The sequence below is a fragment of the Euphorbia lathyris genome, chromosome 2, assembly GCF_963576675.1.
Source record: "Euphorbia lathyris chromosome 2, ddEupLath1.1, whole genome shotgun sequence".
In the NCBI taxonomy this organism is placed as follows: domain Eukaryota; kingdom Viridiplantae; phylum Streptophyta; class Magnoliopsida; order Malpighiales; family Euphorbiaceae; genus Euphorbia; species Euphorbia lathyris.
The window spans coordinates 111784102-111845049 of NC_088911.1; the positions used below are offsets into that span (position 1 = coordinate 111784102).

General features: G+C 34.6%; 4 protein-coding genes, 1 long non-coding RNA gene and 1 pseudogene across 7 annotated transcripts; 2 read left to right on the top strand and 4 right to left on the bottom strand.

The window, feature by feature from the left end:
• Nucleotides 1-1567: 1567 nt before the first annotated feature.
• On the bottom strand, nucleotides 1568-2591 carry LOC136216480 (uncharacterized). Its single transcript, XR_010683316.1, has 2 exons — nucleotides 2051-2591; nucleotides 1568-1957 (listed from the first exon to the last, which is right to left on the bottom strand). It is a non-coding gene; the product is annotated as an uncharacterized lncRNA (long non-coding RNA).
• Nucleotides 2592-19621: 17030 nt separating this feature from the next.
• LOC136219468 (pentatricopeptide repeat-containing protein At2g20710, mitochondrial-like) lies at nucleotides 19622-22647 on the bottom strand. 2 transcript variants are annotated; one of them, XR_010684172.1, is made up of 3 exons: nucleotides 22274-22647; nucleotides 20762-21985; nucleotides 19622-20381 (listed from the first exon to the last, which is right to left on the bottom strand). XR_010684172.1 is itself a non-coding variant. In XM_066006885.1 (2 exons), exons 1-2 carry the CDS (start codon nucleotides 22571-22573, stop codon nucleotides 21377-21379), a joined length of 909 nt encoding a protein of 302 aa, XP_065862957.1. In that variant the 5' UTR covers nucleotides 22574-22647; the 3' UTR covers nucleotides 20417-21376. The 2 variants fall into 2 exon arrangements, 1 of the variants encoding a protein (XP_065862957.1); XM_066006885.1 differs by lacking the exon at nucleotides 19622-20381 and having other exon boundaries at nucleotides 20417-21985.
• A 4240-nt stretch (nucleotides 22648-26887) lies between these two features.
• On the top strand, nucleotides 26888-34852 carry LOC136219469 (3-isopropylmalate dehydratase large subunit, chloroplastic-like). The gene is made up of 15 exons (XM_066006886.1): nucleotides 26888-27095; nucleotides 27235-27372; nucleotides 27560-27730; nucleotides 28120-28272; nucleotides 28364-28432; nucleotides 28504-28620; nucleotides 31501-31575; nucleotides 31698-31775; nucleotides 31875-31970; nucleotides 32090-32139; nucleotides 32975-33029; nucleotides 33129-33260; nucleotides 33425-33472; nucleotides 33630-33788; nucleotides 34502-34852. The coding sequence occupies exons 1-15, from the start codon at nucleotides 27045-27047 to the stop codon at nucleotides 34640-34642; spliced, it is 1533 nt and encodes a 510-aa protein (XP_065862958.1). The 5' UTR covers nucleotides 26888-27044; the 3' UTR covers nucleotides 34643-34852.
• Nucleotides 29064-29179, bottom strand: LOC136221004 (5S ribosomal RNA; annotated as a pseudogene).
• Nucleotides 34853-36163: 1311 nt separating the features above from the next.
• LOC136219470 (3-isopropylmalate dehydratase large subunit, chloroplastic-like) lies at nucleotides 36164-39416 on the top strand. The gene is made up of 13 exons (XM_066006887.1): nucleotides 36164-36478; nucleotides 36573-36716; nucleotides 36801-36971; nucleotides 37262-37414; nucleotides 37500-37568; nucleotides 37640-37756; nucleotides 37848-37922; nucleotides 38003-38080; nucleotides 38165-38310; nucleotides 38401-38455; nucleotides 38596-38727; nucleotides 38816-39022; nucleotides 39122-39416. The coding sequence occupies exons 1-13, from the start codon at nucleotides 36440-36442 to the stop codon at nucleotides 39260-39262; spliced, it is 1527 nt and encodes a 508-aa protein (XP_065862959.1). The 5' UTR covers nucleotides 36164-36439; the 3' UTR covers nucleotides 39263-39416.
• A 2584-nt stretch (nucleotides 39417-42000) lies between these two features.
• Nucleotides 42001-44962, bottom strand: LOC136219471 (auxin-responsive protein IAA13). Of its 2 annotated transcripts, none has more exons than XM_066006888.1 (5): nucleotides 44248-44962; nucleotides 43219-43562; nucleotides 42919-43039; nucleotides 42539-42600; nucleotides 42001-42463 (listed from the first exon to the last, which is right to left on the bottom strand). In XM_066006888.1, the coding sequence occupies exons 1-5, from the start codon at nucleotides 44529-44531 to the stop codon at nucleotides 42414-42416; spliced, it is 861 nt and encodes a 286-aa protein (XP_065862960.1). In that variant the 5' UTR covers nucleotides 44532-44962; the 3' UTR covers nucleotides 42001-42413. The 2 variants fall into 2 exon arrangements, with proteins under 2 accessions (XP_065862960.1, XP_065862961.1); XM_066006889.1 differs by having other exon boundaries at nucleotides 43219-43541; nucleotides 44248-44958.
• Between the last annotated feature and the right edge of the window lie 15986 nt (nucleotides 44963-60948).

Sequence of the window (60948 nt, forward strand, 5' to 3'; positions counted from 1 at the left end):
CAACTAAGTTAACAACATTCTCATCTTTTCAATACTTTTTATTCTCCCATGATATTGTTGACTTTATCGTCGGGGTGCCCACGGCCGAACCCAACGACGTCCCAAAGCGCGGCCGAACCCAACGACGTCCCAAAACGGAGCCACTAGCAGAACCACCAAAGGAGAAATGTGGTGTTATCAATATCCATATTAGGCCATGTTTTTTATTACTTAATTTCAGTAACAATCAGTTCAGTTCAATTCAGTTCAGTAGCAATCAGTTCAGTTCAACATTCAATTTCAGCATTCAGTAATTTATCATTATTTATTATAATTATAATTATTTATATATAATTTGTTATTATTATTATTATTTATCTATAATTTATCATTATTTATTATAATTATAATTATTTATATATAATTTATTATTATTATTATTATTATTATTTATCTATAATTTATCATTATTATTATTATTTATCTATAAATTAGATAAAAGTTAAGAAATGGTAATTTATTAAAGTATACATCGTTTAATAAAAAAAAAATTAAAGTATGCATCCATATTTGAAAATTAGGAATTGCATCTTTTTTTCCCTTTAATTATTAATGGACCAAACTAGATATATGGGATAGGCTTCACAATTAATTGTAGAGTTAAGGTGTAAAAATACCCATAACGTCTTAGGTCAGAAGCAATTTTACTCCTAATGTCTAAACTAATGTAATTTTACCCCCTAACGTTGGTAGCTAAGAGCAATTTTACCCATAATATTGATAATTTGGGTCAATTTCATATACTATTATAAAACACAGATATTTTTATTCCTTATTCTGCACCAATTGCATATCAATTTGTTTTAAAAAAGGATTTAATATTTTTATAATTTAATAATAGAATTGAAAATTAATATTTATAAATTCGGTGAATTTTTTGAATTTTTTTTTTGTCCAATTCGTAGAAAGACAATATATATTTTTTTATTTTTTTACATTCCAACATATGTTTGTGATTTGTTGCCGAAAATGACGCACGTGTGAAGTGTAGGTGACAAGATTCATGACCGAGAAGACAGTTTGTGTTTGTATGCAATTTGTATTTTTAATTTAAATTAGACTCATTTTTATTTAATTTCATAGGCTTTTATCGAACCGAGTTTTTATTTGATATTCAATTTAATTTTATCATTAATAATATATTTATTTATTATTGATATTATTATTATTATTAGAACCATTATTATTATTATAAGCTTATTAATGTCTAATATTATCATTAAAATTATTTTAAAGTCTAATATCATCATTATTGTTAAGTTCGGTAGCATTCAATTAAGTTCTGTATTATTCAGTTAAGTTCAATAGCATTCAGTTAAATTCAGTTCAGTTCAGTTTACTTCAGTAGCATTCAGTTCAGTTCAGTTTTTTTCAACGATATAAGTTTACAACACAACTAATTATCAATTAGCTAACAATAAATAGCTTCAACTAAAACAAACAAACAACTTACTGCAATAGCTATTAGCTAACCATTGAACCAAAGGTTCGATCTTTTATTTTTATTTTTGTTACATTAAACCTTCAATAACCATAAAAGTCGACTTTAAACATAAAACTCATACATTTAATAGATCATTATTAATTTTATTGGCATTCTAAAGTTTCAGTTTCAACTATTCAAAAATAGTTTTTTTTTTTGTTAGATTTAATGCATAATTAAACACTCCCACTCCGTCAAAATTTAGCCCTCATTGGTAGGTGATCTGTAAATTCCACTGTAAACCCTCGTCGAGGTCTGTGGTTTGCCCTGACCTTGGGAGTGGGTAGACCTACCCTTACCTAAACTTTTTTTCCTACCCAAAAAAAACACTCCCTTTTACATTATACTACATAAGCCAATAATACATGCAGCACCAATGCCAATAGAACTATGTTTTGCAAATGTACTCATCTCTACGGCTCCTCCGCTTTTGCTCTGAAAAATTGATCCCACAAAACAGCTTTGTTCAATAATAGTCTAATTTCAAAATAAAATTCAATTTAATTAATTGAATCTCCAACTAATTACCTTATTTTTGTTTCGGAGGGCGTGAAGCAAGGTGTAATTATCGAGAAACACGGTATGTTGATGATGAATTCTATTACCATAACAATCACAACACAGATCATAAGTATTGTCAGAATCATCATTGAAGCAATGAACACATGTGAAATAAGCTCCATCTAGGAACACTTTGCATCCGTCGCAGGAATAAACTCTTTCGGTCGCGTATAAGTATTGCAGAGTGATGAATTCATCGAAATCTAACATCCCATTTTCATCTTTGTCTAGTTTCTGAAAGAATTGAGCAGAAGAAATAGATTTGAACTTGTTCTTATTAACATAGTGCTCATACTCTTCAAAACTGATATTTCCATCTCCATTTGAATCTATTGCTTTGAAAACATCAGTTGCTAATTGCTTCTTCTTGTCTGATAATTTTGCATAATAAGCTTGAGCAGTCCTTGATATCTCTTCCATGGAATTTGGAAATTAACCTTTGATGAATCGTGTGATGTCTATGCGTTTGGCACAAATTAATAATGTTATCTTAAGTCAAGATAGGTAGTTTCCGTGCCAACTGGGAAAATTAATGTTTGGTTCAAATTCAGTTGTCCTTTTCTCCATCTTTACTCTAATCCGAGAGTCAAGTCGTTGCTAATAATGTTATAAATTTCGAATCCGGAACTGGTTCGATATTCGGTCTAAACCTATCTGGTTTTATTAAATTTCAAAAAAACCGGATAGTCATGGGTCTGAACCGGAACCGGCATGACCCAGGGTTTTTAATGATTTAAAATTAAAAATTCAATGAAATTATTTTTTTTTTTGCATTTTAGCACTAAAAGTAGGTTGGTATAAGGGACTTCATTTCAGTATAGTATTTGCGTCGCTCACGATGTGCGGGCACTCACCTAACCGGATGGTGTTTCGAAACACTCTCTACATGTGAGTGAGTCTTTTTTCTAGTAATTGGTTAAAGGCTTGTAAATAATATTTAGGAAAAAGTACAAAAATAAATTTTGTGATTACACCTGTTTTCGAACAACACTCATTTGGTTTAAAAGTTTGCAAAATGGTACATGTACTTCATTCTGTTAGCAAACACATACCAAATTGACTAACGGTGTTAAAAGTCAAAGGGAAAAGAGTTAATTTGGTCCTTATATTTATTTATTTTATAAATTAACCCCCCTTATTATCTAATTATCACAAATAAACTCCAAAATAAAAATTAAAAATCAAATACACCACCTTCTCTATCTCTTTAATTTTTAATTTTTATTCTTTTTTCTCTTTCTTCTCTTTGTTAATTTCTCTCTCTAAAATCAATTGAATTTCTCTCTCCTGTTAGAATAAATGGCTTTAAGCTTTGGTGTTTAAAGCTTTGATGATTGAATAAAATGGATTTGAAGTGGGGGGTATATTTGTCTTTAAGACTTTGCTTTCAAGGGCACTTTCACAATCCCACATAGGAAACTTACAAAGGTTTGAGTGGGTATATATAGAGTTGGGCTTTAGAAGCCTTTAAATTGTGTTAAGTGGTTTTTAGCAAATATACCACACGCGCGCGACGCCCGCCCGTCCCGACTGGACTGGGCCCGAATTTTATTTTTCTTTTTATCCGTTTTAACTTCTTTGAATTTTTCTTTAACCTTTTATTTAGTAAAAAACCGAACCTTATTTTTCTCCTGGTCTTACTCCACGTTCTAACGTGTATATGAACGTTCTAACGTTCATATTTCTGAAGGCTATAAATACAACCAGTTTCCAGCTTTGGAAACACAGTTTTTACTTTCAATCGTTTTTCTGGGCAATTAAAATACTCTTTTGCTGTTCTACAATCTTCGACTTTGAGTGCACAGGTTCGAAGGTTTCTGTGTTAACCTTGGGGAGCGACCGGAGTTACAAATTGCACCTCGGTCTGTCGAAATCGCTTTCAAGGCAGTGGCCTCCGCCACGGCACAGTTCGATTTCTGTTCTTAATTTCAATTCGGTTTTTCTGTAACCCTCTTTGTTTCTTACAATTTGAAAGCGAATTTCTGTTTCGCAATCATGTCTGCTTTAATTGTGAAATCCTTTCATGACCTCTCCAAACTTGAACCTCTGGACGGTCTTAATTACAAAAGATGGTCGCAGAAAATTCTGATTTTCTTTGAACAGCTTGAACTGGACTATGTTGTTGTCCAGGATCCACCCTCTGACCCAAATGCTCCTGCCATGTCTCTGATTGTTCAGCAGTACGACACTCGTTCTGCAAAATACGAAAAAGACAACAAAACAGTTAGGGGTCATCTCCTAAATCATATGTCGAACCCACTGTTCGATATTTTTGTCAATAAAAGGTCTGCCAAAGAAATTTGGGATACCCTCAAAGAAAAATACGGGTCTGATGATGCAGGTAAACGTAAATACGTGGTTGGAAGATGGCTCAATTATCAAATGGTTGATGAAAAACCAATCATTGACCAGATTCATGAATATGAGAATCTAGTTGCTGAAGTTCTGGGTGAAGGCATGACAATGTCTGATCTGCTGCAAGCCAATGTCCTCCTGGAAAAATTTCCACCCTCCTAGAGTGATTTCAGAAACCATCTGAAACATAAGAAAAAAGACTTCAGTCTCCAGGAGCTAGTCAGCCACATGAGAACTGAAGAAGCAAATCGAATGAAAGATAAGCAACTTTCCTCTAAGTCTGTTTCAATTAATGCTAATATTATTGAATCTGCTGTGGTGCCCAAAGACATGAACAAAGGACCTTCAACCAAATTCCAAAAAGGCTCAAACCAAAACAAGCCTTTCAAGAAGAATGGAAGAATTCAGAAGAGGAAAGTAGTGGAATGCTTTGTGTGTGGTAAACCTGGCCACAAGGAATTTCAGTGCTACCAAAGGAAGAACCAACAGAACACCAATTATAATCCAAACAACAGAGCTGCTCCACAATCCAACCTGGTGGAAAATGAAGAAATTATTGTTGCTGTTGTGGTTGAAGCTAATCTGGTGGAAAACAAAACGGACTGGGTTCTAGATACTGGAGCTACAAGGCACTTATGCTCAAACAAGGACCTGTTTAATCACTTTGAGGACTCTGTCGGTGGGGAATGCGTCTACATGGGAAACACCACTACTGCTGGTGTTATCGGTAAAGGAACAGTTTTAATTAAGTTAACTTCTGAAAAAAGCTTGTCTTTAAATAATGTGTTGTATGTGCCTGCTCTTCGTAGGAATCTTATTTCTGGTAGCTTGCTAAATAAGGCTAGTTTAAAAATTATTTTTGAGGATGATAAGGTTATTCTCACTAGGAATGAGACTTTTGTGGGAAAAGGGTACCTAGCTGATGGCCTCTTTATTTTGAACACTGTCCATGTGAATTCTGTTGGAATTAATGCAACTACATCTGCTTCTGTTTACTTGAGTGAATCCATTAATTTGTGGCATGGTAGATTAAGACATGTAAATTTTGCTTCCATTAAAAAATTGAAAAATATGCATGTTATAAATGTCACTAATTCTGAGATTAATTCCAAATGCTCTATATGTGTGGAAGCAAAATTTGCAAAGAAACCTTTCTTACCTGTTGAGAGTAGAAGTACAGAACTACTTGGTTTGATTCACTCTGATTTGGCTGATTTTAAAAACTCTGTTAGCAAAGGTGGCAAAAGATATTACATTACTTTTGTTGATGACTTCTCTAGATATACCAAAGTATATTTATTAAAATCAAAAGATGAGGCTGAGCATATGTTTATTAAATTTAAATCAGAGGTAGAGAATCAATTAGACAAGAAAATAAAAAGGCTTAGGTCTGATAGGGGAGGAGAGTATGGAACTTTTTTCCTTAAGTCCTTTTGTGAGAATAATGGCATTGTACATGAGACTAGTGCACCGTATACACCTCAACAAAACGGCATAGCTGAAAGGAAAAATAGAACTCTCAAAGAGATGATGAATGACATGTTAATTAGTTCTGGGTTATCTGATAACATGTGGGGGGAAGCTGTCTTATCTGCATGTTATATTCTGAATAGGGTTCCTCATAAAAAATTAGATAAAACTCCTTATGAATTGTGGAAGGGGTTTGTACCCAATTTGAATTTTTTGAGAGTTTGGGGTTGTCTTGCTAAAGTTGCTTTTCCATCCTTTAAAAAACCAAACATAGGACCCAAGACCTTTGATTGTGTTTTCATAGGTTATGCCTCAAATAGTGCCGCTTATAGGTTCATGAATCTGAACGACTATAGCATATGTGAATCTAGAGATGTAGTGTTTTTTGAAAACACATTTCCCCTAAGGAAAGACAAACAGTGTGATGCAACTAGTGCTTCTACTTCAGTACCTATTCCTACTCCAACTGTGCCTGCTTCATCTCTACCTCAGGGTGAGAATGAAAATGATGTTGCTTTAGAACCCAGGAGAAGCAAAAGAAGAAGAATAGAGAATAGCTTTGGACCAGACTTCATTTCAACCTTTCTATTAGAAAACCCAGATAACATTACTGATGAAATTATGTCTGCCTATCTAATAGAAGAAGACCCAAAAACATATAAAGAAGCTGTTACTTCTATAGATGCTGATTTTTGGAAAGAAGCTATTAAGAGTGAAATAGATTCCATTATGGCCAACCATACATGGGAATTAGTTGATCTGCCAAAAGGCTCTAGACCTATAAGGTGTAAATGGATATTTAAACGAAAACTGAGGCCTGATGGATCCATTGAAAAATTTAAGGCTAGATTAGTTGTAGTGGGTTATAGTCAAAAGAAAGGAATTGACTATTTTGATACATATTCTCCTGTTACTAAAATCTCTACTATTAGAATTCTTATTGCAATTGCAGCAATTCATAACTTGGTGATACATCAAATGGATGTAAAGACGGCTTTTCTAAATGGGGATTTAGAAGAGGAGATCTATGTACAGCAACCAGAAGGACACGTCATACCTGGACACGAGGACAAAGTGTGCAAATTGAAAAAATCACTCTATGGGTTGAAACAAGCACCCAAGCAATGGTATGAAAAATTTAACAGTATTTTACTTTCCAATGGGTATGTGGTTAATGGATCGGATACATGTGTCTATTCTAAGTCTTGTGATTCGAATTATGTGATGATATGCCTATATGTGGATGACATGCTTATCTCAGGGACAAGCCTAGATATGGTTAATGACACAAAATCCTTTCTCTCTTCTCACTTTGACATGAAAGACATGGGAGAAGCGGATGTAATTCTCGGCATCAAAATTACTAAGACAGAAAATGGGTTCTCATTAGGACAGTCGCATTATGTTGAAAAACTGTTGAAAAAGTTTAACAGTTTTGATGTAGTTCCAGCTAGAACTCCTTATGATCCTAGTGTAAATTTAACAAGCAATAAGGGAGGAAATAGTGTCTCCCAAGAGGAATATGCTAAGATCATAGGTAGTGTAATGTTCCTAATGAATCATACTAGACCGGACATAGCCTATGCTGTTAGTAGATTGAGTAGATATACTCACTGTCCAAATAATGAACACTGGAGTGCACTTCATCGCTTATTGAAATACTTAAGAGGTACCATGAATTATTGTTTGCACTTTACTAAATTTCCTGCTGTTTTAGAAGGATATACTGATGCAAATTGGGTATCTAACAATGATAAGGTGAGTTCCACCAGTGGCTATGTTTTTGTTCTAGGTGGTGGTGCAGTGTCTTGGAAATCATCCAAGCAAACCTGTATTGCTCGATCAACCATGGAATCTGAATTTATAGCTCTTGAACTGGCTAGTCAAGAAGCAGAATGGTTGAGGGCTCTAGTAGCAGATGTTCCGTTGTGGGGGAATTATTCTGCACCCATTTCAATGCATTGTGATTCACAGGCAGCTATCGGTACTGCAAAGAATAGTGTCTACAATGGAAAGAGAAGACCTATTCGCATTAGACATGGAATTTTGAAACAACTCTTGAAGAATGGAGTAATTTCCCTAGACTATGTGAGGTCGGAAAAGAATCTAGCAGATCCTTTTACCAAAGGGTTACCTAGAAGAGTTGTACTTGAGTCGTCGAGGGGAATGGGACTAAAGTCTGTTGAATAAAGGAAATATGGTGGACACCATTTGTGGTCAAACAAAGCCATATTGTCCTTGTTGTGCACTATACTACTCCCATTCCTATGGCAAATAATAGTGCGTGTGTAATCCATAGCCCGATTAAGTAGTGGTTCATGATCATGGACTTGATGGATGTGTTTTGAAGGTTGAGTTATGAGAAACTCTTAATGATCTCATTTTGAGATCACCTACTTGAGTGTGGAGGTGGGCCGCCTTCTATGAAAGACTCAGACAGTCTTTCTAGAGCACTCATGAGACCCAAGGTGTACGCATGGCCTTCAAAAGCGTTCTAATGTACTATCGCAGAACAGCAAAAGTTTTTTAAGGTTATTTACGTGTTGTGGGGGTCTCAGATGAAGTTTTAAAAGTTCAAGATCAATTCACTTCTAAAACGTCACCCTGTTGCCTCATCTCACTACGTATCAATTCAATCAAAAGACATTGATACTTAAGTTCTTCATAACCTTATCCTACTTCTTTTATTTGCCCAGAAAATCATTTTCTTTATACTATTTTAAAAATGTTTTTATAAAGCCATTTGTGGGGGATTGTTAGAATAAATGGCTTTAAGCTTTGGTGTTTAAAGCTTTGATGATTGAATAAAATGGATTTGAAGTGGGGGGTATATTTGTCTTTAAGACTTTGCTTTCAAGAGCACTTTCACAATCCCACATAGGAAACTTACAAAGGTTTGAGTGGGTATATATAGAGTTGGGCTTTAGAAGCCTTTAGATTGTGTTAAGTGGTTTTTAGCAAATATACCACACGCGCGCGCTCGCTCGTTCGTGCGACGCCCGCCTGTCCCGACTGGACTGGGCCCGAATTTTATTTTTCTTTTTATCCGTTTTAACTTCTTTGAATTTTTCTTTAACCTTTTATTTAGTCAAAAACCGAACCTTATTTTTCTCCTGGTCTTACTCTACGTTCTAACGTGTATATGAACGTTCTAACGTTCATATTTCTGAAGGCTATAAATACAACCAGTTTCCAGCTTTGGAAACACAGTTTTTACTTTCAATCGTTTTTCTGGGCAATTAAAATACTCTTTTGTTGTTCTACAATCTTCGACTTTGAGTGCACATGTTCGAAGGTTTCTGTGTTAACCTTGGGGAGCGACCGGAGTTACAGATTGCACCTCGGTCTGTCGAAATCGCTTTCAAGGCAGGGGCCTCCGCCACGGCACAGTTCGATTTCCGTTCTTAATTTCAATTCGGTTTTTCTGTAACCCTCTTTGTTTCTTACATCTCCAAACAAGAATCAATCTCTCCAGATCAATATAAAGTCTTCACTCCAAATCTCTCTAAGCAATTTTCTCTAGTGCCTGTAGCTATGGTTAGACCTCGATCATGGCTAGGATCACTCTTCAATCGGTCAAGCTCAAGCAGTAAACGCGAGAAGCTTCTTGACTACCGTTTATCTCCTCTACAGGTGAATATAAGTATTATATAAGCATTGTTCTTCCTTGCAATTACTCATATGCCATATACTCAGACAAAAAATGTTGCGATTTCTCCATTGTCCGTGTTAATAGTTCAATGAGAGTAAATTTTGTGCCTACATTTTGCAAATGTAGCCGGAAATAAGCTTGGCATTGAGTTGAATCTGTTGCTCTATTTTCATCGTATCTCCGATAGCAGATTGCATCCTAATATGTTCAATTTTAATTTGGTTGCTAATGTTGTAATCTGCTTTTTATTCTTACTAGGAACATAGACTTAAGAAGCTTCAAGATCGACTGAAGATACCGTTTGATGAGACTCGTCCTGATCATCAAGTATGCTTGAAATCAACATCCTTCTGCAACATGATTAGCTAAACTTCTTATTGCTTTATGGTGTTAATTAACGTCTCTAATTTCTCATCTCCGTAACTTTCAAGAAGCACTTAGATCACTGTGGAATTTAGCTTTTCTGGGTGTTTGCCTATGGAGATACAAGTGAGATGGGTTTGTCGGTTAAGTTTTTTAAATGATGTCATTAACTGTAAGGCAATGTTAATTTTAGTCAAGCTTGAAATCTTAGAAGACTTATATTGATTTGCAGAGATTGTTTCTTTTTAGAGAGAGAAATTCAATTGATTTTAGAGATAGAAATTAATAAAGAGGAGAGAGAGAAAGAAGAATAAAAATAAGAAATTAAAAAGATGAAGAAGATGGTGTATTTGATTTTTAATTTTTATTTTAGAGTTTATTTGTGATAATTAGATAATACGGGGGGTTAATTTATAAAATTAATAAATATAAGGACCAAATTAACTCTTTTTCCATTGACTTTTAACACCGTTAGTCAATTTGGTATGTGTTTGCTAACAGAATGAAGTACATGGTACCATTTTGCAAACTTTTAAATCACACGAGTATTGTTCGAAAACAGATGTAACCACAAGGTTTATTTTTGTACTTTTCCCTAATATTTACTTGTAAACGGTGAAAATTCTCATTTATTTCCTATGTAGATGAGGGAGTTTAATTTCTTTTTATTATCTTCAAAATCATTTTAAGTGGTTTACTTTGAGCATCGATTTCTCATTCATCACTTGCCCGTTTTCAATTTATAATATACCATTAAACAAATCTCATGACATAGAATACGACCAATTCCAAATTATTTTAAGGCTTAATACCTTCAACCCCCCCCCCCCCCCCCCCCTCCACCCTAAGTTGTCCCAATACTGCAATTGACCTTCCGAACTTAGACTTGTGACAACTAACCCTTCAACTTGCTTATTTAGAACAAATAACCCCTCAAATAGGTCAATTGGAACAAATAACTCCTCAAGTTGCTTATTTAGAACAAATAAGGGCTAATTACTAATCTAGCCCATTTGAAAGGGTCCATTAACATATTTGACCCTTTTTGCTTCCATCTCACCAAATTAGACACTTTCATCCACTTTGGACAATAATACCCTTATTTCAATTCACCTTCTTCCTCAGACTCTCAACGTCTTCTTCACCGATGAAAGCGGCATTACCACCAAGTCTTGAGAGAGAAAAGACGGTGGTTTATAGAGAGAGAAATAAGAGATTATGTTTGTAGAGAGAGAAAAGATGGTGGTTTATAGAGAGAAAAAGAAGAGATTATGTTTGTAGAGAGAGAAAAGATGGTGGTTTATAGAGAGAGAAAGAAGAGATTCTGTTTGTAGAGAGAGAAAAGACAGTGGTTTATAGAGAGAGAAAGAAGTGATTATGTTTGTAGAAATCTCAAAGAGAGGAAACATACACCATTTTTTAATCGTAGTAGAGAAACATATGCGACAACTGTTGTCGCATTTCGTCACAAGTGCGACAAAATTACTCATGTCGCAGCTGCGACAGCACAAATGCGATAACTGTTGTCGCATTTGTGACGAAATGGGACAAATTTCATCACAAATGCGACAAAAATTGAGGAAATTAGAGGAAATTGAAAAGATTAACACTACAGATGAAGAAGGGGGCAAAACCAGTGAGAAAAGCAGGCGTATAAGCTAAAAACATACCGTTTTTTACTGGAAAGCTTCATTTGTTTTGTGTTTCTTTTCCAAAATTTAGAATACTTCATTAATCTCAAAAATCACTAACGATTGGTATCAGAAACTGAAGAAGATGAACCGAAGAGGAAGTTGAAACAAAGAAGAAGCGGGAGTAGGAGCAGAAACAGAAGTCGAATGGAACTAGGGTTATATTTGTCCAAAAGGGATAAAAGTATATAATTTGGTGAGATGAAAGCAAAGTGGGTCAAATATGTTAATAGACCCTTTCAGTTGGTCTAGATTTGTAATTTGCCCAACAAATAACCCCTAAACTCAAAAAAAAACATTCAACATAATATTATCTCAGAAATAAAAGATTTTAAAATATTGGTTGCTACATCCAACTAATCTACTGATACATTAACTAAAAGAGAGCAGTGAATATTGAAGTGACTACTACTAATAGGGAGACAATTAAGGAAGGGATTTCAAGAGGCAATTTTGCAAATGGAAGGAGTAGTTATCTTTGATCCAAAACGACGAAGGATGAATGACTCGTTAAATAAAGAGGCATTTTTGGATTCCACAAATATTAATGATACCAGTTCAAAAAAAATGGTTCAAAGTCGGGCTCTGATGGACATACCCACCAAGCATTATGAGTATACTTGCTTGTTTGGAATTGTTGGGGTTTGGACAACCCCCGGGCATGTCGATTCTTATTGGATATTGTCCACAATAATAAATCCAGTATTGTTTTTCTTTCTAAAACGCGTATTGGAAAGGCTCGCTTAGATGCAATCTATAGAAAATTGGGCTTTGAGGGTTGTGCTTGTGTTAGAAATATGGCCGAGGTGGTGGGTTAGGCCTTCTTTAGTTGAAAACAGAGATGGTCCAAGTAACTTAGTCGAGTAGAAACTTTATTGGTTCAAAAATTTCTCTAGATGTGGAAGTGATGTGACGTTTTATTGGGTTTTATGGTATCCCTGAAAGGTCTGCTTGGATTGAGGTTAGTGGAGGTTAATTAAAGGGAGATTATTTGTATAACCTTGCTTGGGAAAGAGTTTAAATGGGGGTTATTTTTCTAACCTTTCTTAACCTTGCTTGGGAAGGAGTTTAAGTTTAAATGAGGGTTAAATCAGGGTTAAATCAGGGTTAAATGGAGGTTCAAAAACCTCCAATTTCAGTCCCACCAAATTAGTGGGATCCGGAGGTTCTCTAATCTCCCCTCCCTTCCCTTCCCCTCCCTTTAATTAACCTCCCCTCCCTTGCCTTCCCCTCCCTTCCCCTGCCTTTAATGAATCTTGGGAAACTTTCATCCAAGCAGACGCAAGAAACTTATCATATGATTCATCGTTACCCTATAAATTTGCATGGGTGGTTATAATGATATTTTGGAGATTCATGAGAAGCAAGGAAACAATCCTCATCCACAGTGTTTGATTCGAGGGTTTCACAGTGTTGTTACTAACCGTGGCTTAATCGACTTGGGTTTCTCTGGTTATCTCTTCACTTAAGAGCGTGGATGAGGCACTACCAATTGGGTGGAAGAGTCTCTAGATAGAGGAATGGACATGGCTTCTTGGCTGCATCTGTTCCATAGGCTCTGGCAAAGGTACTTAATTATTCTTTTTTTATCATCTCCTTTTTTTTCTGACCCTCCAGCGAAGGAATACAAGAGTCTGTGTTTGGAAAGTGATCCTAATTACCGAGTGGTGGTTGAGGAGGTCTAGAATAGAAAGTCGAGATTGGAAGTTCATAGTAAGATACAAAATTGCAGTGTTGCTTTAGCAGACTGGGGTGATAATTTTTTGAAGCGAATTAAGAAGGATGTTGGAGATGTGAAGAGGGTTTTGATCTAGCTTAGGGGTGCAAAGGATGCTAGAGGTGTGGCTAATTTTGTAACAAACCAGAAGAGATATTTCTAGCTTTTGGGTATGATGGAGGTTTACTAGAAACAACGAGCTAAGGCTCATTGGTTGGAGAGTGGTGATACAAACACAAACTTTTTCAATTCGTATGCTTCAGGTAGAAATGCGATGAATAAAGTGGAGAAAATTAAAGATATGGAAGGAGATTGGCATGATTGGGAGGGATATCTTCCTGATGTTATGGTTAGTTAATTCTCCGAGCTATTTCAATTAGTTAATTCTTTTTCAATGGAAGTTTTAGAAGGTATCAACTATGTTATCACTGAGGAATAGAATGAGGCCTATGGGGGATTTTCAGCTGAGGAAGTTAAGGATGCATTTTTTAGTATGCATCTAGACAAAGCCTCGGGCCTTGCTGGCATGAATCTAGCGTTCTATCATTATTAATGGTATTTGGTGGGCGGGGATGTTGTAAAGCTTTGTTTAGATTTTTTTCGTTACAGGTGTCATACCAGATGGTGTAAACAACACAAGTATCATCCTTATTCCAAAAAAGGAATTACTTAAATATATGGGAGATTTCCGACTGATATCATTATGTAATGTGTTATACAAGGTTATAGTCTTGCTAATAGCTGTTGTTAGGGGGTATGATTTTAGAGTCTTAGAGCGCTTTCATTCCAAGACGTTTTATTAACGATAACATTCTCATTACGTTTGAAATGATCACTTATTAAAAAGGAGAACACAAAGAAGATCGAATACATTTGCCCTTAATATTGACATGTTCAAAGTGTATGACCATCTAAAATGGAGATTTATCAAGGATATTATTAGTAAGTTTGGATTTAAAGAATAGTGAATGACTTTAGTGATGAATTTCATTTCAACTGTCAAGTACCATATTGTAGTTGAAGCTTTGGAGTATGGATCAATTTGTCGCTTTGAGGAATCATATAAGAGGACCTTTTATCCTATTACCTCTTCATTATTTGTGTTGAAGGGCTCAATGCTCTGATCAGAGCTAAGGAATGAATTTCTTTGTGGCATGGGTATAGTATCATGGTGTGCCTTCCATTAGTTTTTTTTTTTTTTTTTTTGTAGATGACTGTTACCTATTTTTAAAGCCAATTTGGAAGAATGCCAAGTTGTTCAAAAAGTTTTAAGTATGAACTCGCTTCTAGTCAGGTTTGTAAATTTTAAAAAATCGGTTGTGATGTTTAGTAGCGATGTAGGGGCTGATGATATGGAGGTTGTTTGTAGCATTTTGGGTGTTGTTGAAATTCTTAATAAGGGTCGTTATCGGAGCATTGGATGTAGTAAAAAGGAGGTATTGAATTTTATTAAAGATAGCTTGGAATATAAATAATTTTTGGCATTCAAAGCTGTTGTTTAGAGTAGGTAAAAAAATCCTCCTTAACTTAGTTTTTTTTTATTGATCTTTATTTTTTGGTTCATTAAGCCTTTGATCTTTTATTTGGATACATTAAGTCCCTGATCAATTATTTTTTTGTCTCATTAAACCCTTTATGACCAAATTAGTAAGTCGTGAACATCTAATTTTGTTAAAAATACTTTATTAACTTCATCTGTATTTGAAATTATTAAAAAATATTTTCTTTACAGTTTGAATTAAGATTTTTACAGTTTTCCTATAATCATATTACACATTCAAAACTGATTTCAAATAGTGAAAAAATACAAATTTCGAATGCAATTGCACTAAATAACAGTATGTTAACAAAATTAGATGTTCATAAGTTACTAATTTGGTCATAAAGGGCTTAATGAGACTAAAAATAATTGATCAGTGGCTTAATGTATCCAAATAAAAAATCGAGAGCTTAATGAACCAAAAAATGAAAGATTAAGGGCCTAATGATGCTTTTTGCCTTTTTTTTTTATTAAAAGTAGGCGACCGGAAAGGAGGAACCTCTGACATCCTAACTAGGTTGGCACACCAAAGAAAACCACCAAAAACCAGGACCAAAACCTCTGACATCCTCCTTAAGTTAGTTATTCAAGCCATTCCAAATTATGATATGAATGTATTTCTTTTACCTCTAGGATTGTATTCTGAAATTGAAAGGATGTTCAACTCGTTTTGGTGGTGTACAAGGGGGTAAAGGCATTCGATGGCTTAGTTAGGATAAGATGTGCATTCCTAAATTAAGTGGTGGGCTAGGTTTTAAGAAATTCCGGGATTTTAATGTTTCTATGGTGATTTGTTAAAAATTGGTAGTGATCAGTGGGTTGTTGGTAATCTTATAGGAAAGGTTACCACTGTCCTCCCACTGGAGATTGTTGAAGCTCTTATATTTTTTTTTTGGATCGGGGAGACGAAAGTGGAATGTGAAGATTGTTCAAGACATTTTCAGTGAGGTTAATATTTCTAATATCCTTAGCATACCGATTTCTCGTGAGACATGTTCTAATTCTTGGTTTTGGAGATTTGAACATCATCCGCGGTAAGTTGCTTTGTAATTTTTGTTCCATCTGTTGTCAGCAACAATTGAGATCTGTTATGAAAGTTAAAAATTCCTGCAAAGGTACGTAATTTTTTATGGAGAGTGTGTAATGATATTCTATCTACTATTGTAGCTTTGGTTAGCAGAAAGGTCAAAATCAGTCTAATGTGTCCATTGTGTGGTCTTGCATATGAAAATTGTGATGCATGCTTTTTTTTCTTGTTCACATTCTACTGCTATTTGGAATGCCTCGGGGTTTAACATACTGCGTTTAGCGGTACTAACAGTTTCAGGGACCAAGTAGATTTTGCGTTCTCCAGTTTTTTGAAGGACCGTTGTTGCCCTTGGGCAATAACTGTTTCTGAATTTGATATTTTCAACATTCGACACCCTTATTTGCTGATTTGATAGATTTCAAAGGTGACATGAAACCTCAAAGCCAAAGTTTCACCTAAGCGCATTTCATGTCACGCCAGGAAATTAAAGTGTTAGAAGTCTGAAATTAATAAGTTTAAGCGTGTGATAGGTTTAAGTATAAACTTAGAGTGTCAAACGACAAAAAGTGATAAATTTAGGTATATAATTATGTATTAAGCCTTTGATTTATCTGTAAAAAAGTTGTAAGAATATTATTTTAAACTGTTAAAATAATTTCAAATGCACATATGAAAATAATTTTATGTTTAATTATCTATAAAAAAAATTATAATTTTTTATCTTGAACTGCTAAAAAAACATATTTCAGATAAAAATGAAATGAATGACGTTCTTTTTAACAAAGTAAATATCCGCACTCAACTAATTTAACAAGTAAAAATTTAACGTGGCAAAAACATAAACAATTCAATCCAACAAAATCGAATCTTTTACATTATACTACATAAACCAACGATATTAGATGTAGCACTAACGCCGAATTTTGCAAATGAAATCATCTCCGCAGCCCCTCCACTCGTGCTCTGAAAAATTAATCCCAGAAAAAAAAGCATTGTTCAATCATAATCTCTAATTAACTCTCAATTAATTAATTCTTCCTCTAATTTCAAAACAGAAAGCAATACTAATTAATTGAATCTCCAACTATAATTACCTGATTTTTGTTTCTGAGCGCGTTAAGCAAGGTGTAATTATCAAGAAACACAGAATGTTGATGATGAATTTTATTACCGTAACAATCACAACACAGATCATAAGTATTGTCCGAATCATCATTGAAGCAATGAACACAGGTGAAATAAGCTCCATCTAGGAACACTTTACATCCGTCGCACGAATAAACTCTTTCGGTCGCGTATAAGTATTGCAGGGTGATGAATTCATCAAAATCCAACATCCCATTTTCATCTTTGTCAAGCTTTTGAAAGAATTGAGCAGAAGAAATAGATTTGAACTTGTTCTTATTAACATAGTGCTCATACTCTTCAAAACTGATATTTCCATCTCCATTTGAATCTATTGCTTTGAAAACATCAGTTGCTAATTGCTTCTTCTTGTCTGATAATTTTGCATAATAAGCTTGAGCTGTCTTTGATATCTCCTCCATGGAATTTGGGAATTAACTCTTTCATCAATGTTAATGTATATATAATATAATTAATGTGTTCTTATAGAAGTTTCTTAATTATTGTTTTTTTATTATTATTTTACATATTAATTGACTCGGTAATGTATTTACTTTGACAATATCTATTTACAAAACAACAAATTAAAGTTATTATTTTTTTTTCAAATTCTGGTGACCAAAATGTATAACGTCATCTTAAGATAATATATTTAACACAGTAATATGTTTTGACTAGGTCGTTTTAGAAAATAAATAATTGTTAATTTTTCTGTAGGAGTCAATACAATTACATAAACATATTGTATATGAATTTTCTTGCAGTTTGAGTTTTCATAGCACATTCATGACAAACATTTTATGTGATATATCATTATCGGATTTAATTTACCGTACAAAATTTTATGTGTTGTTAACATGCAGTTTAATGATACTTATAGGGGAGTAGAAGAAGGGTGTACAAGGAGCTCTCCCGTGCAGGGCTCCAATTTTTTTATTATACAAATCTAAATAAATTATTATGATTAATTATTATGTAAAAAATTAAGTGAATGTTAATTTATCCAGAAAATTAATGCTCTAAGGGTCTTAAGGGGCCTAATTTTTTTTTATTATACAATATCTAATTTAATTATTTAATTATGTTTATAATGCTAAAAATAAAGTTAAAAGTATTTTAGTGTTTCATTTTGTAGAAACATTATTATTATATGAAAGTATTAATTTTTTGGGTAATTAATTTATTAGTCCCTATATTTTGACAAAACACACTGTTTAGTCCCTGTATTTTCAAAAACACATGGTAAGGTCCCTAACATTTTTCTCAATGAACTGTTTAGTCATTCCGTCTGTTTGTTAGATTTTTTTACCGTTTATGACTTCGGAAATGACTAAATTACCCTTCACTATTTACCTTCAAACTTTAGAAGAGGAAATTCAATTTAAAAGAAGAAACTATTTGTATGGAGAACAATAAAAAGAAAAGACCCAATGCTTACGAATTTGAACGATTAAGAAGAAAATCAAGAAGAAGAACATTAAAAGTTGATTTTAGATGCATTAGAGTTTAAAGGAAAGGAAAAGAAGAACGCAAATTCAAATTGACTAACAAAATCTTCATGAGAGTCTAACGGCATGGACTAAAGAGTTCATCGAGAAAAACGTTAGGGACTAAACAGTTTATCGCGAAAAAGGTTAGGGACTTTATCATGTGTTTTTGAAAATACAGAGACTAAACAGTGTGTTTTGTCAAAATATAGGGACTAATAAATTAATTATCATAATTTTTTTTAATGAATAGGGCCTATTTTTTCATTTAGCACAAGGCCCTAAAAATGTTTAAGACGGATCTGGATACTTATAACGATAGTTTTAATAGCATGGTAAGCTTTAGAGATCAAGAAAAAAAAAAAAAAACGCGTTCTAAAATCATGAATTTTAGCATCTTCATGACCTTGAGAATTGAGTGAGAAGAGAACATCGATTTTTGGGAGAGGCAAATACGCAAAGATATGGAAGCAATTAATAATTTAATGCATCGGTTTATTGTTTAAATTAAAATATTTTAAGGAAAATATTTAGTTGGTATATAACTGAAATTCTAACACTTCCAATTTAACGAAGGGTGATAAGAGAGGATCTAAACCCGTTACTAAAATAAAAAATAGTTTATTATATTATGCTAAAAAAATTATGATTTTACGACGTTTTTTTTCTCATCTCTAAAAGCTTATCCATGCTTTTTAAAATCTCGTCATAAACGTCGTTAAATTGCGTATTGTTAATTTTGATGACACATAAAATTTTGTATGGATAAATTAAATCCGACAATACATCGCATAAAAGTGTCGTTATGCTTCCAACATTTACATTTTTCGCAATCTTTTTCATATTATTTATTTTAAATTTTTTAAATTTCCACTGTATTTTAATAAAGCATCACAAACTTGATAACACATAATTTTTGTTATGTCGTTGTTTTGCTTTAGAAAAACATTAATAGCATCTTGAATACAATGTCCTTTTACTTCAAAAGCATATCAAAATTCACGATATTTAATTATAAAAATGTCTATATTTAGCTACATAAAAAAATCCATTACGTTCCAAATGTAACAATATTTTTCTATAGAATAGCATCTCTAACTTGGGACGCTCGAATTATTACATCCTCAATACATTTTTCAACTCAAATGTCTAGGATTCTACAACATTTTGATTATCTTATTCATGAAAATTAAATTCCATCAGTAATATATTAGACATTTATTTTCAATTAAAGATGTTCTAAAAGCTTGCTGAATGATAATATTTGCAACCTATGTAAATCTATGAGTGAATATCCGGTCCATCTATTTATAGACCGTGTTTATACGACTAGGTTTTGACATTTTTTAGGATTGATCATCAGGTCCTAGGGACATATTTCTTTATTGATCGGTTCGAATGCTTCCTATCCTCTCGGAATCTTCAAGAGGTCATTTACTGTGTATGGGGTTGTGAGAGATTTGCTGTGGACGAAACTCGAGCGATTGGGAGAGGACTTTTGTTCCACCAATGCCTGATGCGCGTCTGTGTAAGGATTTTCTTCAACAATTTCAAAAAGCAACAGTCTTGACTTCAGCGAATGATGGTGTCCAATGGGTGGAAAGATGGACAGCGCCTACTGAAACTAAACATTGATGCTGCGTGTAAACTAAGAGCTGACTCTATTGGGCCGGTGAGTGTTTGTCGCAACGATGCTGGATTTCTTCGTGCTTACACATCTATTGGGCTATTTGTCACAACCCGCAATGCCACACCAAAATGAACTCCCTTGGACCAACCTCCGGTCGCCGTGTTCAACCCTGGATCTCACCTGTTATTTACACATTCATCAAACCAATCAAGCTCGGACCGAACTCCTTGCCAATTCCCTATCCAGTCCGAGTTTGATAACATTAGTTTAGAAAATATCCAAAATTGTGATTTAGAAACTTAAAAACTATAGTTTCATAGAAAATATGTTTCTAAACAACTTTATTTAATTATTGTAGTTTAAAATCAAAATTAATCTATACAAAAATACTTTTAAAAAGGTCTTGAATTGATAATTAAATAGACATCAGAACAAATACTCCTACAGAGCAAGATAGAAAATGTAACATCTTCAATAATGATAACCATAGCATCTGGCCTGGCTCCATAGACAAATAGAACCACAGGAGGCATATCAAACAGAAAACCTGGGCATGGGCATCAGATGCATTTAACGCCTGCAACACCAATAAAGTCCATTTCCACAAAAGAAACTCACCCAATTTTATGAACTTTCAGCTGCAAGCCACACTTGGAATTACCATTCTTCATTCAGCTTGCAAGGAACCCTGGCTTAACCTCTCTTCTTTATCAATACACGATTCTTCCAGTTTATCTACAGAAATAACATCCTTGTCCACAAGTAATTTTATAAATTCTTCTGTTTGTGCTGTGTCTCCTACTCCTTTCAGGTACTCCAAGCACAGTTTTAAACTTGCAACCTCTGGCACAGGCTCCCATTCCATTCCAGAAAGCAGTACAATTGTTTTCTTCATCATTTCCACCGCCTTCTGAGGTTGCTCATTCTGAAAGTATCCTTCAATTAAATGATACCATGTCCAAGAATTTGGTTTCCCGCCTTTCGATATTGCTCTGTCAATGAAGGCTTCTGCCTTCTCTATAAGCCCCTTCCTGGAATAGGCACCAATCATGATATTTGAGATGTTCATATCATATCCAAGATCATCTCGAGATTCCCACTCACTAAAGATTTTTTCTGCCATTTCAAAGTCACCTAATTTCACAAGAGAATTCAGGACATGCGAATATCCCTTGTTGTGAACCTTGCGCTTCTTGTAGAGTGACCAGACTCGTAAAACTTCATCCTTCCTTCCTAAGCTCGCGTATTGCTGAGAAGGTTATTATACGCGCTAATATCTCTCTTGATTGAAAGAAGTACCTCAGCCTTCTTTAGCATCTCCAAAGCTTTGTCCAACAGACCGGCTTTTGTATAACAAGTTGCAGCAACAGTGTAATTAGTCCAGTCAGGGACAACTTTGGGATCAGATTCCAGCATTCTCACTACCTTATCCATTCCCTCAACGTCCATAACAGCTGCATATGCAGTTAGTTGTATGCCGAGTGTAAATTTGTCACGAACAATGCCATTCTTTTCCATCTCCTGCAACAAAGCTTCAAGCTTCTCGATATTTCGAGTCTGGGAGTAAAGGACAAGCACGATGTTATAATCCATTGCCTTCATAGCAAATCCCAAATCCCTCATCTTCTGCATTAATGCTTCTGCCTTTTCCACGCATCCTGTAATTGCATAGCATTTGAGGAGCGAAGCATAAACATCTATGCCTTTTAGTTCTTGTGGAAGGTTATTGAAATATTGCTCTGCTTGTTCTATTCCTTGAGCTTTTACAATTAAGTGCAAACGGATGGCAACATCAGATGAAGTGAGATCATAGCATTTTTTTTCAGTCATCCACATCGAAACCTTAGAAAAAAAATGACAGGAAAAAGGATCAAGAGCCAGGAATTAGAAAACCACAAGAGACTTCGTAGTGTACAGCATATCAACAAGCCTTAACATAGAAGTTGAGCAAATACCATTTTCTTATCTGGTGAAATTACCAACAAAAGGATCTACGTATATATTTAATTTAAATTGACAGAAACTAGATTAAGTTCCTGAAATATCCACAGGTTAAATTCCTGAAATATAAAATACAAAAACAACAGCCAAAACGCTACAAGAAATAGATGATGAGTTGAAACTGAGTACCTCTAGAGCATGATGGTAACTCTTAAAGTGCAGCAATTTCATCATGATGGACCTTAGTGTTCCTCGGTCTAAAGATCGTCCTTGTTCGCCCCACTCTTCAAGAACCGGAACAATCGAGAGATTCGGCTTCCCAACCGAAAAAATCCGACGAGACAGCTCGCGATTTGAGCCATCCGATGATGGTCTTACAAATCCCTGGCTTGGCATTGCCTTTGAGGAATAACATCTTAATCGGAAGCCATTTCCAGATCCAAAGAGACTAATTTCAGGCAGAAAAATGCTTAATCGAGCAAACTTCATCTTTGGGAAAGATTTCTCGGCGAACTGAAGATTTTCAGATGGAGAGGGAAAATAGCTATAGGGTTTAACAAGGGGGTTTTAGAAGAAATGTTAATTACATATGTAATGTTTGGGCTGGCGTTGGTCTTCACGTATTCGGCCCATCGCTTTGACCCAATTTAGGTTTATTTCCATGGCATATAGCTCATATTAGCTCCTAAACTGTCCTTTAAAAATCAATTAGCTCCTTAAACTACTAAAATCATTAATCAAACTCCTAATCTATATAGAAATTAACAATTTTCACCCTTTTATTTAATGATGTTAAGAATTAATATTAATCTAATTTTAATATAACAATTAAACATATAATTAATATCGTATAAGATATGAAATATATTCATCTCAAATTCCAAAAAGATCCAAGATCAAAAAAAAAAAATGAACAAGGAAATGAAGCTAGAAACTTTATTAAAAAGAGAGAGATCTCCCATTTTTACTAATGGAAAATAGAAAGTAAAATCCAAGATGGAATGAAAAGGTAGAAACGTAAAAAAAAAATGTTAATTATGTATTTAATTATTGGATTAGAATTAGATTGCTATTATTTATTTTTATTTTGTGATAGAGATTACTATTATTTCTTAAGATCATTAGAATAGAAGGTGTGAATTATTCATTTCTAAATAAGTCAAAGACTTAATTGGTGATTTTATTAGTTTAGGGATTTAATTGAGTTTTAAGCTATAGTTTAAGGGTCAATATAAGTGTTATGCATATTTCCTTTGTAAGGGGTTTTTCTTTTGGGATAAGGTATCAAAATAGGTCTTAGGTTTTTGGAGAACTACCAATTTAGGCTTAACGTTCAAAATAGCACTAATATAAGCTTAACGTTTATAATATAATATCAATTTAGGCTTAACGTTTACAATATAGCATCAATTTAGGCATCAGGTACAAAATAGCACCAATATAGGCTTAACGTTTACAAAATAATACGAATTTAAACTTAACGTTTTACAAAATATATACAATTTAAGCTAAACGTCATAATTAAATTAATCATATTATATTCTTTACCTATTAATTTTATATGTTATCTTTTTATTTAGTTCTATATTCTTATTTATTATAATACAATTAATTAGTATTCTTGTCCATTAAAATCTTATATTTGCTTTTCATAAATGATTCCATGACTACTAAATTTCATTGCTCATGTAATATATGCAAACTAAAAGTAATTGAATATTCACAATATTTCGAACACTGACATGTATCAATATTATTTTAACTAGTGTTCAAAATATTATTGATATTCAATTACTTTTAGTTTGCATATATTACATGAGCCATGGAATTTAGGAGTCATGGAATGGTTGATGAAAAACAAATATAAGGTTTTAATGGGCAAGAAAACTAATTAATTGTATTATAATAAATAAGAAAATAGAACTAAATAAAAAGAAAAAGTTAATAGGAAAAAAATATAATATGGTTAATTTAATTATGACGTTTAGTTTAAATTGGATATATTTTGTAAACGTTAAGCTTAAACTCGTATTATTTTGTAAACGTTAAGCCTATATTGGTGCTATTTTGAACATGAAGCCTAAATTGATGTTATATTGTAAACGTTAAGCCTAAATTGATATTATGTTGTAAACGTTGAGCCTATTTTGAACGTTGAATCTAAATTGATACTTTCCTAAAACCTTAGACCTATTTTGGTACCTTATCCATTTTCTTTATAACCGTTAGTTGTGAAAAAGGGGTTATGTACATTTTCAACCCTCTACTTTCTTACAATATGTAATTTTGTTACTATAATGAACTTTCTTCCAAAGGTGGTGGTATATTGAATTATGTGATGCTTCACAAAATTGAAAATTATTAAACACTAAGTGTTGAATATTTTAAGTATTAAATGGTCTAACTGATTGATAAATATTGATATGATTAAATCTTATAAGTTTATTTGAAAGTCTTTAATAAGATAGAAACAAGGTCAAAAAGGGAGTTAGAGTCCGACTAACTTGTTCTGATGTCTAAGTCAGTTTTGTGGAAGACTCAAGGATGATCACAAGAGTAAATCAAAGTTGTAATATAAGTTTAATGAATGAATGTGATAGTGTACTTTAAGGAGTGCCTTATGCTATTTATATTGATCATCCAATGTGAGGTGGTTATAAAACTTGGGAGCAGATCGTGCAATGTATCCTTTGATAATAGGTTGATGTGTAACTACATATAGGGGTTCAATATCCTTAAAGCCCACTTGGGCCGTGATTCTCGGGATCGGACGTAATTGTTGTAACTGGTTGATCTGTGACGAGGTCTAATGAGACTTCCCGAGTGCAGAACCTAAGACTAGATCGTACTAAGACTAAGTTCTACATGACGATTGAATATGTTTCTTTTTCTCAAGTAGTGATTCGGGCTTCATATGTGCCACATGGGCGTGTTTATATTCGCTTGATATCAGATGTCATTCCCGGGTCAAATTTATCGTTCTTTAGAATGAGAAAGACATGGTCTCAGAAAAGGTTGTACTTGTTAATTCATTTTTTATCGAAAGAGGTGCTTATGCTTTGATATGACGAGTCTTAGTATTTTGAGAAATTTCGGGAATTGAGGGATGATAAGGAGGTTATATGGGACGCGTGTCGATTGATTTGTCTGTCGTTTGGTTTAACTACAGTCGTGTCAGAGCGTGCTTATCTTTTCAAGTTGACGGCGATTGGTCTCTGCTCGTCACATGTTGCGTTTTGCATTCTTTGAGAGCGCGTGTCATGAGCAATTAATTCTCTCTCATCATTACTTGTTAGTGATAATGATGATCGTTGTTTTGTTTTCCATCTCCGCGATTTGATAAGTTTCTTTTACCTTTTGCATATTGATTGTTTGTTATTCTTTCTTGTTTTTTTTCTTGGTGATTTGATTTTAGTGTAAGTACTCTTTGATCTTGCATTTTCTTTTCCAATTCTTTCATTTTTAGTTATGGCTCTTAAGAAATAAGACCGCAAGAGGTCTTTAGAGGTCGATGATTCTTTTAGAAAGAAGGTAGTAGACAAAGCGTTTAGAAAGAAAATTTACGCGGGCTGAGAAACAACTTTCTTTGGTGACTACATTAAAAGTTGTAGTCTTTTGTTTCTGGATGTTCAGATTTGCAAGGGACGAATGTTCGTCATCCTTCTCCATCCTATTGGATGAACACCGATCGCGATGGCTATTTGGCTATTTTATACCCAATATGTAGAATTACGGCTGCGATTTCCTTTGATTAGCAACTTTTGTGGACAATTTGTAGGAATTTTCTCTTTGCCCTTCCCAAATTTATCATAATTCTTAGATGGAACTTATGACCTTTGTGAAGGTTGCCTATGATTTGGGATTGAACTAAACCGGGTTATCTTTCGTCATATCTAGAAGCCCATGCTGAGGTTTACCGATGATCTCATTATTTGGAAGATGTATAAGAAACGGACCACTTTTTTAGCGAGAAATAAAGATAGATTTAAGGGCTTCAAGATGAATTAGATATAATGACGTGAATAGCATATTTTCCAATGATTTCCTCTTCCGGATGGATTGCAACCCGACCCTTGAAGATCCTCATAGGTGGAATAAGGAGAGGGAGTTGATTGAGGTGGAGAAAAGAGCTATGGAGCATCTTATGGATTTTGCTCTCGAATGGGATTGTGCAAATATGGTTGAGATGCTTAGGAGGGGCATACCTTGTGTTTTGAAAGGATCAGATGAGATATTTTATGCTACCAAACAAAATGAGTATTCTAAACTTTTTAAAGTTGAATTTCTTGTTTTGATTCTTTTATTTTGCATTGTATATCTTTATTATGTCTAACTCGAATATTCACAGTTAGGATTGCTGCGCAGTAACTTAGAGTGTTCATGCCGTGAGGGTGAATGAAGCTTTACGGACCTGCTATAATGAGATTGAGACCGGTTGAGGATGGCGTCCCTTGTAAAGAAGCTACTTGAAATGGATCTAATAAAAATGTTTTATTTTTTTAAACCATTTTCTTATGAGAAATTTTACAGTACTTCGGAAGTAATACTCCCGGCCAATCAAAATCGTTTTTGCATCTCATTTCTTATATGTTTTCAAACTTTATATCTTTTATTTAAAACTTTATCTTTTTCTTACTCTTTTGAAAAAAAGAGTCATCCATCATTTTTTACCCGTTTTCAGATTGCAGCTAAAGATAGAAACGTATTTTATTCCCCAAAAAAAAAAAAAAATCCCAACCGCAATATTTTTACACAAACAAACAAACACAGGATTTCTCCTAAACTGAGCTGTAAAAGTCTACGAAGGCGAGTGGGTAGGTCCACGACTATACAGGCCACAGAGTATCTAGTTCGTTGTGGTACCCGTGGAAGCGTGCTCCCTCCGCCGCCGCCTCCTTCCTCAATAGAACAAAGAAAGCTGCTTCCATTTCTCTTTCTGTGCAGACAATTGAACACTCCCATGGCTTCCTCTACTGTTGTTCCTTCCTCTTCTTCCTTCATCGCAAACAAGGTTAGCACTTATACTTCCACATCACCAATAACTCTCTCTGTTTTCCTCCTTTCTCTTTCGATTCTCAACCTACCACTTTGACCAATTGCTCTCATCTATTTTTGTTTCTTACTGAGGTTTGATTGATGCTCTTGTGCAGAAGGATCTGGGCTTCTCATCTATCTCTTCGTCGTCATCGTCATTTTCCCTTCCCAAATGCAGAAAATCAATTTCCAAGAAAATTATGGCGGTCATGACTCCTCAGCAATTAGAGCGCAAACCTGCCTCCACTGGCTCAGTTAGTTTCTTCTCATCTTACTCAACTTTTATTTTTTCCGCATATTATATCTTCTCTTTTCCTGCTCCCTTTCTGTTTGTGAATTGACCATCTTTAACTGTTAAGTATCGGTTTCTGCTGAAATTTTCAAGTTCTGCCATTAGCGTAATGCATTCTTTGGTAATGGAGTCTCTGTATGGAATTGCAGGTGAAGACCGCAATGACGATGACTGAGAAAATATTGGCTAGAGCCTCTGAGAAGCCATATTTAAGCCCAGGTGACAATGTTTGGGTGAATATTGATGTTTTGATGACCCATGATGTTTGTGGCCCTGGTTCCATTGGAATCTTCAAGAGAGAGTTTGGAGAAAATGCTAAGGTGCGCAACTGTTTTTGCTTATTTCTATTCAAGATATGGCTAATTTCTTTAGGTGGTAGTTTGCGATTCAATGAACCCTGAGGTTCACTACCTGGTAACGGTTGAGTAATAATGAATTATAAATCGGTTCGGAATTCTGATCACATCTGTTTTCAAAGTATTGGACTGTTCAATTTTGATTACATGCCAGTTGCTTAATTTCTATAACAAAAATCATATTAGCTTAGTGGACAATGGTTTTTCTTTTTTTGGTGGGGGGGATTGGTTTTGAGATCAACTAGCTGGTTTTGTTACTTAAATTGTCTCTTATCATTTTTCAATGGATATAATGTTTGCCCCTCTAGCTGTTCTTGAAATTACTAACTTGACTTGCTATTTTGGTATTGAAGGTTTGGGACCGTGAGAAACTTGTCATTATACCAGACCATTATATATTCACTAGTGATGAACGTGCAAATAGAAATGTGGATATATTGAGGGATTTCTGCCACGAACAAAATATAAAATACTTCTATGATATCAAGGATCTCAGTAACTTTAAGGTAAGATACATGATTGTATGCTTAGTTAAAATTCATTGCTTATTGTTCTGAAGGATTGACTTTAGAGGAATTTTACTTACTGAATTTACAGGCTAACCCTGATTACAAAGGTGTATGCCACGTTGCACTTGCCCAAGAAGGACATTGTCGTCCAGGAGAGGTGCAGTTTTTATCAGTTAATTGTCAAACTTTACATTTCACAAAACAATAATCATACATCGTTGTCTTCAGGTCCTGTTAGGTACCGATTCTCACACCTGTACTGCTGGAGCATTTGGCCAATTTGCAACTGGCATTGGCAACACTGATGCGGGTTTTGTATTAGGCACTGGGAAGCTCCTGCTGAAGGTTTGTAAGTTTCTTTTGGTTTTCTGTGTCAAATACTCTAGTTGTTTATTTTTCTTTTTACCATAGGATGTGCGCTTTGTTATACTCAATTGATATATTTACTTCACTAATTTTGCAAGCTTCAGTTTCTGCCAGAGCACAGGGTTAACTGAAAGAATCATTTATTGTTTTTAGCACATGGTTAACTGAGAGACTCATTTATTATTTTTAAGTACACTTTTTATAAAGGGCGGCCCAGTGCACAAAGGGGGGCCGGTGCATTACGCGTCCCCGCTGAGCGAGGGTCCGGGGAGGGGTCCCACCACAAGGGTGTACTGGGGGCAAGCCTTCCCCTGCCAATTTATTTGGCAAGAGGCCGCTCCTAAGACTTGAACCCGTGACCTCTTGGTCACACGACAACAACGTTTACCGTTGCGCCAAGGCTCGCCCTCAAGTTTTGGGGTGCAACACGAGGACTTCCCAAGAGGTCACCCATCTTAGTACTACTCTCGCCCAAGTACGTTTAACTTCGGAGTTCTGATGGGATCCGGTGCATTGTTTTTATCATAGGGGAATATTTTGCCAAGTCTTAGTCTCTTTATAAAAAATATTGAAAATTTCTAAACAAAAAGTTAATTGAGAAATATAGTATTAAAATAAATTTCCAGTAAAAAAACGTGGAAGAAAATTATATATATAAAAACCTAACAACCATTATGTTTCTTAACCCAAAAAACGTGGTAGACAGAAAATAACTACTATTTAATTTGTGATTAACGTGGGTTGGAGAGGGAATGACTCATTTCATCATTTATGGAATCACATTCTCATTCCATAACTAAATTTAGATAAACAAACATTAGGAATGTCAATATTTCATTTTCATTCCAATTCCTTGTTTTTTTAACCCAACCAAACACTCCCTTAGGAGGTAATGGAAAGGGAAGGGAAGTGATGGAAATGAAAGTTAAAAATTAACCTTGTTTGTGAGTTTATAGAATGTAAATGAAAGTTAAAAGTTTAACTTTGTTTAGGAGTTCAAATATACAGGGGAATGAAGGTAAATTTATTCTGCAGAGATAAAAAAAATTAATGAACTTTACGTTACTTCCATTAACCCTTGTTTTGGAGGTTGGAGTTTGGAGGTTAAAGAAAGTAAACATTTAACTTCCATTTACTCTCCAAAAACAACTCCCAAACAAGGTTAATGTGAACTTTACGTTACTTCCATTTACCTCCATTAACTCCCTCCCAAACAAGGGCTTAATCTTTCATGTCTTAGAATGGAGTAGGTTTTGTCATAGTTGTTAGAGGCGCGCCTCACTCAAGGCTCAAGGTAGTGATCTTGATTGCAGAAAAGCGAGGCCCTGTTTAAAAGGCTCTCGCCTTGTGCACCTCACCTGGGTCTCAGAGCCTGAATCAAGGCGCCTATGTGTTTTCACTACATTTTCTTTTACTTTTGTGTAAAACAAATGTTTGACTAATCTCAACCACTAAGCTAATTTCAATAAGATTAATCTTAGCCCTTAATTTAAATAAGAATATCAAGAGACAAAACTAAATATAGAAAAACTAGAAAGGGATTAAGAGCAGTCGCCTAAAGAAGAGTCTCCTCCACTCCACTCAAACAAAAACTGCGACAGACACACAGAAGAACACAGAAAAATATCAAGTAACAATGAATGTTGTTAGTTTAGTAGCGTTAGTTAGGTACTTCGGTTAAGACGTTAAGTATATGTTAATGTCTCTATGAAGTATGAACTTAACTTGGTGTTTTTGACATTTATAATTTAATATCATTTTTTTATGTGGTTTTGTTTTGTTTGTGTGGTCATAAGTGTGTGTGTTTTTTTTTTTTATGCTTTAACTAGCAAAAGAGTATATCTAAGCAAACTAATGTTGGTTTTTTTTACTATTTATTTTCACAGTGCATGCCTATGAATTCTTAATCTTTCAGTTATTAAGGGTGGACGTTGGACTGCATCTTAAGATTTTCACTTGTACAAGTACAACATAGTTGTTAAAGGCGCACTAAGGCGCTAAGGGGTCCTGGAGCCTAGGCTCAAGGCATGCGCCTGAGGAACACGAGGCGCAGAAAATAAATAAAAACTATATACTAGTTAAAACATATCAATATTTGATATCAATATCGCTAATATTCTATTACTAGTTAAAGCATAAACCAAAAAAACAGGTTGTCTACATTAACTTGTAGTCTTGCTACAAAAGTGTAAAAATAAATACATTAACATATTAATAGAATACATGGTTGTAGAGATGAGCAGTCCATAATGCATATATAGTCTTTCTATATTTATGTCTCTTGATATTCTTATATTAGATCAAGGGTTAAGATTAAGTTTATTTAAACTAGATTAGTGGTTGAGATTAATCAACCATTTGTTTTACACAAAACAGTAAAGAAAAAAAACCCTAGTGAAAACAGTATATGTTACTGAGATGCACCTTGACTCAGGCTCCGAGGCGCACAAGGCGAGAGCCTTTTAAACTGTGCCTTGCCTTGTGCAGTCAAGCTCACTACCTTGAGCCTTGCCTGAGGCGCGCCTTTAACAACTATGCTGTACAGGGCCTGGCTTTAATTAATGTTTTAAGTGACCATTTGCCTTACTTTGATTCAGTTATTACTTCCTCAAATGCCCTTTTATTTTTAACCTCTATTGACAGTTCCATACTATTCATTCATCCCATGCATTAATTACTATAAACTAAATCTTAAAAATCATGACCATGAGAAAATTTTGAACTTGAGTATATATTTAGTTATGACTTATGCATATCAATTTTGTACTGTTTACATGTATTTGTCAATTTGCAAATTTTTCTTGGTATTCAATTTCAATTGATTGTCTTTTGATGAGTTCGATTATCTTAAAATTTTAGGTGCCCCCGACTCTGAGATTTGTGATGGATGGTGAAATGCCTGATTATTTGCTAGCAAAGGATTTGATATTGCAAGTGAGTATACTAAGATCTGAGTCAATTTTTCCTATTAATAATAGTTCCCTTATTGTAATTATATTATGTCATCTCCTGTTTCTGTTATGTAATGACTTAGAAAACAAATGTTTCTTTTACAGATTATTGGTGAAATATCTGTTTCTGGTGCAACATATAAGTCAATGGAATTTGTCGGCACAACTGTTGAGAGTTTAACTGTAAGTAATTAAATAATGTGTGGCTAGTACATTTTTGTCTGAACAGTTAATATAGCATAACCAGATTTTTTTTGTTGCTTTATTTTCGGTGATGATTAGATGGAAGAGCGGATGACATTATGTAATATGGTTGTTGAAGCTGGGGGGAAGAATGGGGTTATCCCTGCTGATAGCACTACATTCAAGTATCTCGAGGTATTTTCATATAGATTACACATTGCTGAGATTTTGTCGTATGAGGGTAATTTTTCTCTTTTCACAAGATAGATATTGTCTAACAAGAGCTTACTGTGCTATCTTATTGTTATGGACAGGATAAGACATCTATTCCATATCAACCAGTCTATAGTGATGATCAAGCAAGGTATTTTCTTAATACAAAATCACTACCGAAATTTCTTGGTTTCTCAGTATCCTAGGGAGAAAATTCACCAACTCACACGAATCAACTAGGTCATTAATAGTGTTCAATTTAGTTGGTTTTTGAGGTGCTTTTTTTCAATGGTTGTAAGATATAGTTCGGCTTAACATGGTTAAATTCTCACTTAGAAAAATTAGTTGGTGTTTTAGCATCTTACAACTTGGCAGATGAAACACCATTAAACAATTTAAATATTGAAAATTTGTTAATTTGCTCAACCTATAGTCACTGCATTAAACAACATTGCTGGTCCTTGGATCCCTTGGCATGAAATCAATAGCATCAGAGTTATGTTTTGTGGTCTAAGATGAAGTTGAAAACCTAAAGTATCATGCAAATAGAATTTTTTTAGTAGTTAAGTGGAGTAAGTTGAGAAATAAAGTATCAAATTAGTTGATGAATTTGATAAGAGATGTCAATAACCCCAAATGAACTTCGAATTCATTTTTTTTTTTTTTGGAATCGATCCTGAGTGGTTTTGAAATAGGTTGAGCCTAAAGACAAATTCTGGAACCCATGTGAATGGAAAAGTTCATCCATGACCTATTTTACCTAGCCTGTCAAGTTTATGGACCAATTTGATACTATACCTGTAAGTTGAGATTCTCAGATTGTTATTGGAGATTGTGATTGTGGACTTTCATTGACTGACTTGAATATTGCTGCCTAGAGGCCTCTATTGAAAGAATGTAACTGAAATTTAAAGAAGTACATTGTGAACATGTTATGTTGTGATTCTTGTAGTTTTCATGTTACTGATATTGTTTTTGCTATTTAGATTTCTCTCCGAGTACAGGTTTGATGTTTCAAAATTGGAACCCTTAGTTGCGAAGGTGTGTGATTGTATTTTGTTTCTTCCATGCAGTATTTGTTTTTGACTAATTTCTGTATTTTTCTTTCGTAAGAAGTGACATCGTCCATATATTTTTCAGCCTCATTCTCCTGATAATCGTGCATTAGCAAGAGAATGCAAAGATGTCAAAATTGACAGAGTGTACATTGGATCTTGCACTGGTGGAAAAACAGAGGATTTCATGGCAGCCGCCAAAGTTTTTCTAGCCTCAGTAAGAATCATTTATCTGTATTTAATAATTATATTATTATTATTATTGTTATTGTTATCATGTCGATAAATACATCAATTACAATTTGATTTTTCGCCTTTTAAGTGATTTTGTTGTTGTGGGATCCTTAGTCCAAAACTTAACATATTATGCTCTGCATGCAGGGTAAAAAGGTCAAGGTGCCCACATTTCTTGTCCCTGCTACACAGAAGGTTAGTATATTGGATTTTTATATGCTTCATTTAGGGTTCACTGATTATGAAAGATGCTAATTGTATGCTTCATTTAGGGTTCACTGATTATGAAAGATCTAAAATGATGCTGCAAAGGAATTAGTCTTAGTTTTAATTTTAATTTTAAATTTTTTAGGTTTGGATGGATGTATATAGTCTGCCAGTACCAGGATCTGGTGGCAAAACTTGCTCTCAGATTTTTGAAGAAGCTGGTTGTGACACACCTGCAAGTCCTAGTTGTGGTGCTTGTTTGGGAGGCCCTAAAGACACCTATGCCCGCATGAATGAACCAACGGTAAGTTAACTTTTGTTTCCCTTCCAAGTTGAATACGATATGCAGTTGATATTGTAATGGAATTGACACTTTGAAGCTAGAGGTTGGGAAGGATACATGATAGTTCTTATAGTCAGGCTTTTTTTTTTTTCTTGTTCTGTGTGTGTGGTAGTGGAGGTAGGTTTTTTGGATGACACGGGACAACAAAAAAAAGATGAAAAACCAATGCGATAGTCTTAACAATATTTATTTGGACCAAATAACAAATCATGAACTAGACGGTCTCTTGGAATTGGGGAGACATATTTATCTGATACATAATTGTTATTTGATTAGCAATGCTTTATGGAAGTCAGTGTTTGAAATAAGAAGATCAAGTATCGACAAACCCTAGCTAGGATGAGGTTGTTGGAATGGATAATTGGAAAGGGACAGATGAATAAGTGTAAAGAGAAAAGTTGGTGTCTGATATCCATTAAAGATAAAACAAAGGAAGGAGATCTGATGAAATGGTTTGAAGATTTTAAAAACCGGCTTATGGATGCTCCCATGCATATGTCAACTTCGATTATCAGATTTTCTGAATCTTACAATGAACTAGATAAATGGGAAAGAAATCCATATATGATATAACCGATCCCAACTAGCTAGGAATAAGATTTGTTTGCTGTTGCATGGAATACCGTTACCTATTTGGTGCACACGTTAACCGTTTGAGGGCTGTGTCATTGCAGGTGTGTGTGTCAACAACAAACAGAAACTTCCCAGGGCGAATGGGACACAGAGAAGGGCAGATATATCTTGCTTCCCCTTATACAGCAGCAGCATCTGCCTTGACTGGTTATGTCACTGATCCAAGAGAGTTCTTGCACTAAACTATTCACGTTTCCTTCTATCCTAATAACATCAATGCAGTGACTTGGCAAATCTTTCAGAGTCTGATTATGTTGTATCGAGTCCTGTAGTATTTTTGTAAGGTAATACTTGATTGCTTAGTTAATGAAATACGTTTGTTTTGATTTTGAGGCATAATGTACCAACTCAATATATGATATAAAAAATGGCAAGGAAGTGTGTGATGCGGATGCTCTTTCTTTAATTCGTCATTAATTGATTTGTTTGAGGTTTAACTGTAATAACAGTAATTATTCCGAGTAATTCTTCCTGCTAACCAGGAAAGAAACCAGAGCATGAAAATTGTATCATCAGGAAAAACTAGTTAACTAAATTTTATTTTTGCTAGCATCGAGCATGGAGACATTTCGGTGAGAAGACTGTTTGTACTCAGAACTTACCCGAGTTCTTCTCCAAAAAGTTCCTTACCATTTCGGGGAGCTTCAAAGGGGATTCCCCTGCCATTTCTACCCAGATTAAAGAGGTTCACCTCGTTGGTTGGAGTAGGCCGAAGAATGGGTTGGTAAAGTTGAACACGGATGGCTCCTGCCTCAGCAATGGAAGCATCGCGGCTGGAGGCGTGCTCAGAGACGCGGGAGGTGCCTGGTTGTCTGGGTTCACCCATAACCTGGGTTTGGGCTCTTCCTTTTCAGCGGAGCTTTGGGGCATTCTTTCTGGAGTCAAGCTTGCCAGAAATCTGGGTATTAAGAGGCTTGCGGTGGAGTCCGACAATAAGGAGGCTATTAGTATGATATCTAATAATCATGCTATTTGTCTTAGTAGCCAAAACCTCATCAAAGCTATTAGAAGGCTGGACTCCTCCTTTGAGTCCTTAGAGTCTGTCACATCTACAGAGAACAAAATCGAATAGCGGATCGCTTGGCGGCGGCTGGGCACGAGGGGATGTTAGGTGTTATCACCCTTTCTGATCCTCCTATCTATCTTTCTTCTCTCCTTTTAGAGGACTGTGTTGGGGTTAGCTTCCCTAGGCTGATCCCTGGCTAGTTTTTGTTTCGTTGTTGTTTTCTTTTCCTGTTTCTACCAAAAAAAAAAAAAAAAAAAGTTAACTAAATTTTAGTATCTGAGGTTTTCAAAATTGTTTTCTACCCATTGACGTTATATTGTGGGTGAGCAATTGAAAAAAGGTATTCACTTGAAATGGAAGAATCTTATTCATCTTACAATGACAATCTATTTATATACACACATAAGCTTGGTGACCAAGCAAAGAGACCAACTTGCTAGTCAAGTTTGTATATCTACAAATATAAATACACCTCTAGCTAAATAAATACAGCTGTACATTTATAACAATCCAAAACTAATTTCATGGTTAATAAAGAAAAAATGGTTTTATGTCCAGTTTTTTAACATAAATTTTAATGGATTAATAAAAACGTTCAAGAGAGAATCTGTCACGGAATATAACTGTCGCCGAGTATTATATTTAGAAACTGTCGCTAAATATTTCCATCAATTAAGCCTTCCAGTATTTGGTTCAGCTCCACCACTGTCTGGATCATATTCTCATTCACCATCTATTAATCCATTAATCCCTTGTTTATGCAGTCATCAGTGACATCAGTATCATTATCATCACCATTATTATATTTGTAGGTTGAAAAAGTTCATCAGACTTATAGCTTCAGAGCCGTGAGGAACTTGCTTAGCCGCCCCTTCCATTTTCAAAGCAATCAAATCTCTGCTTTTTTAGGAAAAAAATAAAATAAAAAAGTATAGCTTTTATTTGAGTACTCTCCTGCTGTTTAGGAAGAGTTATGCATGCCATGGCTTCCTCATCTTTCCTTACCAACAAGGTCTGCTACTTACCCTTTACCTGTATTTCTTTTGTTAAGGAATAATAAACAAGTTTGATCCAACTCTTCTCTTTAATGTTCTATGAATGTACAGCACAATCTGGCTCTCTCTGCTTTCTCTTCAACTTCATCGTCCCAGTTTTCTATTTCCAAATGCAGGAAACCGAATTCCAAGAAGAACATTGTGTCAGCCATAGCTCCCAAGCAATTAGAACGCAAGCCTGCCACTACTGGCTCAGTCAGTTTCTTCTTCATTTTTTGTTTTCACTTTGGGATTGATAAGATTTTGAGCAGGTAATGGATTACATTGGTGGATTTACAGGTGAAAACCGCGATGACTATGACAGAAAAAATCTTGGCTAGAGCCTCTGAGAAGTCAGAGTTGAACCCAGGTGATAATGTTTGGGTGAATGTTGATGTCTTGATGACTCATGATGTTTGTGGCCCTGGTTCCTTTGCCATCTTCAAGAATGAGTTCGGCCAGAATGCCAAGGTACTTATTCCTTTTTTGTTGGAGGTATTGCCATAATCTAGGGGAAGCAATTTAATTTATTATAAAGAATATTTTGCAAAAGTAATAGAGCTAGAGAAAAGAGGGAAACATTCTGCAAGCTAAAATGTTTTGATGATTTGATCACCTCTAGCTAAATAAATTATGTTTCTTGAATGCTCAATGAAATAACAGATTTTGCAACTCTTGTTTCAATTTTCTTGCTGGTCTTTTTTAGTATTAATCTTTCAAAAGTAAGAGTCTTTACCTGACTAACTCTATGAATACTCGAGGTTTGGGACCGAGAGAAAGTAGTTGTTATACCGGATCATTATATATTCACTTCGGATGAGCGAGCTAACCGGAATGTGGATTCATTGAGAGACTTCTGCCTGGATCAAAATATTAAGTATTTCTATGATATCAAGGACCGTACTGATTTTCGGGTATGTTTTTAAATATTTAACTAAAATTTTCGAATACAGATCGATGTGGTTCATCAGTCTTTGAATGTAATTCTTGATTTTGCAGGTTAATCCGGATTACAAAGGTGTATGTCACATTGCACTTGCTCAAGAAGGTCATTGCCGACCAGGAGAAGTACATCATTCTCACACTAGTTTACTGAATTCTCAATACAACCATTGATTGTTTGTTATGAATGCTGCCAGGTTCTGTTAGGAACAGATTCTCACACCTGTACTGCTGGAGCATTCGGTCAATTTGCTACCGGAATTGGCTTAACTGACGCAGGTTTTGTATTGGGAACCGGGAAGCTACTGCTCAAGGTTCATCAGATTGATTTTCCTTTGTCTACACGCACTTTAGTCTATTACATATTTTGCATTTCTTAAGGTTCCTTTGTTCTTAATCTTTCAGGTTCCTCAAACTCTGCGATTCGTAATTGATGGTGAAATGCCTGATTATATACTTGCAAAAGATTTGATTTTGCAAGTGAGCTCTTTTGCATCTGTGCCATTCTGTTTAGTGTTTTTCTCATGTGTTAGCTCAGATAACGAATGTTTCTACGACAGATAATAGGTGAGATATCTGTATCCGGTGCAAGGTACAAATCAATGGAGTTTGTAGGCTCAACTGTTGAGAGTTTAAATGTGAGTGAAGTTACTTATTTCTTTGCTTTTCCATCAACACTACATAGTTCGTCAATTTATGTTTGTTTTCCTCCAATCGTTCAGATGGAAGAACGAATGACATTGTGTAACATGGTCATCGAAGCTGGGGGGAAGAACGGGGTAGTCCCTGCTGACACCACTACATTCAAGTACCTTGAGGACAAAACACAAGTGCCTTATGAACCAGTTTATAGCGATAAGCACGCGAGGTATAGATGTTCATTAATGACTAATGATTGGAGAAGAACAATCAATCTATTCATCAGTTTGTTGTAAACTCTTGTATTTCCTTCTCCTAGATTTCTTTCAGAGTACAGATTCGATATCTCGAAATTGGAACCGTTGGTTGCTAAGGTTTGTGTGAATATACAATCTATACAGCCTAGTAGTTACTAATTGTACTGCTGCTACAAATTCTTAGTGAAGTTGAATATCTGTCTTAGTTTCTGATTGATTTCTTCATATAGTGTAATATAGTATGTAATGTTTGACAGCCTCATTCTCCTGATAATCGTGCATTAGCACGAGAATGCAAAGACGTAAAGATCGATAGAGTCTACATTGGATCATGTACTGGTGGGAAAACTGAGGATTTTATGGATGCAGCCAAAGTTTTCCTGGCTTCTGTAAGACTCATTAATCTTTCTGATATTGTTAGTATTATCAATACTGGATAGATGTGCTTAAATCTATCTGTTTGCTATTTGGCTGCAGGGTAAGAAGGTTAAAGTTCCCACATTTCTTGTCCCTGCTACCCAAAAGGTTTGGATGGACATATATAGTATCCCGGTAGCAGAATCAGGAGGCAAAACTTGTTTTCAGATTTTTGAAGAAGCTGGATGTGACACACCTGCAAGTCCTAGTTGCAGTGCTTGTATGGGAGGCCCTAGAGACACCTATGCTCGCTTGAATGAACCAAAGGTAAATAATCATAACCATAGATAGATTTGTAAGTAAAATTCGAGTTTTATATCGAAACCTGACGTGTTTGATCCATTTAACCATGTGTGATTGTTGCAGGTATGCGTGTCAACTACGAACCGGAACTTTCCTGGAAGGATGGGACACAAAGAAGGTCAGATATACTTAGCTTCCCCATATACAGCAGCAGCATCTGCTCTGACTGGTTATGTTACTGATCCAAGAGAGTTCTTGCATTAGCCTATTTGACTATTTCTGTTGTAATTTTGATTTTTACTCTTCCTCCAAAAGAAGAATGATTCTGTTGTACTTGCATAAATATGAAAACTTTATCAGAATTATGTAGTTCCTAACTTGATTCTCATTCAATTCCACTATCTCTGAAAATTTCTAATGATAGTGAAAAAAAGTGGCAAAGCAAATAGTGAGGTGAGGTGGGCATTATGGCCCCTCACCATGCTCAACCCCCACCATTGATTTTAGGGGATTTTTCTTTATGTATACATACAGTTACTCTTTTACTCAATTGCCATACCTAAGCTCTCAAGTGCACATAATTGCTGCCCACTAATGACTTGAATGGATCCATATGCAACAGTTTGGTATGGTTGGCTTTGATGCAAATCTTCATGCATTTAAAATGTATCTACATGTGTTTAGAAACACACGTCGTTAATATAATTAAGTCAGTGAATCACTTCTTGCTCAGACCTTCCATCCTGATGTAATCCTCTCGAGACCGACCGGGTCATTACATATCCAACACCGTATATAGATATTGTATGCTTTTGCCTAAATCTCATTTTTGAATCTCATGAATTTAAAACACGTCTACATGTATTAAAAACATTCCTTATTAATATAGTCTAATCACTCTCTCTTTATTTTTGAAGTGGGATTCAGTTCATTTTCACCCCCTCGCTATCCTATAGGCCGCTTGTTGCTCAGATCTTTCAACTCGGCATCACTCCCCACAACAGTTCTTGACACAATATATAAATGCAGAAAACCCTTGAGATATTCCTTTTAGCCATAATTCAGGATATAAATTCTAAATGCATAGACCAACTGTATCTTCAATTCTTCTTTTTTCATCTCTTCTTGTCCTTTACAAGATCATCTGAAATCTAATAATCCAAAGTCATTTGCAATATTAGGAATTTGATCAGTGTTCTTGACACGCAAAACAGGAAATTAAACATATAATCATAACCGTAAAAATAATAGATTTACCTGGTTCAACTATTTTTACCTATATATATATACCAACGGTAAAGAAATCACATTCTTTATCTAAGTCCTTAAATATAAAATCTCATGTTACCGATTACACCAAAAGTTCACACATACATATCTTAAGAATACAAACTTCAAAACTCTCCAAGTAAAAATAAGCAAATAACTCTTACTTATAAAGATCTAAAAAATATAATTCTAGTCCTAACAGAATTCACATAAAAGGAACACAATAAGTTTTATTCTGTGTCTAACTTAGTTATATCCAGTTGTATTCTCTTACATGCATAAATGTTTATTTTTCATTCCTGATCTTATGGTCCATCTCAATATCTTCAACTCTGGTATGGTACTGTTATTTTTTTAAAAATATTTGTCATATCACCTCCATTAATAAAATGTTAGAGCATTCCAGCATGGACTGTAATTGTTTTGAGTAGAAATATGACAAAAACAATAATTAGAGAAACAGAGGAGTTAGGTATGGTGTGGTGGGGTGGGGGAGTAATGACAATGAGGAAAGGTTAAAAACCCATCATTTTTCATAAGTACTTTGGAGCTCTTTTCACTCCAGCACCAAGACATGGGAAATTCAGATAAAACCAAAAAGCTAAGCATGAGCATGAGCTCTTTTAATTAATTACTGCATGGTGTGGGATTTTTTCAGATTACAGTTGTTATGTAATCAATTACACAACAAAAGTTATATAACTGCAGTCAAATTCAATATGATTGGCCACTAACTTTGTCTCCTATCTCAGGACACAATCTTTTTACCCAGATTACACTTAATTTCTTCTTCTGTCCACGAAAATATAAAACAATTTTTTATTTAATCCAAGTAGATAGTGGAAATCATGACCTTCTTCAATCTTCCCTTCTAATTTTGTTTCATCTATTCCTGTGATTTAACAACACTAAAATCTTTGATTCAACATTACTAAACAGATGTCAACACATTATGTAATCAGCTGGTCTTGAGGGGTTTAGCTATCCTAAAAGATGGCGACGATAAGAGTTTTCATATAAGAAATGGAGAGATAGTGACTGAAATATATTAAGAATGTATGTTTTCAATATATATAGACGTGTTTTCAAGTCGCGAAACCCCAATAAATCGAAGTTGAATCAAATCGGATAATATCTATGTAGTATTGAAGAAAATTGTTGCACATATGTGCATTCATTTGATCACTATTAAAGTTCCAGACAAGAAATTCATATGCTCAACAGACTATTTATTAAATTGACATTCAACTTAGGACCATAGTTAAATAATACTTCCAGTTCCAACAATAGGTCAAAGAATAAATGAAAACACTTCATAGTGATCCACATCCAATAAACTTGAAGCACTAATAACAGCAAGCCACATGTGTTTTTACTTTTATATATATATTTTTACTTTTTTTATATTATATATATATATATATATATATATAAAGAATTGGATAGAATTCACATAATAGAATAAGACATATTTTTTCATTTGCATATGAAAAAGTATTAAAAATTTATATGTTAGTATTCATTGCTTTCTAAAAACATATTAAATTCTAGGAAACGCGTTATCAAATTTTCGTATAAGTTTCCAAATGTTCCGGTTTCCGAAATGGATACAGAAACGCGACAAAGGCTTTAAAATCAAAATTTTCATAGGAGATGCATTTTTACAAGAAAGTTAGATACAGGTCCAATTAGCACTTTTTAAGTGATAAAAGGTTAAATATAATTCAGGCATAAAAGATACAATCAAACTCAATATATGTGAAGATATAGAAAGCCAACACAAAATTTGAGAAAATTTTCAAATATAGAAACCACAAAAACATAAAAAATGAGTCCACTAAATTGCAGATTTCAGCAAACTCCACTCTAAATATCAAGTACTCTCATATTTACAGTATGAGAAAGCAGCAGTCAAGTGTGCAAATGCCTGTATGGCAATGGCAGCACCATATAAAGAGAGAAACAAGCTAAAAAGAATATTTTCCTACAAAAAAGATCCGCTGCTACAACCTTATAATGATCCAGCGGTGAAAAAAAGGCGCTAAAACGCAAATCTTAGTAGAACATTCGGACTCGTCCAACTTTCTCTACTTTGTGTTTGTTCAAACTGTGATTTTCATGTTTCTGAAATCCAAAATGTTTGATTCTAAGTTGGCTTGCTTCTTTGTCTTCCATTCCTATCTTGGAATCTTGGAGCTGCCATTTCAAGGGAAGTGTTAGAAGGTCAACGAAGCAACAAGTTAATAAAACGTTGATCCAAACTTCACGCACCAAGTCCATTTGCTTCGCATGTTCTCATGATTCGGAGCCTCTTAACAGAGTTCAGGAACATCCTGGAATTAATCAAAGTAAAATATAATGAGACTCGAGCTACAAATTTGCCCCTAAAGCTTTTGAGAGAATACTTTAAATGTAGCCATGTTCGACAACGCTAGAATTCGTAGCTCAATGTTCTCTTTTGGAATAGAGTTTCTTTCTAGCATGGGATGAAGATTGCACCTTGAAGTGTACCAATTTGAACACTCACAGTTTTAAATGATTGCTCTCTTCAAAAAAGTTAGGGGCGAAATTGGACCTTATTCCGGAACAAATAGCATGATCATCCATGGCATCAACAAATTTGACAATAAAGAAAACATAATCATACATACCCCCATGGAACATCTCCGACGAGCATCCAATCTCCCTCTTTATCCTCATAGGTGAGCACAAACTCAGATGAACCATCCAAAAGCATAGAGGGTTTTCTCTGTTCTTGTTTCTCTCCAGATCCTATATGCACAAGTAGTAAGTCAACAAAATTACCCTTATAACATATAATCTAAGGCAAAAAAACATATCATCAACACGTTATAGAGACAATCCGTTTGATACTATTTCGTTCTTGTTACATTTATATCATGTGGAATATATATGATTAGAATCCATATAAATGAAAAAGAAGCACCTACCAATTGAAGAGATGGATGGGGTGGACCTGAAAAACATGTCCTCCAATGTTTGTGCAAGTGTTTCATAGGAAACATGAGCATTCAAATCTATTTTCCTTCCAATAGGAACTCCATCCATATTCACCTTAACAAATCCGAGACGCCCTTTTTCGTTACCGGTAGCACCGGTCTTGTTACCATTGCAAATTTTCTTGTTCAAGCCATCTTTTGATTTATCTTTCTCAGTATTGATCAATTTGTCTTGTTCAGATCTTGAAGCCTTAGCTTGATTAACCAAATTGTTAATCCTGTAAGTCCTTATAGGTGGCCACCCCACAACCTGACTGCTCTCACAAAGGAATTCACTATAAGAGATAAGTTTAACTTATTATTAGGTAATATTAATCATATCATAACAAGTTTGAACAATCACTAACCATGAAAGCAAGCAAGCAAATATTGAATAAACAAACACAAATCAAAAGTTAAATTTCTCTCCCAATCATTTGACCTAGAAACATAAGCTGATAGTTAATGCTAAATAATAGTTTTTTATTCCACTAAATTGTCAAGATTTGAACTTGAACCTACAAGGCTCTGATACTGTTTTAACAAATCAATTAAACCAATTAAGATGGCCTAATAATAGTTTTCATTACAATATCTTCTGACAAGTTGTTGTTAATGAAATATAACATGTCCACATATTTCCAATACAATCTCACTTGAAAAATTAAAACTTTTTTATTTCTCTTTTTTTCCCAGAAGAGGTAAGCTCAGAGGTGGGAAATATCTAATATTTAATAATAATAACAATAATAAAAATAATAATAATAATAAAAACTATTTCAGAAAAAGAACATTTGTGGGGAAATATATATTCTTTTGAAAGAATTCAAGCAAAAAAGATAAGTACTTTCATGAATTCAAAGATAGAAGAACCAAATGAATTCAGAGATAGAAGAACCTTTGTATTGTTAATTTTTCATTTTGTTAGCAAGCAAACAGAAAGATGAATATGGGAAGAGATGAAAAAAGAGTTGGTGAGACCTGGCAGAAGTAGGGGATCCAGACTCATTATTAGAAACAAGGTCAGCAGCTCTTTTAGTCCCAGAAACAGGAAAATCCTTAGCAGTGAGGATTCTCCCACAAGAAGCGTTTCCTTTTTTCCCCTTATTCCCTCCACAACCACCACCACCAAGACTGAGACCGAGTCCTAGTTCCAGCTCCGCCTCAACTGGGTAGGAGCTTGACTCAGCATCCACCACCTCTACTTCATTTGTTGACACCCCTGATGAACCAGAACCTCCAAGCAAACTAAGTCCACCTTCCATTCTAAAGTTCCTTCTTTTTTCACTTCTTCTTTAATTTCAAGAATCCGGAATTGGGGATTTGAGAGAGAGATAGAGAGAGGGGGATAGAGGAGAAATGGGTATTGAAGGAGAAGAGAAAAAGGAGAAGGAAGAAGAAGAGGAGGAAGTGATGATGAAGATGGGACCCATGTGTCTGGTAGTGCGGCAAACACTCTCTCCACACTGTCTAAGTTTTGTTGACATGATCATCATGTCTCTTTAGAATCTGATTTCCTTTTTATTTAATAAACAAAAAGACAATATGGATGGAGGGATAGATATACCAATGGATTGGGCTCCAATTTATTGCAGTAGTTGACAGACACTCACTCTTGGCTGTGACAGAGAACATAGTTTTCCTCTAAGTTATCATTGCCGTTTTCAGAAACCCTACCCAAATTTCTACTGTTTATCAGTCTATGCTATTATTTCATCTGCTGCTTAATTTGTCATGTTTGGTTTTTGATCATATTATATTCGAGTCTAGTCTACAACAAGGATGTAAATTCCACAATCCACAACTCCAACTTCTGATTTTAGACTCTGTTTATGCTCAAGTGGCTCCCAAAGTCCTATTTACTCCAAGTCTGAATAGAGAGTGGGGTTTTCAAAGGGGCACATACTTTGGTCTCAATAGGGATAGAGAATTCCTGAATCCATATAATAGGGATGAGAATTTTTTTTATCTCCGACATTGAGAAGAAAATTGGGATAAAGAATGATAAAATTGAATGAGCTTAAAGATTAAATTCTCTTTTTGATTCTAGTTGCTAATTACACGAAAGGCGAGACTATATATACAGTCAAGAATGAAGCATGCATTTGTGCTGTAACAACCGGAAAAGCAAGGAATAACAGAAAATCAATGATTCTATGAAAGTGTGTTCTATTCTGTTCAATAATTGGATGATGGATGTGCGCACGGATTGATGATATGTGCAGAGGTCTTATAGAAGCTGGATGGTGCAAGTTGTGTGACGTATAAAGGAAGTTGTCCATTATATAGTTACCATTTGAGGAACCTGTAATTTCATACAGTTCACGGAGTTTCACCGAATTTCAATCTGATGTAACTTATTACCCCTTCGAACTTGGCTTGGGAGGAGTTGAAAAGCCGAGTTTACAAATAAGGAAGCGAAACTGGGGAGAGCGTTGGCCTTTAGTGAATAGGTCAGTTAGTTGAAGGGCGGAGGGTATGGGCATGAGGCGGATCAAACCAGACTGAAAACGTTCTCGAATAACATGACAATTGATATCAATGTGCTTAGTACGCTCATGGAACACATGATTCTGAGCAATGTGGAGGGTGGAATTATTGTCATAGAAGAGGAGAACAAGAGCGGATTGTTACAGAGTGAAGTCTTTTAAAAGACTGTGAAACCAATGTAGTTCGCATGGAGTGAGGCAGTAGCTCTACGTTCAGCTTCAGAGGATGAACGTGAAACAATGCTTTATTTCTTAGAGCCCCAAGATATAAGGTTGTACCCAAAAAGACGGCATACCTTGTGATCGAATAATGTGAGCTTGGGCAGGAAGCCCAATCAGAATCAGAGAAGGCCTGTAGTTTAAGGTTGTTAGTAGCTGAAAATAAAGACCAAGGCCTCGATCGAGTACCCTTGAGGTAAAGAAGGACATTGTGAGCTTGATGAAGATCATTAGTGGTGGGATTACACAAGCGTTAAGAAATGTGTTAACAATGTAACACAATGCAAGATTGGTATGTGTAAGATAGAGTAATTTTCCAATTAACCTTCGATAGGCCGATATGTAAGTGAGGAAAATAGCATGGGGTGAAGGCTTGAAACTGGGAATGGATGGTTTTGGAACAACTTTTCAACCAAGGAAATGATAATGACTCAAAAGTTCTAATGTGTATTTGACATGTGAAGGCCTTTAGAGTTTGTGGAAAACTCGAAACTAAGGAAATAATGAAGAGGACCTAGGTCCTTGATGCTGAACAACTGGTGAAGGTGTTGTTTAATTGCACTAATCTATGTAAGGTTTGTACATGTGATGATAATGTCATCCACATACACAACGAATGTAGTGAAATAAGTGTTGGTATACTGAGTGAAGAGAGAAGGGTATGAGGAAGATTGAGAGTACCTTGCATCTTTAATTGCTTGACAAAGCTTAAGATTCCACTACATTCCTGCTTGTTAGAGGCTATAAAAGGACTTTCATCGGTTTGCAGACTTAATTGGATTTGGTTGCTTGAATCCCCAGTGACAAGTCTATGTATACTTATTCAATCAAATCACCATAAAGGTATGCGTTATTGATTTTTAATTGTTTTGCAAACCATCCTTTTGCTAAAGCAACAGTCAATATAGTTCTAATTGTATAGTTGGTTACATGGGCGAATGTTGTTATGAAGTCAACTACTTATTATTGTATGAAGCTCTTGGCCACCAACCTATATTTGAAATGAGCAATGCTTCTGTCTGCTTTGTGTTTTAGCTTGAGCACTCATCCACAACCAATGGATTTCTTCCCTACTGGTAAGTCAACTACATCTTATGTGCGATTTGTTTCCAATACCAATAACTCACCATTCATTGCTTGTTGCCAATCAGGATCATCTTTGGCTTGGTTATAGTGTTTAGGTTTTGTTGTGACATGTTATCTTGATTGAAAATGCCTTTTTGGTAGGTGATAATTTGTCAGAGGATAGATATATGGAAAGAGGATGTGGTGTGTATGTGCCATAAGTAAAGTTGTGCCTAGGGATAAGGCAGTATGGTAGTCATTAGGATATGTGGAATGGTGTTTAGGTCTGGTTGATTTTTAGAATGTGTTGTTGTGATTCAAGATCAGGTTCTTAAAAAGGAATCCAATTATCAACTTTAGGATTGGAATGGTATCAAGGCCTTTATTTTCCGTAGGATCACCATCCATTGGCATTATCTCATGAATAACATCTAGCTCTTTATCACTGTAAAATGGCAAAGGTTTTAATGTATATTGCTCCTGATAAGTAAAGTGAGTTTCAAAGAACTTGACATTCCTAGAGAAGAAAATTACATTAGTTGTTAGATTTAAGAGCTTGTAACCCTTGACCCCGTGTTTGTATCCCCAAAACACACATCTGATTGCTCTATCTTTAAACTTATTCTTGTTTCTATCTAGTGTTGAGGCATATGTAAGGCAACCAAAGACCTTGAGAGCCTTAGAGTCAAGTTTATGACCATACATAAGTTGGTAGGGTGTTTGATTTTGTATAGTCGTGGAAGGCAATCTATTAAGTAAATAAACCACATGTAGAACTGTGTCATACCAAAAACCCTAGGGCATTTCACTCTGTAGAAAAAGTGCTCTAATAGTGTTCATTATATCCTGATGCTTTCTTTCGACTGTGTCATTTTATTATGGTGTCTCAAGGTATGATGTTTGATGTACTATGCCTCTTGAAGCATAGAATTATGATATTGTGAATTTTGGGCCATTATCCAATCTTATAATCTTTATTTTCTTGTTGAATTGAGTTATGTCATAAGGTAAGCATGGAATTTTTGCAGTATTAGTCCATCTTCTTCCTTGTTATGAATCAACGTGATCCATGTGTATCGACTGAAATAATCAACTGTGGTTATGAAATAATGCTCATCAGAAAACAAATATTTAACTAGCCCCCAAATATCAACATGTATCATTTCTAAAATATATTTGGCTACATTATCACTTAAAGAAAAAGGTAATTTTTTTTGCCTTTTGACAAACATCACAAGGCATATGATCTAGTGAAATACATTTCATCAAGTTTTTGTAATCTTCTATTTGAAGGGTGTCTATATATGAGTTTCCATATATTCTTGTTAGGTGTGACAGAAACTGAGTTTGAAAAGTGTGGTAGTGGTTATTGTTGGTCCCGTGTAGCGTAGTAGGATTAGTTCTAAGGGGGGGGGGGGGGGGGGTTAGGAACTAATATAAATTTTTCACTTTATAATGCTGACTTAATTAAATGTTTGACAATTTAACTCAGCTTTAGGTCAGCAAGACTGAGTGAGGTGTGAGACAGCTTTAATCAGATACTGACTAGAGCTGTTTCAATTGTGAGTTGGGAAGTAACACTTTAGGTCAGCTTCCAACTCAGCACTCTGATTACTCAGCGTCGGCTTGTACAAATTATTTACTGAGCAATTTAAGCAAGCAACACATACATATACATATATATCAAGAGAAAGGGTTAGAGATTACTCAGCAGACTTATCCTAGTTCGGCCTCACCGCCTATGTCCAGTCCCCAGAATCCCTCCGGGCTTTTTCAATCCACTACTGAGCTCTTTAAAGGTAGAGCACAAACCGTTCACAATAGAAACTGAGTATGCAAGAGTACCGTCCTCTATTCGTCTACTCAATCCTATCTACCACTGAATACTATAACCGAGTATTCAGATTTTCTCTACCACTGAGTACTATAACTGATAGGGGCATTTTGCCCCTATCTTTTAGCATGAATTATGGTTTAATTATGGACTAAATAAGTGTGTTTAATTACAAAAATAATGTGTTTTTAATAAAATAACAAAATAAAAATAAATTTTATGCTTTTGATCAATTTCCTTTGTTTTCAGTTAATTTCAGAAAAATAAGCGTCAAGCTAACTCGGCTGTCGAGAATTGTATTTCGCAGATACAAGCAAAGGATTAAAATCCACCGACACACGCAGGGCGTCTCTACTAATACGCAGGGCATACAGGAGCAATTTTTCAATCTAAGTTTCAGAAGCTCAGGTACGCGGGGCGTGTTCCAAGCCATGCGGGGCGCCAAAGACATGATTCAAGCGATTGAACACCAGAGGCTCAACCACATGGGACGTACTCCAACCTACGCGGGGCGTGGTTATGACAAACAGTCTGAATCTGATCCACACACAGTCAATTATAACGGGATGGGCAAACACGCGGGGCGTCTGCTTGTCCACGCGGGGCGTGTTCATGACATCAGGCCTGAATCTGATCCTCGTGCAGGAAATTGTCAACGGAATGGGCAAACACGTGAGGCCCCTGCCTGTCCACGCGGGGCGTATCCTGGGAAAAATGCAGAAATAATGCAACTTATGTATTTACGATTCTATCCTCGAGCTTGATGTATAAGTAAGAGTGATTAGCACTCATTTCAGTATTCAATTTTCCATGTATTAGAGTTCCTCACACCTTGAGAGCTTGTGTAATCCTCCCGTTACTCCGCTGAAGTTCCACTCCATCCGCGTTCACCAAGCTCGAGAGTTCCACCTCCAAGTCCTAAGAGACGACTTTGAGTCCGGTTACCTAGTCTTAAGGGCCGATTCTTCTTCCCTTTCTACTTGTTAATTAGCTTGTACTCTTTTTATGTACCAGGCTTGGTTATATCCCGTATTTTCGTATTCCATCTTTATAATACATGATTTACGATTCTGGTTTCACTATACGTGTTAATGTTTATTGCTTGCTTTGATACTTATAATTGATTATTGTGTAGGTCGTTTACAAGCTCCGAAATCTATTAGGAATCACATAGGTGTTGCCTCACCGGAGTTGACAAACCGGAAACCGTAGGAATTGACGAGCCACGGAACTTCCGGGCCCTAGTTTCTGATCCTAAGAATTAGAGTCGCCTTAAGGGGAAATCACGACTCTAGAACCTTATGGAGTTGTTCGGTCTATAAATAGTCGTCTTTGCAAGAGTAAATCATTAATCGTATATATCTCGTGTTGTTTGTTATAGGTTATAACTTATCATCACCCGTATCACTCGAAGAGGGCTTGAAATACATGAAAATTGTCTCACCCGTAGTTTAGGAGTATTTTATAGTTGTCACCCCACCAACTAAAGTATTCACCGCTTAGATAACGTGTAAAACCGAGTAGTTTAATACTTGTAGTTATAAATCCCATGGATTCGATACCCGGTCTTAACCGGATTATTACTTGATACGACGGGGTACACTTGCCCCTACATAGTGGCGTCTAGTAGAGTTGGAGCACTTAGAAAGATCATATCCATAACCCTAGCACACACTTATCATTGTATTTTACCACTCTACCGGATACGCCATCAATAACCGAGTACTCAGCTTCACTCTTCTAACCTTTACAAATGATACAAGATTGTTCTCACAAAACGAAGAAAACTTTAGATGAATAAAATTCACTCTAGACTTTTATACAATGATTGGAATTGGGTGTAAGAACTTGCTTTTTCTATTCAAACAGCTTCTCTTTTGGATTTTTGACTTAGTGTAGACTTTGCTTGTCTGTATCTCTCTTGTATGTATTCAGCAATGATCCAAGTGATGAACTTGTCCATTTATAGTGAATTCTGAAGCTTCAATGATTTGAATTCAGACATATCCATTGAGAGTAAACGGTCTTCTTTCGTCATTGATTGGTCAGCTTCCAGAATTGCAGGCCAATCCTGTCTTCTGATTTTCGCAGGAGCCAGATTTGCCAGTTTCGTCTTCTTGCGCCAGGTTCATCTTCTAGCGCTAGGTTTGTCTTCTTTCCAATCGTCAGATGGTCCATGCGTCTCGAAAAGGTCCTTGAAACGGATTTCCGAGGCTTCTGAAATGTGTCATACTTTGTCTCACAAGTTGACGGATAATTGGACACTGACTTGATTATTACTCAGCTTGACTTAGCGGCGACTTGAATATTGCTCAGCTTGACTCCGCAGCTTCGCCTTCAAGCTTTCCTGAAGAAGACGTTTTTTTTTCGTAAAGCTGAGTTGCATTCTACTCAGCTCAGCCATGTGACTTGCTCATGCTGACTTTGTTCTGTCTTTCTTTTATAAACTTTAAGTTCTTGTTCTAGATAGTTAACTTACTCAACATTGAACAAACTCATTAGTACAATTAAATCAAAACACTTAAATTTAATTGTTTTAATCATGGGATTAACTTAAATAATTTTGTCAAATCAAAATCATGTGGAAAGGTGTTTCAATAGTTATTTTAAGTGACAGTCCTCCTTTCTCCCCAGCCAAGTCAACCATCTTCTAATTTATATGATCATGTATTAACCACAAGGATCTTGTTATAATAGATTGCTCTGATTATTATAAGGTTTCTTGTTGTTGTTTATGGTATTGGATCAATTCTTCTAGTGTTTGATTTGAGTATTCGTGTATCCTGTAAATGGTGTGTTACCTATGTTTGTGAGAGGTTTGAGGGATCGATTTAATTGTCTTTCGTGTGAATTGAGAGTGTAAAGACTCGATTGAGGTATGGAAGTAGTTCTAAAAGTAAAACATGTCAACAAACGATTGAATATTGATCATTAAGGCCTTGTAGAAACATAATTACCTTATATGCATCTTGTTTCTCTCTCAAACTTACAAATGCACCACAATTGCAAGTTGGATCACAATTGCATTTAGGTAATGGCCTCAGATTGAGTAGTTCATCATACAATATCTTCAATCTATTGTAATACTTTGTTACTCTAAGTTCACTTCGCTTGAAGTTGTTGATCCATTCCTTCAAATCTGGGATCCTTAAAGAATCTCCATAAGACAATGTGTCATCTAAATTTGTCCAGATAACATAGGATTTATCAAGCTATATAATACTTTGGGAAATGGATTGAGAGACTGTGTGGAGCAACTATGAGATAACCATTGTGTTACAACACTACCATGTTGCATAAAGTGGTTCATTTGCATTTGGTGCTTAAATTGCACCACCAATAGAGGAGTATATTTTTTTTTTGTCATGAGAGCTACTTTTACTGAATGAGACCACTAGTGGTAGTTTGGCCTTGTGAGAATATGAGAAACTAGTAACAATGTCGACATCTTATTAGCAGGGAGGAAGTAGGGGTTGCCTGGTGTATCTTCTGCCCTTAATGGAAACTGGTTGTTGTTGTTGTTGTTGTTGTTTGCCATGATAGCTTGAGAGAGATTTTGGCGGAATATTTTCTCTGATACCATGATAAAATTGAATGAGTTTAAGAATTAAATTATCACTTTGATTCCCATTGCTAATTATAGGAAAAGGAGAGGCAATATATAACTAAGGATGAAGCATGCGGTTGTGTTGGAAATCAAAAGTAACGGCTGAAAAAGTAAGGAATAACAGAAAATCAATGATTGCAAAAGAAATATGTTCCATTCTGTTTAATGATTGGATGATGGATGTGTGCAAAAATTAATGACTTATGCAGATGTCTTCTAGAAGTTGGATGATGCAAGTTGTGTGACAAAAGAAGGAGCCAATGAGAGAGAAAGCTAATGGAAAATGAGAAGATGATTGTTATATAGTTACTGTTCGAGGAAGTTATAATTTCATATAGTTTCACCGAATTTCTAACTTATTAAATGTCTGCAACGCCTCGCAAAATCCAATTCCTGACTTTGTGAGGATCTCGAAATTATTATTTAACTTATATATGTAAATTTTAAATTTTATACTTAATAAATCTAATTATAACATTAATTAAAAAAATTTGTGCATGTTTTGTATATTTAATTAAAATGTTGAGTTATTATAGTTATTTTTATTGATTTCATATTTTATTTTATATAAATTTAATTTTGAGAAAGTACAAAAATAAATTATGTTGTTATTTGTAATGACATTCCATGGGGTTTAAATGTTTACAATTAGAGGTTACGTACTTTATGTAGTTTACAAGCTCAGTCATTCCTTCGGAAATTATTATCGCGAGGGAGTGATTTAGAGCAACTAAAACGACTGATTTTGCAAGTTACCTAAAATATAAGATGACTTTGTAAATTAACTAAACTACAATAATTATTTGACCAAAAATTTGACTCAGAGATCCTTTAACTGTAAATTTCACAAATCAGAGAACTCGTATTTGCAAACTTTTAAACCACTAAGATTGTTTTTGCAAATTAGCCAAACCGCAATGATTCTTTTTGTACTTTTATTTTTAATTTTTAATTAATATTTAAGATAAAAATAAAATCTCCATAGAAATCCATGTGAGGTATGATGAGATGTTAGACTTGACCATAACTTTTCACGGCAGGCATGAGGAAGTGATCTTTCATGTAGGAATCTTTCAAGATGCTCTCGTTGTAGGAGGAAGAGAGCAACTTGGAGTGCCATGCGAGGAGTTTGTTGTTTTTCTCTAACCCTTCTTTATATGTCCCCCTCTCGTATTCTAGTGACATATTTCTCCTCTGAGGACAGTTATGAACAATGTGTTCCTTGGTAGAACATGCGGTAGACTTTATGTCAATTTAATAGCTTCTTCGACAACGTCTAATTTTTTTTTTTTTTTTTTGTAATTCAGCCATCGTTTACACATTCTTATTAGTGGCATGTTACACAATGCTAATATTGTAGAGAAGTTGTTTGGTTATACGATCTATGAATTTCTATGCGTTTATCAAGATCGTGAGAGATTTGGAGGAGACCCAATGGATTTCTACTGACATCGACTAGTATTTTGGAAATCTGTATACGTCGTGAGGACGACAGGTCCGCTAACTTTTCTTGATGAGCCATAGTCACTTATTTATTTAGATCCACGCCTACCGCACTAATTTAATACGATTGAATTTTTACGATAGTTCTCTGACTTCATAATGAATATTATATATATATATATATATATATATATATATATATATATATATATATATATATATATATATATGGGTTTACATACCTCTCTATAATATTGAGTATTTTCTTTTACTTAAACTTTTGTAATGAATTATTTTTTTTTCAAGAACATATTAGTGCTAATTAAAGAGAACACTAATTATTATTTATAATTAGTTGAGTAAAAATGAAAAAGAAAAATAGAAAAATATGAGGTACTAGAAAACATCATAATGACACAAGAATTAACTTTTATGAAAAAAGAAAAGATTTATTTCTTTATTAGTGATGGTAATGAAGGATGAGTATTGAGTGTGAATTATACCCTTCTTGAGCATTATCTATCTTTAAATGAATAAAATCTTAGGTGATAAGTATGAATAATAATTATAATTAATGAATAAAAGAAGCTTTTAAGCATATATAGGTGTCTCTATAACTTTAGTATAAAAAGCATAGGTTAAGGTCTAAAGGTAGAGTCTTTTTAATTAATAAATAGTAATAAATAATGGTCCCTTCCTTTCTTTCTAGTGTGCTGTCTACAATTTTATGGACAAACAGCACAAAACCTTTGTTTTACAAAGTTGAAACCTAAAGAGATTCATTTTCAGTGGATGGTGGGCCCTCCTGCCCCTTTTCTCTTGTTAATTAAATTAATTACCATAAACCACATTTCATTAATATTTTTATCATAATATTGCAATTTCTATATTATGTTGGTTGGTGGACCACCCAAAATTATTTTAATTTGTTTCATTATCTAGCCAAGGAATGAAGATTAATTATGCTAATACGAAAATGTTGAAGCATTAATGTGCTTCTGGTACAGATTAGTGGTTGGTATTTTGGTATTTTGTAATACGCTGGTCCAATACTATGTAGATATTGTCCGCTCTGTCTCAAATCTAACACTTTAGAACTCACGGCTTTAAAACGCGTCTATATATATTGGATTCACATATTCTCTGAGATTGTTGAAAAATGGATTCTCTGAAGTTTTCTGCACTGGAGCGGCTCTAAGGGATGGTGATGGGGCCAGGAATGAACTGAATCACACATCGGAAATGGAGAGAGAGTGACTGATGTTTATTAGTAAGGTGTGAATCCAATACATGTAGACGCGTTTTAAAACCGTAAGGCCTAAGGTGTTGGGCGGACAATATCTGTATGGTATTGGACAGTATGTTACATATTTTCTCTTAATTACTAAGAAGTAACGTCTAAAAAAGAATCACTCATTTAATTTAGGTATGAAATTATACTTTTTTATAATTTGAATTCTAAGTAGGCTTAATAAATCCTGAATTTGTCCAAAAAACTTGATTAACTTTTAGGCCTCGTTTGGTAAGATGTGATGGGGTTCGTAATGGAATGACCATTACATTCAAGGCCTATTACCATGTTTGGTTGCATGTTGCAAATTTGTTATAATGGAATGAGAAAACCATTAGTTAAATTTTGTTCAACAACTCTTGTAATCCCCATTACATAGAAAAATGATTTGAATTCCTATTACATCCAAAGCATGTTATTCTAATTCCTATTTTTAAAGCTCAATCTAACATCTCATTTATCAAATCTCACATCTTATCATTATTAAAAACACAAAAAGAGAAAAACATGAAAAATTGAAAACGGAAAAAAAAACGCAAAAAATGAAAAAAATAACGGGAAACCGGAAAAAAATAAAAACCGGTGAAAATGTTGAAAATGGAAACTAAAAAACGAAAAACTATTCATTAATTTATTGATTTCAGTTAATATAATTTTGTATTTGATTTCGATTCAATTTTTTTTTTCATTTTTTGTGTTTTATGCTTTTCACGTTTTTCTCATTTTTCACATGTTGTTCGTTTATTTTAATTATGTAAATAAAATTTTATAATTATATTTAATTAGGAAAACATAAGTATTGTAATGGTCATTACACTCTATTATTTTGTTTTTATTTGTCAACCAAATATTGTAATAGAATCATTATTCCATTACATTACATTACAAATTTGATTACATTACAACTTTGATTACATTACATTGCATTACGGCATACCAAACGGACCCTTAAATTCTAAATAGGCATAAACATAAACATATAAGGTTTCGAAAGTTTATATATACTAACATTATATTTATAAAAAAACAATTATATGTAAATTTAGAATGCAAATTGTTATCTGGTTGATTTTTAAAGTGACTAAACTTATTATAGTTCCTTCGTCCTTAATGGTTAAAAGTTATACAAAACAACAAATTTATCCTTCTATTATCAGTTACTTTACATACATATTCTTTAATTAAGTTTTATGTATATTCCTTATCATATTGTACATGTATGAAAAGTGTCAGATGTGATTTATATAAAAAAAAAAAAAAATCAAAACCAACCCAGAAAAATTATAAACAATAAAACTGGAAATTAAAAAAAGTAGGGTTAGGCAAAACTGAGATTTGTATTAGTAGCCTCCTTAAGACAGATTTTATCACTATTGACGACCGTCTCCTAAGATACAACAGATTACGCAAACGAACTCTTACCATATGTAGATTCATTATCATCGTAATAGGAAAACAAGAACAGCGTAAACATACATAGAGCAGAAAACTTCAGAGAAATTATTTTTCAACAACCTATGAATTTGACAATTTCATTTTATATAAATAGAACTCGAAAGAATATATCTTTTCACGAACGAATGTGAAATGAGGTGTTTGTTGGTATTTAAATTAATTATATAATTTTATTCAATTTTGTCCAACAATCACCCACATGAATAAAATTGGAAACGAGACAATTACGACGTGGTGATAACTTTCTACAATTGATATCTGCATAGGAAATGTAGCCATGTGCCTTGAACGTTCCCTTATGAAAGTATATCTACTTTACTCCTGATTAGTAGACGCGATGTCTTTGAACTATTCTGTCGTTTGTGCAAACAATGATATACTCCATAGAAATATCAAGATAATACGATATTGGTTCTCATGGTTATGTTCGTTATGGTCATGAACATCGTCTGGTTCTGCGAAAGTTTTAGAGAACTAGGCCCCACTAATCTCTTTTGAAGCGACCCTACTTCACTCTTACATAGTTGGTTTATTTCTCAGAATACTGATGCATAATGTATCATTAAAATCATATATCTTAACCTTTTCTGTTTTATGTCACTGTTTACATCTATGAATGGACTCGGGTTTAACCCTCATAGTGACTACACAATGGTCATGCAATTAGGTTGTCTCTTTGAACCTAGATCTTGGGATCTCCAGTCAATAAGGTAGGGGTTTCCTTCACATAACGCCTTAAATTTAATGGGTTTGAGTCTAATTCCTTTCGATGTCTTTTCAATTTGATCTCGGTTTAATCTTTAGGTTAGTGGATCTGATGTGTTATTTTTTGATTCTACAAAATCAATAACGTTTATGCTCGTTGAGATCAATTGATTTTTGGTGTTATCATACGGAAAATTTTCTACCCGAGTTCATCATTCGGAAGCTTTTTATACCGCATATTCACTAATTGATATGATATTTTTGCTTCACTTTCATTATTGTGACTTACTCGTTTTAAGGTGATTTGATTTCTCCATTTTCAGTAACTTTCACAAATTACATTTCTAGCCAACTAATGTTTATCTACCAGTGTCTAGCTCGGCTAGATAACATTGTTGCTCAGATTTTTCAATTTGTGACATCACACTTTTAATGTAAATCAACCCCAACCCGTGAGAATGTCAAAATATAGAATTTTCGCATATTATCATGATCATCTCTAAAGAAAACATATTTTCTTTTATGGCTAAGTCTTAAAATTCACACTAATGAATTTTTCTGGACTTTCGTTATAGCTTATATGTTGCCACTGGTACAAGCAAACCTAAAGCATCTGAAGTGGTTGTGTTCTTAAAATCGGATTCATCTTCAATTAACATATATTTACCACATGTCAAAAGGGAATTAAGCAAATGAATCAATACATGTATTTTTTTAAATCACAAAATAATTCATTTGTTTTAAAAATATTAGACGTGATTAACCAAAAAACAAAGCGAACATAGAAAAATATGAACAATAAAAATGGAAATTAAAAGCACAGACCAGACATTTCATGTATAAGAGCATCTCCAAGAGACTCTTAGTGCACTCCCTAAAAATAATATAAATAACTGACTCTTAGTGATTTAAGAGTGACTAAGACATATCATCTCCAACAATGCTTCTTATATTCACTGCTTATTTATTATTTTATCATTAAAATTATTAATTGTTGTGATATTTACCAATAGTGAAAGGAGAGGGAATCTTTAATAAAAAATTATTAATAAAAAATGAGTTAGGAGGCACTAAGAGGTGGAGAGAGGCTCTCTATTAATAGAGAGGATGGAGAGGCTCTTAGTGATTTGATGAGCCACTAAGAGACTGTCGGAACTGATTTTTTATTCTCACTCTTTAAATTTTAACTTAAGAGCCAACTTAGGAGGCTGTTGGAGATGCTCTAACACAACAACTGAGCCAGTATTAGACCTGGGCATGGGCCGGCGAGCCCGCCCGCCCGGCTCAGGCCCAAGCCCATTTAGCTGGGCTTGGACACATAAAAAAGCTATCAGGCCCGGCCCGGCCCAAGCTCGTATAAGCCCGCCAAAAATTGGACGGGCTTGGGCTTTACTAATTTTACATCGGACCGGCCCGGCCCGGCCCGATATATATATATATATATATATATATATATATATATATATATATAAATTATAAATTATATTATATAAATATAAATCATAATATATTTTATAAACATAGTGATAAATATAAATATCAATACTTCCAGGAAAAAAAATTGGTACTTCCAGAAAAAGAATTCATACTTCCATAGAAAAAAGAAAATGATGTGATCATTAATTTTATGTTTTTTTTATTTAATTGCCTTTTGGATTTAATTAGTAAATTTATGATTTTAATTTTTTTTTTTAATATACAGATGGGTTTGGACGGACGGGCTTGGGATTCAAATCTTAGACCCGAGCCCAGTCCGAGCCCGACTAAATTTCTTGCGGGCTGGGCTGGGCTGGGCTGGGCTTGGGCTCGTCAGGCTTTATTAAAAGCCCGACAGGCCCGGCCCGAGCCCGACCCAGCCCGACCCATGCCCAGGTCTAGCCAGTATATGCAACAACCCTGTGAGCATCATCTTCAAGCGGTAATTCATGTGTTAAAATACTTAAAAGGTACCATGAATTATGGTTTGCTTCATCCAAACCAGTATTAATAAATTGAATGGTTTCTGTGATTCTGACCGGGGAACATGCAAAATCAACCAAAAAAAAAAATTAACATAATACTACATTTCTTAGGAAACTCTTTCATTTCATGAAAAATAAAAAAGCAATCAACTATTAGCAAGTCAACCTTTGAAACTTAGTATAGAAACATGGGAACAACAAGTTGCGAACTAAAATGGATTAGTTTTCTGTTGCAAGATTTATTTCTCTTTTGAGATTCAACTGTGAACCAAACCTTAATGTGACAATCAAGTTGCAATTTCTAATGGTAAGAATCATGTTATTCATGAGAAAACAAAACATATAGAGATTGATTACCATATCATTTGAAATCACATTAAGTATGATTTTATTCAAACACCGTATATTCCAATAACTCATCAATTGGCAGACTTATTCACCAAATCAGTTCCTCTTGCTCTGATGCTTTACGTTTAAAACAAATGAGATTGATGTACATATGTCACAATATACCTGATGTTCATTATGAGGGGCTCATGTTAAAAGATGAATCACAAAAGTTGATTTCCAAGAAGATAGAATAATTTATAGCTGAAGATATTAAGCTAATCTCAGTTAACCAATTCTCAGTTTAACAAGTTAATTAAAAGGTTTAATATCTTCACAACCCTCTTAACTTGTCCTTTTTTCACTTTATCTTTTAACTTAAAGGATAACTTATTAGCACATTCAACTCAAGTTGAGAGGGCAAAGCGAAAAAAAAAAAAAAAAGACAAATTAAGAAGGTTGCGAAAGATTAAGCGTAATTAAAATGTCCAACTAGGAGTTTAGTTTTAGGAAGTGAAAGAGAGCTTTTCGATCAATAAAAATGTGCTAGGAAATGAAGTTGTGTATAAATAGAGACTTCAATCTCAGTGACATTTTTATTTGCTATTAATAAAATATCTTTTCTTCTTTCATATTTTCTTCTATAAATTCGTCAGCTCATAGTTTCCAAAATTTATTTGGATAATCAAATGCTACTATTATATATTAATTCAATATTCTCTAAATATAAATTATATCCACAATATAAGTAAATTTTTTAACACGAATTAAATAAAAAGTTGAGAAAAAACACTATATTACAGATCCAATGACTCAAGTAACAAAATCAGACGTTTTGAGGGGTTAATAATAGATTTGCCAAGTTCTAACAAAATCTGATCTGTAATGTTTATATAAGCAGTAATTTACTAAATCAAGTGATAGAAAAAGTAGTTAAGGAATTTTTAATTACTAATTAGTGCTTAAACAGGAAGGTCTGTAGCAGGAGCAGGCCAAGGAGGCGGGTGATAATGGAAGATGCAAAGTAAGGTTAATTAAGTGTAATTAAGATTATTATGGTACAAATGCGAAAGATTAAGCAAAGGTTTAAAAAGATTGTCTGATTACTGAAACAAAGGGACAAGCCGACAAGTGGAAGTAGCAAAGTCACGTGACTCGTACCTGCCATTGCCATCTGACCGGCTGACCTATGACATGGGACCAAACAGCTTCCCACTTTTTATTACCAGAAATCACATAAATATACCTTCTTTTCTTTTCTTTTCCCCACTCCTCACTTTCTACGC

What these genes read in the sequence shown, in the direction of transcription:
- LOC136219468 (XM_066006885.1), bottom strand. Translation starts at nt 22,573, where the DNA reads ATGAAGTTTGCTCGATTAAGCATTTTTCTGCCTGAAATTAGTCTCTTT. An exon ending in GTTACCATCATGCTCTAGAG is followed by an intron (nt 21,986 to 22,273) that starts GTACTCAGTTTC and finishes TTTTTTTCTAAG; the next exon opens with GTTTCGATGTGGATGACTGA.
- LOC136219471 (XM_066006888.1), bottom strand. Translation starts at nt 44,531, where the DNA reads ATGGAAGGTGGACTTAGTTTGCTTGGAGGTTCTGGTTCATCAGGGGTG. An exon ending in GGATCCCCTACTTCTGCCAG is followed by an intron (nt 43,563 to 44,247) that starts GTCTCACCAACT and finishes TATCTCTTATAG; the next exon opens with TGAATTCCTTTGTGAGAGCA. An exon ending in GTCGGAGATGTTCCATGGGG is followed by an intron (nt 42,601 to 42,918) that starts GTATGTATGATT and finishes GATTAATTCCAG; the next exon opens with GATGTTCCTGAACTCTGTTA.
- LOC136219470 (XM_066006887.1), top strand. Translation starts at nt 36,440, where the DNA reads ATGCATGCCATGGCTTCCTCATCTTTCCTTACCAACAAG. An exon ending in CAAAAGATTTGATTTTGCAA is followed by an intron (nt 37,923 to 38,002) that starts GTGAGCTCTTTT and finishes TTTCTACGACAG; the next exon opens with ATAATAGGTGAGATATCTGT. An exon ending in CAACTGTTGAGAGTTTAAAT is followed by an intron (nt 38,081 to 38,164) that starts GTGAGTGAAGTT and finishes CCAATCGTTCAG; the next exon opens with ATGGAAGAACGAATGACATT.
- LOC136219469 (XM_066006886.1), top strand. Translation starts at nt 27,045, where the DNA reads ATGGCTTCCTCTACTGTTGTTCCTTCCTCTTCTTCCTTCATCGCAAAC. An exon ending in GACATTGTCGTCCAGGAGAG is followed by an intron (nt 28,433 to 28,503) that starts GTGCAGTTTTTA and finishes CGTTGTCTTCAG; the next exon opens with GTCCTGTTAGGTACCGATTC. An exon ending in TGGAACCCTTAGTTGCGAAG is followed by an intron (nt 33,030 to 33,128) that starts GTGTGTGATTGT and finishes TATATTTTTCAG; the next exon opens with CCTCATTCTCCTGATAATCG.